This window comes from Elephas maximus, chromosome 16, assembly GCF_024166365.1.
Source record: "Elephas maximus indicus isolate mEleMax1 chromosome 16, mEleMax1 primary haplotype, whole genome shotgun sequence".
NCBI lineage: Eukaryota > Metazoa > Chordata > Mammalia > Proboscidea > Elephantidae > Elephas > Elephas maximus.
In genome coordinates this window covers 84,863,526-84,935,614 of record NC_064834.1, presented here as the reverse complement: position 1 = coordinate 84,935,614, position 72,089 = coordinate 84,863,526, and the positions used below count along the sequence as shown (strand labels likewise).

Sequence of the window (72,089 nt, the reverse complement as noted above, 5' to 3'; positions counted from 1 at the left end):
CAGTGTTATGCATAGTTTGTTATGATCCACACAGTAGAAAGCCTTTGCATAGTCAATAAAACACAGGTAAACATCCTTCTGGTATTCTCTGCTTTCAGCCAGGATCCATCTGACATCTGAAACTGGCCTGAATTCCTGGCAGTTCCCTGTCGATATACTGCTGCAGCCATTGTTGAAAGATCTTCAGCAAAATTTTGCTTGCATGTGTTATTAATGATATTGTTCTATAATTTCCACATTTGGTTGGATCGCATTTCTTGGGAATAGGCATATATATGGATCTCTTCCAGTCAGTTGGCCAGGAAGCTGTCTTCCATATTTCTTGGCATAGTCGAGTGAGCACCTCCAGGGCTGCATCTGCTTGTTGAAACATCTCAACTGATATTCCATCAGTTCCTGGAGCCTTGTTTTTCACCAATGGCTTCAGAGCAGCTTGGACTTCTTCCTTCAGTATCATCAGTTCCTGATCATATGCAACCTCTTGAAATGGTTGAACATCGACTAATTCTTTTTGGTATAATGACTGTGTATTCCTTCCATCTTCTTTTGATGTTTCCTGCATCGTTTAATATTTTCCCCATGGAATCCTTCACTATTGGAACTCGAGGCTTGATTTTTTTCTTCAGTTCTTTCAGCTTGAGAAATGCCAAGTGTGTTCTTCCCTTTTGATTTTCAATCTCCAGCTCTTCGTACATGTCATAATACTTTACTTTGTCTCCTCGAGCCACCTTTGAAATCTTCTGTTCAGTTCTTTTACTTCATAAACTCTTCCTGTTCCTTTAGCTGCTCTAAGCTCAAGAGCAAGTTCCAGAGTATCCTCTGCCACCCATCTTGGTCTTTTCTTTCTTTCCTGTCTTTTCAGTGACCTCTTGCTTTCTTCATGGATGATGTCCTTGATGTCATTCCACAACTCATTTGACCTGCGGTCACTAGTGTTCAGTGTGTCAAATCTATTCTTGAGATGGTCTCTAAATTCAGGTGAGATATACTCAAGGTCATATTTTGGCTCTTGTGGACTTGCTCTAATTTTCTTCAGTTTCAGCTTGAACTTGCATATGAGCAATAGATGGTCCATTCCACAGTCGGCCCCTGGCCTTGTTCTGACTGATGATATTGAGCTTTTCCATCGTCTCTTTCCATCTGGCGAGATCCATGTGTATATAGTCACCATTTATGTTGGTGAAAGAAGGTATTTGCAATGAAGAAGTCATTGGTCTTGCAAAATTCTATCATTCTATCTCTGGCATTGTTTCTTTCACCAAGGCCATATTTTCCAACTACTGATCCTTCTTCGTTTCCAACTTTTGCATCCCAATCACCAGTAATTATCAATGCATCTTGATTGCATGTTCGATCCATTTCAGACTGCAGCAGCTGATAAAAATCTTCTATTTCTTCATCTTTGGCCCTAGTGGTTGGTTTGTAAATTTGAATAATAGTCATATTAACTGGTCTTCCTTGTAGGTGTATGGATATTATCCTATCACTGACAGTGTTGTATTTCAGGATAGATCTTGAAACATTCTTTTTGACGATGAATGCAACACTATTCCTCTTCAAGTTGTCATTCCCAGCATAGTAGACTGTATGATTGTTCAATTCAAAATGGCCAATACCAGTTCATTTCAGCTCACTAATGCCTAGGATATCGATGTTAATGTGTCCCATTTCATTTTTGATGATTTCCAATTTTCTTAGATTCAGACTTTGTACATTCCATGCTCTGATTATTAATGGATGTTTGCAGCTGTTTCTTCTCATTTTGAATCGTGCCACACCAGCAAATGAAGGTCCCAGAAGCTTTACTCCACCCACGTCGTTAAGGTCGACTCTACTTTGAGGAGGCAGGTCTTCCCCAGTTATCTTTTGAGTGCCTTCCAACCTGGGGGGCTCATCTTTCAGCACTATATCAGACAATATTCTGCTGCTATTCATAAGGTTTTCACTGGATAATGCTTTTCAGAAGTAGACTGCCGGGTCCGTCTTCCTAGTTTGTCTTAGTCTGCAAGCTCAGCTGAACCCTGCCATCCATGGGTGACCCTCCTGGTATCTGAATACCGGTGACATAGCTTCTAGCATCACAGCAACACACAAGCCCCCACAGTATGACAAACTGACAGACATGTGACAGACACCAATACTACTAAAGGTATTTCAGAGCATGGAAATGGATGGAAAGCTCCCAATCTCATTCTATGAAGCCAGCGTATCCCTGATACCAAAACCAGGTAAAGACACTACAAAAAAAGAATATCACAGGCCTATATCTCTCGTGAACTTAGATGCAAAAATCCTGAACAAAATTTTAGCCAATAGAGTTCAACAACATATTAAAAATATAGTTCACCATGACCAAGTTGTATTCATATCAGGTATGCAGGGATGGTTGAACATTAGAAAAATAATTAATGTAATCCATCACATAAATAAAACAAAAGACAAGAACCACATGATCTTATCAATTGATGCAGAAAAGGCATTTGACAAAGTTCAGCACACATGATAAAAACTCTCAGCAAAATAGGAATAGAAGAAAAATTCTTCAACATAATAAAGGGCATTTATACAAAGCCAATGGCCAACATCATCCTTAATGGAGTCTGAAAGCGTTCCCCCTGAGATTGGGACCCAGAAAAGGATGCTGTTCATCACCACTCTTATTCAACCTTGTGCTGGAGGTTCTAGCCAGAGCAATTAGTCTAGATAAAGAAATAAAGGGCATCCATATTCGTAAGGAAGAAGTAAAATTATCTCTATTTACAGATGACTTGATCTTATACACAGAAAACCCTAAACAATCCTGAAGAAAACTACTGAAACTAATTGAAGAGTTCAGCAGACTATCAGGATACAGGATAAATATACAAAAAATCAGTTGGATTCCTCTCAACCAACAAAGAGAACGTGGAAGAGGAAATCACCAAATCAATACCATTTACGATAGCCCCCAAGAAAGATAAAGTACTTAGGAATAAATCTAACCAGAGATGTCAAAGATCTATACAAAGAAAACTAAAAGACACTACTGCAAAAAACCAAAAGAGACATATGTAAGTGGAAAAACATACCTTGCTCATGGATAGGAAGACTCAACATTGTAAAAATATTTATTCTACCAAATGCAATCTATAGCTACAATCCAATTCTGAACCAAATTCCAACGACGTTTTTCAATGAGATGGAGAAACAAATCACCAACTTCATATGGAAGGGAAAGAGGCCCCAGATAAGTAAAGCATTACTGAAAAAGAAGAACAAAGTGGGAGGCCTCACTGTACATGATTTTAGAACCTATTATACCTCCACAGTAGTCAAAACAGCCTGGTACTGGTACAACAACAGACACATAGACCAATGGAACAGAATTGAGAATCCAGACAGAAATCCATCCATATATGAACAGCTGATACTTAATAAAGGCCCAAAGTCAGTTAAATGGGGAACAGACAGTCTCTTTAATAAATGGTGCTGGCATAACTGGATATCCATCTGCAAAAAAATGAAACAAGACCCATACCTCACACCATGCACAAAAAGGAACTCAAAATGGATCAATGACCTATATATAAAATGTAAAACTAAAACGATCATGGAAGAAAAAATAGGGACATGGCTAGGAGCTCTAATTCATGGCATAAACAGTATATAAAACATTACTAATGATGCTCAAACAACAGAAGAGAAACTAGATACCTGGGAGCTCCTAAAAATCAATCACTTATTCTCCTCCAAAGACTTCACCAAAAGAGTAAAAAGATTACCTACAGACGGGGAAAAAGTTTTAGCTATGACATTTCCGGTCAGTGTCTGATCTGTAAAATCTACATGGTACTGCAAAAACTCACCAACAAAAAGACAAATAACCCAATTAAAAATGGGCAAAGGATATAAACAGAAATTTCATCAAAGAAGACATTCAGCAGCTAACAGATACGTGAGGAAATGCTCACAATCATTAGCCATTAAAATCGAAATCAAAACTACAAGAAGATACCATCTCATGCCAATAAGGCTGGCATTAATCCAAAAAACACAAAATAATGTTGGAGAGGCTGTGGAGAGACTGGAACACTTATACAGTGCTGGTGGTAACGTAAAATGATACAACCACTTTGATAATAAATTTGTTGGTTCTTTAAAAGGCTAGAAATAGAACTATCACAGAATCCAGCAATCCCACTCTTTGGAATACCTTCTAGAAAAATAAGAGCCTTCGCAGGAACAGATATATGCACACTCATGTTCATTGCAGCACTGTTTACAATAACAAAAAAATTGAAGCAATCAAGGTGCTCATCAATGGATGAATGGATAAATAAATTATGGTATATTCACGTAATGGAATACTATGCAACCATTAAGAACAACAATGAATCCATGAAACATCTCATATCATGGAGGGATGTGGAACACATTATACTGAGTGAAATTAGTCAGTTGCAAAAAGAACATATATTGTATGAGACCACTATTATATGAACTCTAGAAAAAGATTAAACACAGAAAAGATTATTCTTTAATGGTTAGGAGTGTGGGGGAGGGGGAGGGGTAGTCACTAATTAGATAGTAGACAAGAACTATTTTAGGTGAAGGGAAAGACAACACACAGTACAGGAGAGGTCAGCACAGGTGGACAAAACCAAAAGCAAGGAAGTTTCCTGAATACAACCAAACTCTTCAAAGGCCAGAGTAGCAGGGATGGGGTTCTTGGGACCATGGTTTCAGGGGACATCTAGGTCAATTGACATAACAAACTGTTTTAAGAAAACATTCTGCATGCCGCTTTGGTGAGTGGCATCTGGGGTCTTTTTTTTTTTTTTTAATTTTTATTGTGCTTTAAGCCAAAGTTTACAAATCAAGTCAGTCTCTCACACAAAAACTTATATATGCCTTGCTACTACTCCCAATTACACTCCCCACTGCCTCCTTCTACTCTCTCTTTTCCTGTCCATTTCCTCAGCTTCTAACCCGCTCTACCCTCTCATCTCCCCTCAAGGCAGGGGATGCCAACATAGTCTCAAGTGTCCACCTGATCCAAGAAGCTCACTCCTTACCAGCATCCCTCTCCAACCCATTGTCCAGTCCAATCCCTGTCTGAAGAGTTGGCTTTGGGAATGGTTCCTGTCCTAGGTCAACAGAAGGTCTGGGGGCCATGACCACTGGGGTTCTTCTAGTCTCAGTCAGACCATTAAGTCTTGTCTTTTTATGAGAATTTGGGGTCTGCATCCCGCTGCTCTCCTGCTGGGTTCTCTGTTGTGTTCCCTGTCAGGGCAGTCATCAGTTGTAGCTGGGCACCATCTAGTTCTTCTGGTCTCAGGATGATGTAGTCTCTGGTTTATGTAGCCCTTTCTGTCTCTTGGGCTCATAATTAACCTTGTGTCCTTGGTGTTCTTCATTCTCCTTTGATCCAGGTGGGTTGAGACCAATTGATGCATCTTAGATGGCTGCTTGCTAGCATTTAAGACCCCAGACGCCACTCTTCAAAGTGGGATGAAGAATGTTTTCTTAATAGATTTTATTATGCCAATTGACTTATATCTCCCCTGAAACCATGGTCCCCAATCTCCTGCCCCTTCTATGCTGGCCTTCAAAGGATTCAGTTTATTCAGGAGTCTTCTTTGCTTTTGGTTTAATCTGGTTGTGCTGACCTTGCCTGTATTGTGTGTTGTCTTTCCTGTCACCTAAAGTAGTTCTTATCTACTACTAATTAGTGAATCCCCCTGTCCCACCTTGCCTCCCTCCCCTGTCACGTAACCATCAAGGAACATTTTCTTCTCTGTTTAAACTATTTCTCAATTCTTATAATTGTGGTCTTATACAATATTTATCCTTTTGCAACTGACTAATTTCACTCAGCATAATGCTTTCCAGATTCCTCCAAGTTATGAAATGTTTCACAGATTCCTCACTGTTCTTTATCCATGCATAGTATTCCATTGTGTGAATATACCATCATTTATTTATCTATTCCTCTGTTGATGGGCACCTTGGTTGCTTCCGTCTTTCTGCTATTGTAAACAGTGCTGCAGTGAACATGGGTTTGCATATATCTGTTCGTGTAAAGGCTCTTATTTCTCTAGGATATATTCCAAGGAGTGGTTTTGCTGGATCATATGGTAGTTGTCTTTCTAGCCTTTTAAGGAAGTGCCAAATCAATTTCAAAAATGGTTGTACCATTTTACATTCCCACCAGCAATGTAAAAGTGTTCCAATCTTTCCACAGCCTCTCCAACATTTATTGTTTTGTGTTTTTTGATTAATGCCAGCATTGTTGGAGTGAGACGAAATCTCATTGTAGTTTTGATTTGCATTTCTCTAATGGCTAATGGGAAACCCTGGTGGCATAGTGGTTAAGTGCTACGGCTGCTAACCAAAGGGTGGGCAGTTCGAATTAGCCAGGCGCTCCTTGGAAACTCTATGGGCCAGTTCTACTCTGTTCTCTAGTGTGGCTATGAGTCGGAATAAACTTGACAGCACTGGGTTTGGTTTTTGGTTTTTAATGGCTAATGATCGTGAGCATTTCCTCATGTATCTGTTAGCTACCTGAATGTCTTCTTAGTGAAGTACCCGTTCATATCTTTTGCCCATAATTTAATTGGGTTATTTGTCTTTTTGTAGTTGCGTTTTTGCAGTATCATGTAGAATTTAGAGATCAGGCACTGATTGTAAAACTCATATCTAAAAGGTTTTTCCCAGTCTGTAGGTAATCTTTTCAAACTTTTGGTGAAGTCTTTGGATGAGCATAGGTGTTTGATTTTTAGGAGCTCCCAGTTATCTAGTTTCTCTTCTGCATTGTTAATAATTTTTTGTATACTCTTTATGCCATTTATTAGGGCTCCTGACTTTGTCCCTATTTTTTCTTCCATGGTCTTTATCATTTTAGATTTTATATTTAGGTCTTTGGTCCATTTTGAGCCCATTTTTGTGCATGGTGTGAGATATGGGTCTTGTTTCATTTTTTTTGCAGATGGATATCCAGTAATGCCAGCACCATTTGTTAAAAAGACTGTCTTTTCCCCAGTTACCTGTTTTGGGGCCTTTGTCAAATATCAACTGCTCATATGTGGATGGATTTATATCTGGACTCTCACTTCTGTTCCACTGGTTTATGTATTTGTTGTTGTACCAGTACCAGGCTGTTTTGACTACTGTGGAGGTATAATAATATATAATATAATAATAAAATCAGGTAGAGTAAGGGCTCCCACTTTGTTCTTCTTTTTCAGTAGTGCTTTACTTATCTGGGGCCTCTTTCCCTTCCATATGAATTTGGTGATTTGTTTCTCCATTTCATTAAAAAACATTGCTGGAATTTGGATCGGAATTGCATTAAATCTATAGATCGTTTTTGGTAGAATAGACATTTTTAAAATGTTGACTCTTTCTAACCGTGAGCATGGTATGTTTTTCCACTTATGTAGGTCTCTTGAGGCTTCTTGCAGAAGTGTTTTGTGGTTTTCTTTGTATAAGTCTTGTACATCTCTGGTAAGATTTATTTCTAAGTATTTTATCTTCTGGGGGTACTGTAAATATTATTGATTTGGTGATTTCCTCTCCGATGTTCTTTTTGTTGGTGGAGAGGAATCCAAATGATTTTTGTATGTTTGTCTTGTATTCCGATATTCTGTTAAACTCTTCTATTAATTTCAGTAGTTTGAGGATTCTTTAGGGTTTTCTGTGTATAAGATCGTGTCATCTGCAAATAGAGGTACTTTTACTTCTTCCTTCCCAACCTGGATGCCCTTTATTTCTTTATCTTGTCTAATTGCTCTGGCTAGAACCTCCAGCACAATGTTGAATAAGAGCAGTGATAAAGGCCACCCTTGTCTAATTCCTGATCTCAAGGAGAATGCTTTCAGACTCCATTAAGGATGACGTTGGCTGTTGGCTTTGTATAAATGCCTTTTATTATGTTGAGGAATTTTCCTTCTATTCCTATTTTGCTGAGAGTTTTTATCATGAATGTGTGTTGAACTTTGTCAAATGCCTTTTCTGCATCAGTTGATAAGATCATGTGGTTCTTGTCTTTTCTTTTATTTATGTGATGGATTACATTAATTATTTTTCATACCTGATGTGAGTACCACTTGGTCATAGTGAATTATTTTTTTGATATGTTGTTGAATTCTATTGGCTAAAATTTTGTTGAGGATTTTTGCATCTAAGTTCATGAGGGATACAGGGTTGTAATTTTCTTTTTTTGTGGTGTCTTTTTTTTTTTTTTTACCTAGTTTTGGTATCAGGGATATGCTGGTGTCATAAAATGAGTTTGGGAGTATTCCATCCTTTTCTATGCTCTGAAACACCTTTAGTAGTAGTGGTGTTAACTCTTCTCTGAAGATTTGGTAGAACACTGCAATGAAACCATCCAGGCCAGGGTTTTTTGTTGTTGGGAGTTTTTGGATTACCTCTTCTATCTCTTCTTTTGTTTTGGGTCTTTTTAGTTGTTCTACCTCTGTTTGTGTTAGTTTAGGTATGTAGTGTGTTTCTAGGAATTCATCCATTTCTTCTAGGTTTTCAAATTTGTTAAAGGATAATTTTTCATAGTAATATGTTTAATTTCAGTTGGGTCTGTTGTAATATCGCCCATCTCATTTCTTATTCGGGTTATTTGCTTCCTCTCCTTTTTTTTTTTTTTTTGTCAGTTTGGCTAATGGTTTATCAATTTCGTTGATTTTTTCAAAGAACCAGCTTTTGGTCTTGTTAATTCTATCAATTGTATTTCTGTTTTCTATTTCATTTAGTTTTGCTCTAATTTTTATTATTTGTTTTCTTCTGGTGCCTGAGGGTTTCTTTTGTTGCTCGCTTTCTATATGTTCAAGCTGTAGGGATAATTCTTTGATTTTACCTCTTCTTCTTTTTGTATGAGTGCATTTATTGATATAAACTGACCTCTGAGCACTGCTTTTGCTGTGTCACAAACGTTCTGATACGAAGTGTTTTCAATCTCATAGGATTCTATGAATTTCTTTATTCCATCCGTAATGTCTTCTATAATCCATTCTTTTGATCAGGGTACTGTTCAGTTTCCAAGTGTTTGATTTCTTTTCCCTGCTCTTTCTGTTATTGATTTCCATTCGTATGACCTTATGGTCAGAGAAGATGCTTTGTAATATTTCAATGTTTTGGATTCTGCTGAGGGTTGCTTTGTGACCTAATATGTGGTCTATTCTAGAGAATGTTCCATGTGCGCTAGAAAAGAAAGTATACTTGGTTGCTGTTGGGTGGAGTGGTCTGTATATGTCTGTGAAGCCAAGTGGGTTAATTGTGGCATTTAAATCTTCTGTATCCTTATTGAGCTTCTTTCTGGATGTCCTGTCCTTCACTGAAAGTGGTGTGTTGAAGTCTCCTTCTATAATTGTGGAGCTGTCTATCTCACTTTTCAATGCTTTTAGAGTTTATGTATCTTGCAGCCCTGTCACTGGGTGCATAAATATTTAATATGATTATATCTTCTTGGTATATTGTCCCTTTCATCATAATATAGTGTACTTCCTTATCCTTTATGACGGTTTTAACTTTAAAGTCTATTTTGCCAGAAATTAATATTGCCACTCCTGCTCTTTTTTGATTGCTGTTTGCTTAATATATTTTTTTCCATCCTTTGAGTTTTAGTTTGTTTGTGTCTCTAAGTCTAAGGTATGTCTCTTGTAGGCAGCATACAGAGGGATCTTGTTTTTTAATCCATTCTGACACTGTGTGTCTCTTTATTGATGTATTTAGTCCATTTACACTCAGCGAAATTATGAATAGGCAATAATTTAGTGCTATCATTTTGATGCTTTTTTGTGTGTGTTGTTGACAGTTTCTTTTTCCCACATAATTTTATGTGCTGAGTAGATTATATATTGTCATTTCCTCATATTCGTTGTTGATTTTGTTTCTGCTGAGTCTCTTTTTTTTTCTTCTGATGTGTAGGATTGTTTTTCTCCTTTGTGATTACCTTATCATTTACCCCTATTTTTCTAAATTTAAACCTAAGTTTTATTTCTTTTTATCACCTTATCTTCCTCTTTGTATAGAAGATCTATGACTACATTTCTTAGTCCCTCTTTATTGTTTTAATGTTGTTTTATGTAATAACATCGCTGTTACCCTATTTTAAGTGCTTTTTTAATCTTGATTTATTGTTTTGATTTTTCTGTCTGGGTTGACTTCTGATTGCTCTCCCCGGCGTACTAGTCTTGGGTTGATACCTGATATTACTGATTTTCTATCCAAAGAACTCCCTTTAGTATTTCCTGCAGTTTTGGTTTGGCTTTTGCAAATTCCCTAAATTTGTGTTTATCTGGAAATGTCCTAATTTCACCTTCATATTTGAGAGAAAGTTTTGCTGGATATATGATTCTTCGTTGGCAATTTTTTTTCTTCAATTTTTTATATAAGTCTTCCCATTGCCTTCTTGCCTGCGAGGTTTCTGCAGAGCAATCTGAGCTTATTCTTATTGGCTCTCCTTTGTAGGTTAATTTTCATTAATCCCTAGCTGCTCTTAAAATTGTCTCTTTATCTTTGGTTTTGGCAAGTTTGATTATAACATGACTTGGTGACTTTCTTTTAACATCTACGTTATGTGGAGTTTGATGAGCATCTTGGATAGATATCTTCTCATCTTTGGCAATATCAGGGAAGTTTTCTGCCAACAAATCTTCAACAATTCTCTCTGTGTTTTCTGTTATCCCTCCCTGTTCTGGTACTCCAATCACTCATAGTTTATTTCTCTTGATAGAGTCCCGCATGATTCTTTTTTTTTTTAACTCTTTTATCTGATTTTTCTTCAAATATATTAATGCCAAGTGATTTATCTTCAAGTTCAGAAATTATGCCTTCTACTTGCTCAAATCTGCTTCTTTGACTTTCTATTGAGTTGTCTACTTCTGTAATTTTATTGTTAATCTTCGAAATTTCTGATTGTTGTCTGTCTGTGGATTTTCCAGCTTATTAAATTTTTCAATATGTTCCTGAATAATCTTCTTGATTTCTTGAGTTGCTTTATCTTTGCTTTCCTTGCCTTGTTCTGCATATTGCCTCATTTCCTTCCTAACGCCTTGAAGGGTTCTGCATATTAGTCTTTTGTGTTCTTTCTCTGGTAATCCCAGGAAGGCACTTTCATCTAGAAGGCCCCTGGATTCTTCATTTTGATAGTTTTTTGAGATGATCTCGGTCTGTTTGTTTACGTGACTTTATATTGACTGTTGTCTCTGAGCCATCTATAAATTATTGTATTAGTTTATTTTATGTTTGCTTACTGTCTCCTAGCTTCTTGCTTTGTTTTGTTTTGATATGCCCAAATGGGTTACTTGAGTGAGCTAGCTGGATTAATTTTGACTTTGGAGCTCTGATGTCCTGTCCTCAGAAGATTAGAGCTATTATCAGGTATATCAGTCTAGGAGTCCATTCACTTTTCTTGTATGAATTCAGCTCAGGTGTACAGGTAGCTGATCATCAAGTGAGTGGTACAGGCTCTGTCCTATAGTCATAGAGGTGTAGGAGTGATTGGTGTAGGTACTGGTATCTGGTTGCAGCAGGGGGTCACTCTCTGAACAAGGCAGGAGGCAGAGGATCATCCCCCATGTGTTTCTGACAAAAGCATGTCCCTGTTCCCTAGAGTGTACAGGTGGGCGGGTTCTGCAGACAGACCATGGGCACCCAATGTTTTTGGTTGTAAGGACTGGGAGGTACCAGTTACCCTTATACCTCTGTTGTGGGTGGCTGGGTGACCTGAGTGGAGCTACCAGTCATTAGGCCACTGATGTGGGTAGGTGAGGACCTTCTTTAACAGGCAAAGCAATGTCAAACATCAATCACCCACCTCTCCGCCACACAGCTGAAAGGGTTGGAGTCTGCCAACAAAGGCCTATCCCCCTGAAATAGGCCCACACAGGTCCATGCAGAAGGGAAAGGTGCTCAAAGTCCGTGGACTGTTTATGCCTGGACAGGAGCCACTTCTGTCCTGAGCTTCTCCAGTTAGTGTAGCTGGCATATTATCTTTTCCCCTAGTTGAAAATTTATCAGCAAGGCAGGGAGGATGGCTCTAGGTGCTCAGCAGTGCCTATCTCAGTCCCAGGGAATTCAGCACTGAAGCCTGCTTGGAAGCGGTGGGAGGCTGTAAAATATACACAAGTACTTAGCTTTTGCTGAGAGTGCCATTCTTCTCTGGTTCCAGAGGTGTGAGTAGGCTGTGTTGCTGGCTGACTCTCCCTGAGGAAACTGCGGCCCAACACTAATACCAGCCTTCCACTGCCACTCCCGGGAATGGAGTGGTGCCTGCGGGCTCCCTGTGATTCAGGTCTGGTAACTCATCTCCACTTTTGAACCATCTCTTCCTTCCCCTGCCCCTCAGCTCGTTTTCTAAGCTAGCCTCTGATGTTCAGGGCTCCTAGCTTGTCATAAATGTACTCATTTCACTTGTTTTCTCGGGTCTTTGTTGTAAAGAGGGCTCACTGGAAGCGTCTGTGTACTCCACCATCTTGGCTCCACCTCTGCATCTGAGTTCTTAAATGCTCGCAAGCAGCCATCTATGATGCATGATTGGTCTCAGCCCACCTGGAGCAAATGAGAATGAAGAACACCAAAGCCACGTGGCCAATATGGGGCCAAGAGACAGAAAGGGCCACATAAACCAGAGACTACATCAGCCTGAGTCCAGAAATGCTAGATGGTGCCCAGCTACAACATATGACTGCCCTGACAGGGAACACAATAGAGAATACCCAATGGAGCAGGAGAATCGTGGGATGCAGGCCTCAAGTTCTCATTAAAAAAAACAGACTTAATGGTCTGACTGAAACTAGAGAGACCCCCTAGGTCATTGTCCCTGGACCTTCTTCTAGCCCAAGACTGGCACCATTCCCAAAGCCAACTCTTCAGAAAGGGATTGGACTGGAGTATAAGACAAAAAATGATGCTGGTGAGGAGTGAGCTTGTTGGCTCAAGTAGACACATGAGACTATGTGGGCAGCTCCTGTCTGGAGGCAAGATGAGAAGGTAGAGGGGACAGGAGCTGGTTGAATAGACATGGGGAATACAGGATGGAGAGTAGGAGTGTGCTGTCTCCTTAGGTAGAGAGCAGCTAGGAGTACATAATAGTAAGGCATATATAAGGTTTTGACTGACTTGATTTGTAAGCTTACAGTTAAAGCACAATAAAAGAGAAAATGAACAAACAAACAAAACTGAGAACTTCCCAGGTATTGTTCATTGTCAGGAAAGTGTATTAAAAAAAAAAACCAAAACTGTGGTATATCCATAGACAGTAACACAGCTCAGCAATAAGAAGGGATAGCTCCCTTATTAGCAATTGTATCATAACTGAGAATACTTCTTAAGCAGGCTCATTTATTTTAGGAGGACACCAAACATCATCTTGCTGTGGTTCTGCATCATGAAGTTGGCTTATCAAAGGCTAAATTAACCACGTAACTGGTTCATGTCTAGTTGTAAGTTTACAAACATGGTAAAAATCCAATGCTTGTTAGGAAATCAGTTTCTTTAATGAAGAAGGGAAAAAAAGCACCCGGGGGAGGACCCTCGGGAAGTTCTGGGGTCACCTCAAAAAACGGGGGAAAAAAAAGGTTGTCTTCTTATGAAATGACCCTGAATTCCATTCACAACATAAATCTCTGATTGTTAATATATAAAGGAATAATTCCTGCTTCCCTTCCAGTAGGGAGAGATGAATGACATGTGCATGTACTAAAATCATCAGGAGCATCTTCACATCTTTTCTACTGGACTCCATCTCTAAAAATGTTGGATCATTTATTTTACCAAGTCGAGACTTAACACAACTTTTGAAATCTTCACTTTCAGAAAGACATCCAAAATTAAATATAGGAAAAATCGTCATTCATATGGAGTAACATCTAGATCTGTCCTATGGAACTGATCATTTGTCTGCAACTCTGAGGCTTGATTATGTCCTCACAAGCAACTTCACACTCTGGATTACTGAGTCATCAGAGCTTAACATTTCCTTTCTTTTGTGGTCTGATCGTCTATAAGATTCTACGGTCCTTTGAGACTTTTCCAAAATGTCTCAAGTAAAACAATAGGGGCCTGAGTATCCTTTTCTAAAAGCCCAATATTAAACACTAATAAGGTTCCATTTGCTCTACTCTATGCAATTTATTTTATTATCATGTTTTTCTTAGGAGACAGGGTTGTCAACTAACTGCCACAAGTTCCATGGCTCTTCATGTGAAATAACTCAGTCTTGAGAGGAACAATTGATCTTCCCAGGAAGATTGATCTTCTCATAAAACTTGAAATAGGTCAAAATGAAATGGAATGCATGAACATAGATATCCTAGGCATTAGTGAGCTGAAATGGACTGTTACTGACCATTTTGAATCAGACAATCATATGTTCTGCTGTGCTGGAAATGACAACTTGAAGAGGAATGGCTTTGCATTCATCATCAGAAAAAATGTTTCAAAATCTTTCCTGAAGTACAATGCTGTCAGTGATAGGATAATATCCACACACCTACAAAGAAGACCAGTTAATATGACTATTATTCAAATTTACACTCTAAACACTAAGGCCAAAGATGAACAATTTGAAGATTTTTTACCAACTTTTGCAGTCTGAAATTGATCAAACACGCAATCAGGATGCATTGAGAATTACTGGTGATTGGAACGCAGAATTTGGAAACAAAGTAGAAGGATTCATAGTTGAATTATATGGTATTGGTGATAGAAATGATGCCAGAGATTGCATGATAGAATTTTGCAAGACCAATGACTTCTTCATTGCAAATACCTTTGTTCAAGAACATAAACAGCAACTATACAAGTGGACCTTGCCAAATAGAATACACAGGAATCAAATCGACTACACCTGTGGAAAAAGACAATGGAAAAGTTCAATATCATCAGTCAGAATTAGGCTAGAATCCAACTGTGAGAAAGGTTATCAATTGCTCATACACAAGTCCAAAATGAAGCTGAAGAAAATTAAAACAAGTCCACGAGAGCCAAAGTACAACCTTGAGTATATCCCACCTGAAATTAGAGACCATCTCAAGCATAGATTTGATGCATTGAACACTAATGACTGAAGACCAGATGAGTTGCGGAAAGACATCAAGAACATCATGAATGAAGAAAGCAAGCGGTCATTAAAAAGATAGGAAAGAAAGAAAAGACCAAAATAGATATCAGAATAGACTATGAAACTTACTCCTGGAACATCAAGTAGCTAAAGAAAAAGAAGAAATGATGAAGTAAAAGAGCTGAAAAGAAGATTTCAAAGGGTGGCTCAAGAAGACAATGTATTGTGATGACATGTGCAAAGACCTAGAGTTGGAAAACCAAAAGGGAAGAACACACCTGGCATTTCTCAAGCTGAAAAAACTGAAGAAAAAATTCAAGCTGCAAGTTTCAATATTGAAGGACTCTACAGGGAAAATATTAAATGATGCTGGAAGCATCAAAAGAAGACAGAAGGAATACAGAGAATCACTATACGAAAAAGAATTGGTAAATGTTCAACCATTTCAGGAGGTAGCATATGATCAGGAACTGATGGTACTGAAGGAAGAGGTCCAAGCTGGTGAAAATTCATATAATTTTCACTAGTTCCAAGTTCTTCTATGTATTGTCTTGTTTAATCGTCATAAAAACCTATGAGCAAGTGTATCTGTCAGAGTGGGCTAGGATTCCACCCCACAGCCCCTGTGGCTTCAAGCAACAGAGGTTTATTTTCACTCTAGACATATGTTCATGGTGAGCTAGAGGAGTGCTGGATGCAAAGATTCCTCATCTTAGTCACTCAGGGACCCAGGCTATGATGGCAGCCATCTGGAATGTTGCTGTTCAACACGGTAGAGGAAAGACATGCATGTGAAAGTCAAAATGCCATGGCGATTTACCTAAATAACTGATTGGGTCATAAAATAAAGAATATTGCCTATGAGTACTAAGCTTCTTAAAAAAAATCCATAAGAAGCCAAATGGTCAACAGCTACTCTAAATTGGACGAGAAGGTAAGGGGACAGGAAAACTAGATTACTGGAAACAAAACAAAACAGAAATAATGGGAATGTTGACACATTGTGAAAAATGTAACCTATGTCACTGAATGATTTGTGTAGAAATTGTTAAACTGAAACCTAAATTTCTGTGTAAACTTTCACAGAAAACACAATAAAATATTTCTTAGAAGTGCTGTGCTTGCTACTACCAAAATGGTGACTTTGTACTGAGTCCTGTTCTTAGTGCTGGAATGCCCCAGCCTGAAACTGAAGAAGCTGACCTGGGGGCACATGCAGTTGGCCATGATGGTGTACGATCTGGTGGTGGTGTCTTACTTCCTCATCAGTGGAGGAATACTTTATAACGTTATTGTGGAACCTCCATGTGTTGGCGCTATGACTGATGAACATGGCATCAGAGGCCAGTAGCTTTCTTGACCTACAGAGTAAATGGGCAATATATTATGGAAGGACTCTCATCCAGCTTCCTGTTAACATGGGGGGGGGGTTAGGTTTCATAATCCTGGACCTATCCAACTCACCAAATATTCCAAAACTCAATAGATTTCTTCTGTTCACTGAATTTGTCTGTGTCCTATTGAATTTTTGGGGGGGTAGGGTATTCATGAGAATGAAGCTGCTGAGCTATCTGATGGGTTAGATTGTGTACATAAATACTATGGTCCTCGATATAGAGGCAGTTAATATTTTTCTTTTCATAGAGAACACTAACAGTGATCGTTATGGAGATGGAACTGATAGGCTTTTCATCTTTCAGTTTCAGTTTTCCATCTTTTCCAATCATTCATACTCCCAAACAATATTACCCTTTAAAAGAAAAAAAAAATTAGAATCTTTATGGGTTTTCACATTTTTTTCTTGTATGCAATGTTTTACCATTTTTGAGCTTTCTCTTCAAAATAAGGAAGAAACAAATTCACGAACAAGACAAAAATCTTTAGGAGATGTGCCAAGAACTCTTTTTGCCCTCCAGGATGCTAAGCTCAAGGGAGGAAAACATGTCTTTGCTTGAGGCCTATATTTTTATATTATTAAAAAAAAAGTAAAAACTCCCATTGTGATGCACTATCATTCTCTGAGGGAAGGAAAACATTTATCTGTATCTCATTGTTCCCCTCTTTCTCACTTTCGACTTAGCGCTTAAATCAATGCGTAAGCCGAATATGTTCTTGTGAGTGAATATTCAGGGGGAAGGGGAATAGTAGGTTTCAAAACTCTCAAATAAGAAGGTATGTATTCACATATATATATATATACACTTTTTAATTTTAGCTAATAGATGACTAAAGGGTAATTCTTTGAATTGTAGCACCAAATCTGTTTTTAATAGTGAAATTGTTAAATATTTTAAGAGCAGACGGAAAAACAAAATAATCCTGGTGAATAAAATTCTGGGAATAACATAATGTGCTATAAATAGGAATGTATTATAGAAAACCTCTTCAAAAAATCATGCATTTATTGCAGAAAATGAGAGATTAACACAAATAATTTCACCAGAATTCTTCATTGATTTATTGTTTCCATAAGGATTACTTGGACCAACTATGCGCAATTTTTACATCATATACAAAGGATTCAAAATAATAAATCAAAATTCTGTTCTCAAGATATCATTGGCAACAAAGAAGCAGGCAAAAGAAAGTAAGCTACATTTTATAGCTTGCTATGAAAGGGATATTGCTGAGTAATTAGGGGAAGAAGAAGAAGGTATAACTGATTGTGTCTGCAGCTGAGGGAAGTCATCTTTAAAAGGATGCCTTTTATCTTTAGGGACATATATATGGTATACGTAATGTCTCTTCTCAGTACAGACATCATCCTGATATACCTGAGGTTGGGCAAAAGGGATGCGAGGAAGTTAAATAAATTATACAGGTAACAGAAGACGATGAATTCCATAGGGTTAATTAGGTTGGAAAGAAGGTGGAATTCAAAATGTAGTAGAACCAGATGAACTGTAGTTTGGTCACCAGCCTGGCTCAGGTATCTTAGTATTGAGAAAACAAAGTCAACATGGGATTGCTGCAGAGTAAGACTTTGGAGGAAAAAGAAGGAATGGGAGATTATAAGGAGGAATGGAAATTGACAGAATTAGAAAAGAAATGAAGCAGCCAACATGATAGATTTTGAGTAATGTGAGTGGAGTTTCTGAAAAACTTGAAGATAAGCAAAGGGAAATGAGAGAGTCAGAGCAAGATGTATAAGAGAGATGTTAACATTAAAGTTTTGGGAGATGAGGAAATTATAAATGATTAAAAATTGTATGCTATAAAAATAAATAATACACTCATGACTTTGGAGTATGTTTCTGAAATGAAACCTACGTACAGGTCAAGGAATGCTCTGAGAGGCATTGATTTTGTATCAGCTTTGTGTTTTTTTGTGTGTGTATAAATTGTTGGTAGAAGTGGGGATAAAGAAGAAATCTCTGAACCAAGTGGCAATGTCTTCAACAAATGGGTAAAAGTCCACTGACTGCTGGTAAATGACCGAGTTGATAGAAAGAATCAGGAGGGAATACAATATCATGAATGGTAAAAGAATTCATTCCCGGAAAGTGAGGTCACCATAGTCAGAAAGTTGCTATGGGAAAGTGTTTTCTCATCCTCACACTTTCATCCACAGCTCAGTGACAAAAGATTACAGTTTTGATCTGGTTATTTTATAACTTTAAGAATGGCAATAGGTTAACAAAAAATAAAGTGTAAAGTGCAGTTTACCATCCTTTCTTTTGAGAAAATTATACCTACTTACATACCAGTGGGACAACTACAGCATTTAGTAATAACAAAAAAAGGAGATGGCATACATCAGAAATAGTAAAATTTTATAGTGTCTACGAGAATTTGAAAATCTGATTACTATATGAAAGAGGTGGTTAGTAGTTAAATATATTATTTTTAGTTGCCATGGAGTTGATTTCAACATATGGCAACCACATGTGTGCAGAGTAGAACTGCTCCATAAGATTTTGAAGGGTGTGACTTTCAGAAACAGATGCCAGGCCTCTGGGTGAGTTTGAAATACCAACCTTTCAGTTAGTAGTCTGGCGTTTAACCATTTGCACCACCCGGTTAAGCATATTCATGTCAAATAATGAGGGAAACAGATGCCAGGCCTCTGGGTGGGCTTGAACTGTCAACCTTTCAGTTAGGCCATTTGCACCGCCCACTTAAGTATATCTATGTCCAACAATGAGGGAAGAATCAACATGAAACAAAAGACATGGAGTTTCTTTCATTGTCCCACAACCACTTTCTTAGACACCTTTGCCTGAGAGTCCTGTAAAGGGTTTCAGAAAAGCAAGACACCCAGTAAAGGTTTTGATAGGTAAGAGAGAATACTGCTACCTCCTCTAGAGAAAATAGCAAGTGTGAGCTGCTATGAGGAAGGGACCTGGAACCCAATTCACAAGCACTGGGCTCTGAAGAACATCGTAGGTTAGCTAGAGACTGTATCAAGTGATCAGCAAGAGACCAAAGGACAAGTATTTAACCCCAGGAATACTTGTGAATATCAATATAAAAAATGTATTCTTGCAAGAGGAAAGGAAAAGGAAATAATGAGATCTGTCACCGGGGGTATAAGTTTCAGATTGTGAAGAAAATTATCCAATAAAAGTGAATATTTCTAGCGGTTCAGTGTAAATATTATGATTTCTAACATAAATAAGTCGAATTCACAAAATCAAATATCAATTGTATGATTACAGTGGAAAAAACAATGTATTGGCAAAATAAAAAAAAAATGTCCTATTCAAAGAATGTGCATTTTGATTTTGAGAAAGAAATCATTTTTTCTTGAAAGTACTTGAGATTGGTCTAACCAGCCTGTCTGTGTGAATATCCAAAGAGTATATCAAAAAATAGGAGCCTCTATGGCACAATGGCTAAGTGCTGGACTGCTGACATAAAGTTGATGTTCTGAACTCACCCAGCAGCTCTGCAGGAGAAAAGATCTGGCAATCTGCTCCTGTAAAGATTACAGTCTAGGAAACCTTATGGGGCACTTCTACTCTGTCATAAGGGTTGCTATAAGACAGAATTAACAGCACACAATAAACAACAACCTTATCATAAATAAAAGATACAATTGGAAAGCTTTCAAGCAAGCAGGGTCTGAAATGTGCTCTATTATATACACACTCACACTCAAGCACACACACACACATATCCTTGAGAATGAGATGGTCTCTACAATGTCATATTTTGCTCTTCTAGATTCATTAGGAAGATGGAAAGGGGAAACCTAACAGTTATCAGTGAATTTGTCCTTCTGGGACTTTCCAGCTCTGCAGAACAGCAACACCTCCTGTCTGTACTGTTCCTCTGTATGTACTTAGTCACCATGTCAGGGAACATGCTCATCATCTTGGCTATTGGCTCTGACTCTCGCCTCCACTCCCCTTGTGTATTTCTTTCTTAGCAACTTGGCATTTGTTGACATTTGTTTTACTTCCGATATAGGCTCCCAAATGGTAGTGAACAGTTTGGCTGGTTAAAAATCTATCTCTTTCTCAGGCTGCCTCACTCAGCTTTTCTTCTTCATTTCTTTTGTGAATATGGACAGCCTCCTTCTCTGTGTGATGGCCTGTGATAGGTATGTGGCAATACACCACCCTTTACATTATACCACCCTAATGACTCTTCGCCTCTGTGTCCAGCTGGTGGCTGGACTCCAGGTAGTTACCTATCTTCATGCCCTCCTACACACTGTCCTCATAGCACGTCTGTCCCTCTGTGCCTCCAACGTCATCCATCATTTCTTCTGTGATCTCGACCCACTACTACAGCTCTCTTGCTCCGACGTTTCCTTCAATGTGATGGTCATTTTTACAGTGGGAATTCTATTGACTCTCACACCCCTTATCTGCATCCTCATATCTTATGGATTTATCTTCTCCACCATCCTGAAGATAACTTGTACTCAAGAGAAGCAGAGAGCCTTTTCCACCTGTAGCTGCCACCTGTCAGTGGTGGTGTTGTTCTATGTCACAGCCAGTGCTGTTTACTTCAGCCCCTCCTCCTCTCATACCCCTGAGAGAGACACTCTGTCAGCCATCATGTATACCGTGGTGACTCCGATGCTGAATCCTTTCATCTACAGTCTAAGGAATAAGGATATGAAGAGAGCACTTCAGAAAACATTTCATAAGGGCAGAGTCTTTTATCAAAAATCACGAACTCCCAGGCTGAATTAAACCAATGAATTTGGTGATAAAATAAAACGTATTTCTAGGGGAAATGAGAGCAGCCAACTGTTATTAAATGCATTTTTAATGACGGAATGTGCGCTATTCATTTCATCTGGACATAACATTTAAACACTTGATTAAAGGTATGAGATTTTGAGATCCGTTTCTCAGATAATGAAAGTGACTAGGGGAAGTTACATGGTGTGCATGCAGCTCACAGATTGTAAGCGTCTTAGTCATTTAGTGCTGCTGTAACAGAAATACCACAAGAGGATGGCTTTAACAAACGGATGTTCATTCTCTTACAGTCTGGAAGGCTTGAAGTCCGGATTCAGGGCATCAGCTCCAGTGGAAGGCTTTCTCTGTGAGCTCTAAAGGAAGGTCCCTGTCATCAATCTTGCCCTGGTCAAAGAGCTTCTCAGGCACAGGGACCCCAGGTCCAAAGGATGTGATCTGCTCCAGGTGCATCTTTCAGAGGTCCCCAACACTCTGCTTGCTTCCCTTTCCTTTAATCTCTTGTAAGATAAAAGTTGGTGCAGATCACACCCCAGGGAAACTCCCTTTACATTGGCTCAGAGACGTGACCTTAGTAAAGTGTTATAATCCCACCCTAATCCTCTTTAACATAATCTATTCTTGCCTTATTAACCACAGGCAGAGATTAGGATTTACAAAACAGGAAAATTACAATCACAAAATGGAGGACAACCACACAATACTGGGAATCATGGGCTAACCAATTTGACATATATTCGGGGGGACATAACTCAATCCATGACAGTAAGTAAAGGAAGAATCTCTGACTTCAATACATATATGCCCTAGTGATGAGATGTAAGTCTCTATGATGACTTTTCTAGGTAGTAAGATAACTTGTGATGAAATTAATATTTATGAGTTCAGATTTTTAATTAAATAGACACAGACTCCACAACTAGATATTCAACTTAGCAGAGTAGTGAGGCCATCTCATTTTAAATACTCTATTCTCTTAAAAATTTTTCAAAGAATTTATTTGTTTTAGAGAATATGTGTTTTCCTCCAACTGCCTCTCCCTACAAACACAGCCCATGATGTTATTCTTTTGACCCATGTCCTTGTAATACTTCGTTGGTCACAGAATCTCTTTCCCAGCTGTAGCCACAGGCCAGATATCAGCTGATCTCTTTCCACTAGGAGTATTGAGTGCATTTCAGGTTTAGAGAAAGTTTGTTTTTGCTTTTATTTTTTTTTAATTTAAGATGGAAGGGTATTTTTCTTTTCTTTTAGTCAAGTATGTGTCTTTTATCTGTAGAAAACATCAACTTCTTTCAAGAGGAAACCACATACCCAATACTATGGGTTTTATTTTATTCTAAGTCCACAAAACAATCATACACAGTATGCCAACATTATTATATTGGGGGGAGGTTATTCAATCTAATAATCTCCATGTTGGGTATTGACATTCCAATTCAACATCATTGTATATTCAACCTACCCAGGTTCCTTTTTACATTCTCACATCCTGGGATGAGTTAAGGTCATGCCTACCTGACCTTTTCCAACCTTAAAAAATTTCAGCTATGGCATGTTTGTAAATGATGGCTTGAGGGAAGACATATGCTCTATAAACATACACACATACACACCTTCTCAAAGAAAATAAAATACATACAAGCCTACCAAAACTTAATTCAGGAAAAAAGAAAAAATATTAATGTGTCTTCCAAAAATGCAACAAAACTTGTTAAAATATTTTATATCTTCTAACTTATTTACCAGAAGTCCCTGGGTCGTGGAAATAGCTAAGCACTCAACTACTAGCTGAAAGGTTGACAGTTCGAAAGTACCCAGAGATACCTTGGAAGACAGACCTATCATGTGCTTCCAGAAGGTCACAGCCTTGAAATCCCTATGGAGCAGTTCAGGTCTATACACATGGTTTTGCCGTAAGTCAGGATCAACTCCACAGCAACTAACAACAATAAGATATTTATCTAATTTACAATGTCTAATAAAGAACAGAGATTCACTCAATTAAGAAACAAAAGATTATAGAGAGAGGGAGGGAGCGCATTGGTAAGGTTATTTGTAACTTAACAGCTTTAACCAGTAACAATGACTATTTGCTTTATGCTTGTATAGCTCAATGACCGCCTGTTCCAAAGGCAAATTCAATTCCTCACTATGGATTTACATGCAAGAAACTGCTTGGGTTTGTGTGAATGATGGAATCCAAGCTCCTCCAAGCACCTATTTGCTTCACTTTTTGCTGAACCTTATCATTAAATAGGAGGATGTTTGTGAAACATTTGAAGAGGATAATATAGAATTTTCCGTTTCTCATAGTTGTGTCACTTCAGCTGATTATTTAGAGAAAAAAGAGGTCAAGTAATTAGAGTTACATCACTATATTGATTTGAAGAGGTTATTAAGGATCACAGATTAATGTACAAAATTTGGACTAACCTAGGGAAGAAAGAAATTATGCATAGAATGAAAAGAATAATTTTATAATTTTATTCCTTACTTTTTTTTTTTTTTGGTAAAAGAGACATTGGTCATATAACACTGAAAGCATGAGGTGATGAGCACTATGCACATGGTCCCCAAGGATTTTTTCCAGGTAGATGAAAGCCTTCATTTAACTTTTTAAGGTCAAGTAGGAGGTAGTTAGGATGATTTTTTGCTGTCTTATAGGAAGAAAAAAACAAACAAACAGAAAACAATAATTAGAGAAGTCTACAGATTACAAGGTCCAAAAGTAATTCTGTGTGAATGGAGCTGGTGTTATCTAGGAAACAGTGGATAGTAATAAAAAACATTGACAATAGAGCCAGGAAGTCCTAAATAACACAAGAGTTTAGTTAGAGTAACAGGAAACTAGGAAAATCAAAGTAAAACAATGATAAGGCAAATAAATGATACATACATATATTAAAAAAATTCCCAGAAGAAACGCAGATTTAACTTTTTTTTTTTTGTAATTTCATTTTTAAGATTCGAAAATAATCACTGACTGCAGGGTTAGATAGATTCTAAAATAATTATACCATCTATGGGCGACTATGGGTCAGAATCGATTCAATGGCAATGAGTTTGATTTTTTTTAATATGATTTCCTCATATCAAATAAAGGGCCAAACATGCATTAGAAGGTAAGTCAACCATGCCCTTTTCTTATACTAATCTTGTCAGTGGGCTGCCCCCTGCAACACACATATACACACACCAGAAAAGTACTCAGAAGCTAGACATGTGTTCTGTGGTCATTAAAAAGACAAAGGTTAGAAACAGGTGGAAACTGACCTTAATGACAAGGAGTACAGCCTATTGTGGAAGTGAGCTGCATTTCCCTCTGAGGGTTTGCCTTATGCTGGGTTCTCTAGAGAAACAAAGTTGGTAAAGTATATAAATATATATAAAGAAATTTATGTCAAGGAAATGCAGTTGTACAGGCTGGAATGTCCTAAGTCCATGGTTCAGGATAGAGGCTTCTCCTGATTCATGTAGCCTCAAGGGCTGGTGAACCCAAGATCAGCAGGCTGGAGAGCAAGGCTCTCGCTCCCAGCCTATGAGGATCAATGAATCCCAAGATCGCAGACAAGACTGTACAGGTAAGCTGCTAGCTCAAGCCCCAAGAACTGGAGGTCAGAAAAGAGGAGCCAATTGCAGGATCCAGAGTGAGCAAAAAGCCCCTAAGCCCTACCAGAATGTCTGCTTATATTTGAAAGTCCCTTTCAACATTGGCTACTCACAGCAGATCCCATCTTAGGGGTGATCACATATCAAATCTCAACAAGGAAGTGATCACAACATTACATGACTGCCAAAACACTGAGAATCATGGCCTAGCCAAGCTGACACACATTCTTAATCAGAGAGTCCTAGGGCACATATGTAGAAAGCATATGTGTGTGACGATAGCTCTTAGTACATTTAAATACGTTTCAAATAAATACACTAAAAATAGTAATAACGGAACATTTTGTCTTCCTGCTTTTTAATCTTACTGTTGTAATTAAATGAGTATTGTTTTGCAAAAGAAAGTAATAACTAGAATGGTGGAAGAAAATTTAGAATCCTAATGCAGACCCATTTATAAATGGCAATTTAATGTATGTCTACATTTATATTTTAATGAAATCTAAACATTATAGTTTATTTAGTAAACATAACTGACTTTCCGGGTGGAAGAAAAAATATTACACCACAGATACATAAACAATGATTAAAGATATAAATGTTAAAAATAATAATAGTAGTGTTAAGAAAAAAGACTGTAGAACTTTCAGGTGTTTAGTGGCTTTATTACGCAACACAGAATTCACAAAAAAATAAGAGTTCAATAGATCACAAATTCTCTAAAACACTGAGTAAAGCAAAAATCACTCCGATAAATTAGGACTACTAACGTATTTTACAAAAATAACATGCACTTTCAACATTTGTTTGCCAACCACTTCCTTCTCATTGGAAGGTATTTTCATAAACACACTATGCTAAATTTTACAGCAACATATTAGAAAAACTGCATAATAGCACTTCTGAAAATACCTTGTGGGTTGAGTTAGAGGTTGGCAAACAAATGTAGAAGTTGTGCTATTTGCATAGAAATATGGTATTTGTAATACACATGTACAGAAAGGAAGGAAGAAAATAGAACCTATTTCATATATATCCTGTTGAGGGATCAAGCACAATTCATTTAATTATCAAACTATAATGTTCCAGCAGTGCCAAGCTCCTAAAAATTACCTAAGAAAACTTTATTGCTGAGAAACGCTCTGCTCATGTTCTCTCTCTCTTATTTAAATTCTAACTATAAAAAATAAATAGAAGTAGAGGGGCCAAGATGGCTGACTAGGTAGACGCTACCTCGGATCCCTTTTGCAACAAAGACTCGGAAAAACAAGTGAATTGATCACATACATAACAATCTACGAACCCTGAACAACAAACACAGATTTAAAGAGTTGACCTGAATGACAGAGACGGAGAATGAACAAATACGGGGAAGCAGCGACTGTTTTTGGAGCCTGGAGCCAGCGTCCCAGTCAGGTAACCTTGGTGCCGGGCTTAGGACTGGGCCCAGGAGAGCTGAACACAAAATCTTGTGACGGTGCAAACACGGGGCGCAGCCCTACCCCCTGAACTGACCCCGGGAGGGGGCCCAGCCGGTCTGCTCGGGCGGCGTGGTGACGCAGCTGGTGGGAGAACTCCCCAGGAGGCAGTGACTGGTTTGGGAGCCGGAAGTGCACCGTCCCAGCCGGGGAAACTTGGTGCCAGGCTTTGGATTGGGCTCAGGGGAGCTGAAAACGGCGTCTACTCATGGCACAAACATGGGGTGCAGCCCTACTCCCCTAAACTAACCCCAGGAGGGGATCCAGCTGGTCCACAGGGGCAGCATGGTGATGCGGCTGGCGGGACGAGAAGTCCCTGGGAGGCAGTGACTGGTTTTGGAGCCGGGAGTGCAGCGTCCCAGCAGGGGAACCTTGAAGCTGGGCCTTGGATTGGCAGCAGAGGATCTGACCACGGCTTTAGCGGGCCAGACCCTCGGGGGCAATCTCCACACAGCCAGCACACATAGGCGACAGATAAAATAGTCATCCCAAGAAAGATAAGCAACTTTGGCTATGTTCCGGGGTGCTACTCTCCTGTTTTTCTGAATCCCCCCCCATTCCCAGGCGGCTTCATTAACAATGGAATTTCCTGAGCCAGAGGGAGAACGGCTCCGGCTCCGTGGCAGCCTTGCTTTTCCCTTTTTTTTTTTTTTTTGGTCTTTTCCTAACCCATTCTTCCGGCCTGAGAGAAGCAACCACAAAAAACCCAGAGACCAAAAATCCTTCCCTAATTGGACTAAAAACACAGAACCAGCTCCAGCCAAGCATATATGATCCAAATCTCAGGCTTTCATCCTTACAGGGAACAAGGTGGAGGTTATAATCCAAAAGCAGCTCTGATAGGGATCTGACTGCATTTTTTTTTTTAGCAGATTTACTGGAAAAACAAGTTTCCCAGGTCTGATATCTCTGCTTATTCAACACAGCCCTAACTGACCCACAACAGGGAACTGAGGGCTGAAGCTCCCCCCAGACCACCTAGCCTCTTGCCTTAGAGGTCGAAGGAGGGGGACACCTACCAATCAGTAGAGGTACTTACATTGGAGGCCTAAGGTACAGCTGCAGTGCCCTCCCACCAAGGTGCTATAGGAATAGAGACACACCTACCTCACTGACACTTGGGGGAAGGCTGTCAGCATCCTGCCCCCTCCAGAGTGTGAACCCCAGCTGCTAATAGAATCTGGTGACACAACTATCACCACTACTTCTCGAGGTGGATAGGTATTAGGGTACAGTACACACTTGATGACCCAAAATCAGATTCTACTCAAGAATAGTGAATACACTCAGGCATATATATCTGGCAACAGCCCAAACCAGCTGGTAATAGGTCATAAGTAAGTCAAGGGCTACAACAAAAAAGACAGCACAATCTAGTAGCCCATCCACGTATATTAAAAGAAAACAAAACAAGATAAGACTCAGTGAGCAATTATAGAATAAACCACTACTATATATATTTTTTATCTTAGTGATGGCTCGGAGACAGCAGTCGATATCAAACCACATAAAGAAGCAGACCATGACTGCTTCTACAACCCCCCAAACAAAAGAATCAAAATCTTTGCCAAATGAAGATACAATTCTGGAATTATCAGATACAGAATATAAAAAACTAATTTACAGAATGCTTCAAGACATCAGGGATGACATCAGAAATGAAATAAGGCAAACTGCAGAAAAAGTCAAGGAACACACTGATAAAACAGTTGAAGAACTCAGAAAGATTATTGAAGAACAGAGTGGAAAAATTAATAAGTTGCAAGAATCCACAGAGCGACAGCATGCAGAAATCCAAAAGATTAAAAATAAAATTACAGAATTAGACAATGCAATAGGAAGTCAGAGGAGCAGACTCGAGCAATTAGAATGCAGACTGGGAAATCTGGAGCACCAGGGAATTAACAGCAACATAGCTGAAAAAAAATCAGATAAAAGAATTAAAAAAAATGAAGAAATCCTAAGAATCATGTGGGACTCTATCAGGAAGGATAACTTGTGTGTGCTTGGAGTCCCAGAACAGGGAGGGAGGACAGAAAACACAGAGAAAATAGTTGAAGATCTGCTGACAGAAAACTTCCCTGACATCACGAAAGACGAAAGGATATCGATCCAAGATGCTCATTGAACCCCATTTAAGATTGATCCAAAAAGAAAAACACCAAGACATATTATCATCAAACTTGCCAAAACCAAAGATAAAGAGAAAATTTTAAAAGCAGCCAGGGAGAAAAGAAAGGTTTCCTTCAAGGGAGAATCAAGAAGTTCAGACTACTCAGCAGAAACCATGCAGGCGAGAAGGCAATGAGATGACATATACAGAGCGCTGAAGGAGAAAAACTGCCAGCCAAGGATCATATATCCAGCAAAACTCTCTCTCAAATATGAAGGCGAAATAAGATATTTACAGATAAACACAAGCTTAGAGAATTTGCAAAAACCAAACCAAAGCTACAAGAAATACTAAAGGAAATTGGTCAGAAAACCAATAATATCAGATACCAGCACAACACAAGGTCGCAAAACAGAACATCCTGATATCAACTCAAAAAGGGAAATCACAAAAACAAATTAAAATTAATTAAAAAAAAATGCTCAAAACAGAGAATCATTGAAGTCAATAGGTAAAAGATCACAATAATCAAAAAGAGGGACTAAATACAGGTGGCACAGGACTGCCACATGGAGAGTGATACAAGGCGATATATGACAATACAAGTTAGGTTTTTACTTAGAAAAATAGAGGTAAATATTAACATAACCACAAAGAGGTATAACAACTCCATAACTCAAAACAAAAGCCAAGAAAAACGTAACGACTCAACAAACATAAAGTCAAATACAATTTACAAAGAAAAACGTCTCAGCACAAAAAAGTAAGTAGAAAAATGAAATTGTCAACAACACACATAAAAAGGCATCAAAATGACAACTCTAAACACATACTTAGCTATAATTACGCTCAATGTAAATGGACTAAATGCGCCAATAAAGAGACAGAGAGTCTCGGACTGGATAAAGAAACACGATCCGTCTATATGCTTCCTACAAGAGACACACCTTAGACTTAGAGGCACAAACAAACTAAAACTCAAAGGATGGAAAAAAATATATCAAGCAAACAATAAGCAAAAAAGAAGAGGAGTAGCAATATTAATTTCTGGCAAAATAGACTCTAAACTTAAATCCACCACAAAGGATAAAGAAGGACACTACATAATGATAAAAGGGACAATTGATCAGGAAGACATAACCATATTAAATATTATGCACCCAATGACAGGGCTGCAAGATACATAAATCAAATTTTAAGAGAACTGAAAAGTGAGATAGACACCTCCACAATTATACTAGGAGACTTCAACACACCACTTTCAGAGAAGGGCAGGACATCCAGTAAGAAGCTCAAGAGAGACACGGAAGACCTAATTACAACAATCAACCAACTTGACCTCATTGACTTATACAGAACTCTCCACCCAACTGCTGTAAAGTATACTTTTTTTTCTAGCGCACATGGAACATTCTCTAGAATAGACCACATATTAGGTCATAAAACAAACCTTTACAGAATCCAAAACATCGAAATATTACAAAGCATCTTCTCAGACCACAAGGCAATAAAACTAGAAATTAATAACAGAAAAACTAGCGAAAAGAAATCAAATACTTGGAAAATGAACAATACCCTCCTGAAAAAAGACTGGGTTATAGAAGACATTGAGGAGGGAATAAGGAAATTCACAGAATGCAACGAGAATGAAAATACTTCCTATCAAAACCTCTGGGACACAGCAAAAGCAGTGCTCAGAGGCCAATTTATATCGATAAATGCACACATACAAAAAGAAGAAAGAGCCAAAATCAGAGAACTGTCCCTACAACTTGAACAAATAGAAAGTAAGCAACAAAAGAATCCATCAGCACCAGAGGAAAACAAATAATAAAAATTAGAGCTGAACTAAATGAGTTAAAAAAAAGATGAATTAGAGAACAGAAAAACAACTGAAAGAATTAACAAAGCCAAAAGCTGCTTCTTTGAAAAAATTAACAAAATTGATAAACCATTGGCTAGACTGACTAAAGAAATACAGGAAAGGAAACAAATAACCCGAATAAGAAAAGAGAAGGACCACATCACAACAGAACCAAATGAAATTAAAAGAATCATATCAGATTATTACGAAAAATTGTGCTCTAACAAATTTGCAAACCTAGAAGAAATGCATGAATTCCTGGAAAAACACTATCTACCTAAACTAACACAATCAGAAGTAGAACAACTAAATAGACCCATAACAAAAAAAGAGATTGAAACAGTAATCAAAAAACTCCCAGCAAAAAGAAGCCCTGGCCCGGACCGCTTCACTGCAGAGTTCTACCAAACATTCAGAGAAGAGTTAACACCACTACTACTAAAGGTATTTCAAAGCATAGAAAATGACGGAATACTACCCAACTCATTCTATGAAGCCACCATCTCCCTGATACCAAAACCAGGTAAAGACATTACAAAAAAAGAAAATTATAGACCTATATCCCTCATGAGCATAGATGCAAAAATCTTCAACAAAATTCTAGCCAATAGAATTCAACAACATATCAAAAAAATAATTCACCACGACCAAGTGGGATTTATACCAGGTTTGCAAGGCTGGTTTAATATTAGAAAAACCATTAATATAATCCACCATATAAATAAAACAAAAGACAAAAACCACATGATCTTATCAATTGATGCAGAAAAGGCATTTGATAAAGTCCAACACCCATTTATGATAAAAACTCTCACCAAAATAGGAATTGAAGGAAAATTCCTCAACATAATAAAGGGCATCTATGCAAAGCCAACAGCCAGCATCACTCCAAATGGAGAGAACTTGAAAGCATTTCCCTTGAGAACGGGAACCAGACAAGGATGCCCTTTGTCACCGCTCTTATTCAACACTGTGCTAGAAGCCCTCGCCAGAGCAACTAGGCTAGACAAACAAATAAAGGGCATCTGGATTGGAAAAGAGTAAGTAAAATTATCTCTATTTGCAGATGACATGATCTTATACACAGAAAACGCCAACAAATCCTCCAGAAAACTACTGAAACTAATAGAAGAGTTTGACAGAGTCTCAGGTTATAAGATAAACATACAAAAATCACTTGGATTCCTCTACATCAACAAAAAGAACATCGAAGAGGAAATCACCAAATCAATACCATTCACAGTAGCCCCCAAGAAGATAAAATACTTAGGAATAAATCTTACCAAGGATGTAAAAGACCTATACAAAGAAAACTACAAAGCTCTACTACAAGTAATTAAAAAGGACATACTTAAGCGGAAAAACATACCTTGCTCATGGATAGGAAGACTTAACATAGGAAAAATGTCTATTCTACTAAAAGCCATCTACACATACAATGCACTTCCAATCCAAATTCCAATGTCATTTTTTAAGGTGATAGAGAAACAAATCACCAACTTGATATGGAAGGGAAAGAAGCCTCGGATAAGCAAAGCATTACTGAAAAAGAAGAAGAAAGTGGGAGGTCTCACTTTACCTCATTTCAGAACCTATTATACAGCCACAGTAGTCAAAACAGCCTGGTACTGGTACAACAACAGACACATAGACCAGTGGAACAGAATTGTGAACCCAGATATAAATCCATCCACATATGAGCAGCTGATATTTGACAAAGGCCCAGTGTCAGTTAATTGGGGAAAAGATAGCATTTTTAACAAATGGTGCTGGCATAACTGGATATCCATTTGCAAAAAAGTGAAACAGGACCCATACGTCACACCATGCACAAAAACTAACTCCAAGTGGATCAAAGACCTAAACATAAAGACTAAAACGATAAAGATCATGGAAGAAAAAATAGGGACAACATTAGGAGCCCTAATACAAGGCATAAACAGAATACAAAACATTACCAAAAATGACGAAGAGAAACCAGATAACCGGGAGCTCCTAAAAATCAAACACCTATGCTCATCTAAAGACTTCACCAAAAGAGTAAAAAGACCACCTACAGACTGGGAAAGAATTTTCAGCTATGACATCTCTGACCAGCGCCTGATCTCTAAAATCTACATGATTCTGTCAAAACTCAACCACAAAAAGACAAACAACCCAATCAAGAAGTGGGCAAAGAATATGAACACACACTTCACTAAAGAAGATATTCAGGCAGCTAACAGATACATGAGAAAATGCTCTCGATCTTTAGCCATTAGAGAAATGCAAACTAAAACCACGATGAGATTCCATCTCACTCCAACAAGGCTGGCATTAATCCAAAAAACACAAAATAATAAATATTGGAGAGGCTGCAGAGAGATTGGAACTCTTATACACTGCTGGTGGGAATGTCAAATGGTACAACCACTTTGGAAATCTATCTGGCATTATCTTAAACAGTTAGAAATAGAACTACCATACAACCCAGAAATCCCACTCCTCGGAATATACCCTAGAGAAATAAGAGCCTTCACACAAACAGATATATGCACACCCATGTTTATTGCAGCACTGTTTACAATAGCAAAAAGCTGGAAGCAACCAAGGTGTCCATCAACGGATGAATGGTTAAATAAATTGTGGTATATTCACACAATGGAATATTACGCATCGATAAAGAACAGTGATGAATCTGTGAAACATTTCATAACATGGAGGAACCTGGAAGGCATTATGCTGAGCGAAATTAGTCAGAGGCTAAGGACAAATATTGTGTAAGACCACTATTATAAGATCTTGAGAAATAGTAAAAACTGAGAAGAACACATACTTTTGTGGTTACGAGGGGGGGAGGGAGGGAGGGTGGGAGAGGGTTTTTTACTGATTAGTTAGTAGATAAGAACTACTTTAGGTGAAGGGAAGGACAATACTCAATACACAGAAGGTCAGCTCAAATGGACTGGACCAAAAGCAAAGAAGTTTCCGGGATAAACTGAATGCTTCAAAGGTCAGTGGAGCAAGGGTGGGGATTTGGGGACTATGGTTTAAGGGGACTTCTAAGTCAATTGGCAAAATAATACTATTATGAAAACATTCTGCATCCTACTTTGAAATGTGGCATCTGCGGTCTTAAATGCTAACAAGTGGCCATCTAAGATGCATCAATTGGTCTGAACCCCCTGGATCAAAGGAGAATGAAGAACACCAAGGTCACACGACAACTATGAGCCCAAGAGACAGAAAGGGCCACATGAACCAGAGACTTACATCATCCTGAGATCAGAAGAACTAGATGGTGTCCAGCCACAACTGATGACTGCCCTGACAGGGAGCGCAGCGGAGAACCCCTGAGGGACCAGGAGATCAGTGTTATGCAGATCCCAAATTCTCATAAAAAGACCAGACTTAATGGTCTGACTGAGACTAGAGGAATCCCGGCGGTCATGGTCCCCAAACCTTCTGTTGGCCCAGGACAGGAACCATTCCCGAAGATGACTCAATCAGACATGGAAGGGACTGGACAATGGGTTGGAGAGAGATGTTGATGAAGAGTGAGCTACTTGTATTAGGTGGACACTTGAGACTGTGTTGGCATCTCCTGTCTGGAGGGGGGATGGAAGGGTAGAGAGGGTTAGAAACTGGCAAAATTGTTAGGAAAGGAGAGACCGGAAGGGCTGACTCATTAGGGGGAGAGTAAGTGGAAGTGTGGAGTAAGGTGTATATAAGCTTATAAGTGACAGACTGACTTGATTTGTAAACATTCACTTAAAGCTCAATAAAAATTATTTAAAAAAAAATAGAAGTAATCTTTAAATTTTTTTTTATTGTTTATGAAAATATACCCATCAAAATATGCACCAATTCAACAATTTCTACCTGTACAATACAAGAAAACTGACTACATTCTTCAAATTGTGCAGCAGTTGTCACCTTCCTTTTCCGATTTGTTCATCCTCTAATGACACACACTTGTTTTCCCCTACAGTTCGTATTAAAGCTTTTGTGTTGCTGTTAACAATTTGATTCCAAATAGTAAGTTCTGTTTGGTTTGGTTTGTTTGTTTTTAAAGAGCACAAATCTCATGGCAGACATTCCTTATTAATTAAGCTAGATGGTTGTTTTGTTTAAAAAAGGCTTCAGGGCTTTTTTTTTTTATGGTTTCAGGGTATCTCAGGGCGGTAGTTTTAGGGGTTATTCCAGTCTCAGTGGCTCCAGAAATTCTGAATTCCATTCCATTATTATGGAAATTCTCTTCCACATTTTTCCCCTTCTGATCATGATTCTTCAGATTTGATCGAAACATTCAGTAATGGTAGCTGGGCACTATTCACTTCTTCTGGCCTCATGACAAAGAAGGCAGTTGATCATGGAGACAATCATCCATACTTCCCATATCCTACTCCTATTCCAGGTCTTCGTCTGTTGCTACCCACAAATAGAGACCAATTGTGGTATATTGGATGGATGCTTGCAAGCTTTTAAGACCCCAGGCATTACACAATGAACTAGGAGGTAGAACAGAAGTGCTAAACAAAATATTAGACCAATTAACTCAATGCCCCATGAGATCATAACCTGAAACACCCAAATCTATAAACCAAATCCGGTGAAGTGCCTTGTACATAAATAGCCTCAACAGCTACTTTTTTTGTAGTTGTTCTAAATATATATACTTATTTAGATCGAATTTGTCAATTCAACTTAGTGTAAAAGTCAGTGACATCATTTACACCTACCAGCTGTGCATCCATTATCCTTAATAAATGAGATTTTTCCATTGGCATAAACAGAAACTGATAGGAGGATGGTCCACCTCTACCATTCCCATCTGGGCCACCTAAGCTGAGACCATGGGCTTAGAGCATTCTCTGATAAAGAATTTGGTCTCTCTCTCTCTCCCAGTCTCTTCTTGTCAGAAAAGTTCTCCTTACACACTTTCTCTCCATGACTACCTACAACTACTTAATTGTACAAAATTAATCTTGTAACTAGAGGGGGAAAATGTTTCTTACTTTGGTTACATGTGGTCATGCTGAACACTTGAACAAAGGCACCCTCTTGGTCCCCTGATGGCCATCCTGGTTTTGTCTAAACAAAGGCACCCACTTCTTGCCCCCCTTCCTCTTGCTTCCACGCTTTCTGCCAGGTACAGCCCTCCAGTTCATCTATAAAAGCTGTAGGCCTGACTTGCTCTTTGTTCTCTCATCCATGGTGCTCGAGGGACACCCATGGAAGTGACAAAACACACACCCTTAGACAGGAGACTTTTGAGAGAGCCTGGATCTTGATAAATCCCTACTTCATTTATCACTGTCCTGATTACTGTAAGTAATAAAAGCCTGTGACAACACCAGAAAGTATTGTAATTATTTGTTCTGCTACAAAAAGCCGTGTACTGATCCATCTGAGATATTTCACTCAGTATATTGCAGAAACTCAGTACTTCATGAGCAGTAACTCCTCTTTTCCTCTCCCTCCTGCATAAACTTTGGTCTCTATACATTTGCCTGTTCTTATCTTTTCATATAAATGAAATAATACAATATTTGTCCTTTTGTGCTTGATTTATTTCACTTATCATAATGTCCTCAAGCTCCATCCAGGTATCCAGACTTCATTTCTCTTTCTAGAGGAGTACAATTTCATTGTATGTATGTACCATGTTTTTCATCCATTTATCCACTGATGGGCATTTAGGTTGTTTCCAAATATTGGCTGTTGCTATAATGAATATTGGTGTACATATGTCAGTTCACATCACTGCTTTCAAGTCCCTTTGGATATTTGTAGTAGTGGGATTGCTGGGTCATGTGAAGGAATTGGAGGAAATGACACACTGTTTTCAACAATGGCTGTGCCATATTGCATTTTCAACAGCAATGGATAAGAGTTCCAGTTTCTTTGCATCCTTGGCAACATTTGTTATTTCCCATTTTATTAATGTTACCAATCCTAATTTGCATGCTATGGTGGTGTAGTGGTTAAGATTTGGCTGCTAACCAAAGGTAAGTGGTTAAAACCCACCAGTCACTGCATGAGAGAATGATGTGGCATTCAGCTCCCATAAATATTTACAGTCTTGTGAAGCCTATGGAGAAGTTCTACTCTGTCCTATAGGGTCGCTATGAGTCAAAATCAACTCGACAGCAACAGGTTTTATTTGGTTTATAGGGTCAATATGACTCAGAATCAACTCCAAGGCAATGGGTTTTAGTTTGGTGTTTATTCTAACTGGAGTGAAACAGTACCTCATTGTGGTTTTGAATTGCATCTCTCTGTTGGGTAACGACTCTGGGCATCTTTTCATGTGTTTCCTGGACATTTGAATAGCCTCTTTGCTGAAATGTCTATTCAAGCCTTTTGTTGTTGCCGTTGTTAGATGCCATCAAGTTGGTTCCGACTCATAGTGACCCTACGTGCAACAGAATAAAACACTGCCAGTTCCTGTCCCATCCTCACAATCATTGCTGTGTCAGCCCATTGTTGCCAGCCACGGTGTCAGTCTATCTTGTTGAGGATCTTCCTCTCTTTTGCTGACCCTCTACCACACTTGACGTCCTTCTCCAGGGACTGGTCTCTCCTTATATAATGTACCTGAGACGAAGTCTTGCCATCCTTGCATCTAAGGAGCATTCTGACTGTACTTCTTCCAAGACCTATTTGTTGGTTCTTCTGGAAGTTAATGGTATCTTCAATGTTCTTCATCAACACCATAATTCAAATGTATCAAAACAATGCAGCAATTGAAAATACCATGGCTTGGGTCAGTCTTACCTTGGTTCTTAAAGTAATGACTTTGCTTTCTAACACTTTTAAGAAGTCTTTTGTAGAAGATTTGCCCAATGCAATATGTCATTTGATTTCTTGACTGCTGCTTCCATGGGTGTTGATTGTAGATCCAAGTAAAATATAATCCTTGACAAATTCAATATTTCTCCTTTTATTATGATGTTGCATATTGGTCCAGTTGTGAGGATTTTCTTTTTTTTTAATAATTTTTATTGTGCTTAAAGTGAAAGTTTACAAATCAAGTCAGTCTCTCACACAAAAACCCATATACACCTTGCTACACACTCCCAATTACTCTCCCCCTAATGAGAATTTTTTTTTTTTTAATGAGACAGCCCGCTCTCTCCCTCCGCTCTCTCTTTTCATGTCCTTTTCGCCAGCTTCTAACCCCCTCCACCCTCTAATCTCCCCTCCGAGCAGGAGATGCCAACACAGTCTCAAGTGTCCACCTGCTCCAAGAAGCTCACTCCTCATCAGCATCCCTCTCCAACCCATTGTCCAGTCCAATCCATATCTGAAGAGTTGGCTTTGGGAATGGTTCCTGTCCTGGGCCAACAGAAGGTTTGGGGGCCATGACCACCGGGGTCCTTCCAGTCTCAGTCAGACCATCAAGTCTGATCTTATGAGAATTTGGAGTCTGCATCCCACTGCTCTCCTGCTCCCTCAGGGTTTCTCTGTTGTGTTCCCTGTCAGGGCAGTCATCAGTTGTAGCTGGGCACCATCTAGTTCTTCTCGTCTCAGGATGATGTAGTCACTGGTTCATGTGGCCCTTTCTGTCTCTTGGGCTCATAATCACCTTGTGTCCTTGGTGTTCTTCATTCTCCTTTGATCAGGGTGGGTTGAGACCAATTGATTCATCTTAGATGGCTGCTTGCTAGCGTTTAAGGACCCAAACACCACTCTTCATAGTGGGATGCAGAATATTTTCTTAATAGATTTTATTATGCCAATCGACTTAGATGTCCCCTGAAACCAAGGCCCCCAGACCCCTGCCCCTGCTACGCTGGCCTTCGAAGCATTTAGTTTATTCAGGAAACTTCTTTACTTTTGGTTTAGTCCAATTGTGCTGACCTCCCCGGTCTTGTGTGCTGTCTTTCGCTTCGCCTAAAGTAGTTCTTATCTACTATCTAATTAGTGAATACTCCTTCCCCACCCTCCCTCCCCTCTCTTGTAACCACAAAAGAATGTTTTCTTCTCAGTTTAAACTATTTCTCAAGGTCTTATAATAGTGGTCTTATACAATATCTGTCCTTTTGCAGCTGACTAATTTCACTCAGCATAATGCCTTCCAGGTTCCTCCATGTTATGAAATGTTTCAGAGTCCTCACTGTTTTTTATTGATGCGTAGTATTCCATTGTGTGAATATACCACAATTTATTTATCCATTCGTCTGTTGATGGGCACCTTGGTTGCTTCCATGATTTGGCTATTGTAAACAGTGCTGCAGCAAACATGGGTGTGCAGATATCTGTTCATGTAAAGGATCTTATTCCTCTAGGGTATATTCCAAGGAGTGGGATTGCTGGATTGTATGGTAGTTCTATTTCTAACTTTTTAAGGAAGCACCAAATCAATTTGCAAAGTGGTTTTACCATTTGACATTCCCACCAGCAGTGTAGAAGTGTTCCAATCTTTCCACAGCCTCTCCAACATTCATTATTTTGTGTTTTTTGCATTAATGCCAACCTTGTTGGAGTGAGATGAAATCTCATTGTAGTTTTGATCCGCATTTCTCTAATGGCTCATGATCGTGAACATTTCCCCATATATCTGTTAGCTACCTGAATGTCTTCTTTAGTGAAGTGTCTATTCATATCTTTTGCCCATTTTTTAATTGGGTTATTTGTCTTTTTGCAGTTGAGTTTTTGCAGTATCATGTAGATTTTAGAGATCAGGTGCTGATTGTAAATGTCACAGCTAAAAACTGTTTCCCATTCTGTAGGTAGTCTTTTTACTCTTTTGGTGAAGTCTTTGGATGAGCATGGGGTGGTGGTGGTGACCACCATAGGTGTTTGATTTTTAGGAGCTCCCAGTTATCTAGTTTTTCTTTTACATTCTTTATAATGTTTTCTATACTGTTTACGCCATGTATTAGGGCTCCTAACATTGTCCCTATTTTTTCTTCCATGATCATTATCATTTTAGATTTTATATTTAGGTCTTTGATCCATTTTGAGTTAGTTTTTGTGCATGGAGTGAGGTATGGATCTTGTTTCATTTTTTTGCAGATGGATATCCAGTTATGCCAGCACCATTTGTTAAAAAGACTGTCCTTTCCCCAGTTAGCTGTTTTGGGCCCTTTGTCAAATATCAACTGCTCATGTGTGGATGGATTTATGTCTGGATTCTCAATTCTGTTCCATTGGTCCAAGTATCTGTTGTTGTACCAGTACCAGGCTGTTTTGACTACTGTGGTGGTATAATAGGTTCTAAAATCAGGTAGAGTAAGGCCTCCCACTTTGTTCTTCTTTTTCAGTTAATGCCTTGTTTAGCCGGGGCCTTTTTCCCTTCCATATGAAATTGGTGATTTGTTTCTCCATCTCATTAAAGAATGTCCTTGGGATTTGGATAAGAATTGCATTAAATGTATAGATTGCTTTTGGTAGAATAGACATTTTTGTAATGTTAAGTCTTCCTATCCATGAGCAAGGTATGTTCTTCCACTTATGTAAGTATCTTTTGGTTTCTTGCAGAAGTGTACTGTAGTTTTCTTTGTATAAGTCTTTTACATCTCTGGTAAGATTTATTCCTAAATATTTTATCTTCTTGGGGGCTACTGTAAATGGCATTGATTTGGTGATTTCCTCTTCGATGTTCTTTTTGTTGGTGTAGGGGAATCCAACTGATTTTTTAATGTTTATCTTGCATCCCGATACTCTGTTGAACTCTTCTATTAGTTTCAGTAGTTTTCTGGAGGATTCCTTAGGGTTTGGATTTTCTTTTCTTTATGTTGAGGCGTAATCCACACTGAAGGCTTTACTCTTTGGTCTTCATCAGTAAGTGCTTCAAGTCCTCTTCACTTTCAATAAGCAAGGCTGTTTCATCTGTATATTGCAGGCTGTGAATGAGTCTTCCTCAATTTCTGTTGCTGTGTTCTTCACCATATTGTCCTGTTCCTCCGATTATTTGCTCAGCATACAGATTGAATAAGTATGGTGAAACGATGAAACCCTGACTTACACATTTACACCTTTACTGATTTTAAACCATACAGTATCCTCTTGTTTTGATCTAATGACTGCCTCTTGGTCGATGGACAAGTTCGTCATGAGCACAATTAGTTGTTATGGAATTCCCATTCTTCTCAATATTATCGATAATTTATTATGATCCACACTGTCAAATGTCTTTGCATAGTCAATAAAGCAGAGGTCAACATCTCTCATATTCTTAGCTTTCAGCCAAGATCTCCCTGACACAAACAACGATATCCTTAGTTCCACATCCTTGTCTGAATCTGGCTTGAGTTTCTGGCAGTTCCTTATTGATATGCTGTGACCACTTTCGAATTTTCTTCAGCAAAAATTTACTTTCGTGTGATATTAATGGTATTGTTTAAAACTTTCCAAATTCTGTTGGATCACTTTCCTTAGAATGGGCACAGATATGGGACTCTGCCAGTTGTTTGGCTAGGTAGCTGTCTTTCAGATTTCTTGGCATAGATGATTGAGCACTTCCAGTGTTGCTTTGGTTTGTTGAAAGACTGCGGTTAGTGTTCTGCCAGTTCCTGGAGCTTTATTTTCCACCAGCACCTTCAGTGCAGCTTGTTCTTCTTCCTTCAGTACAGTCAGTTCTTGATCATAGGCTACCTCCTGAAATGGTTGATTATCAACCAATTCTTTTGTTACCATAACTATGTATATTCCTTCCATATTCTTTTGATCCTTCCTGTGTTGTTTAATATTGTGCCTATACAATCCTTTAATATTGCAACTTGAGGCTTGAATTCTTGCTTCAGTTCATTCAGGTTAAGAAATGCCAACTATGTTCTTCCCTTTTGGTTTTCTAACTCCAAGTCTTTGCACATTTCATTGTGATACTTGACTTTGTCTTCTCAAGCCAAACCCTTTGAAATCTTCCATTCAGCTCTTTTACTTCATTGTTTCTTGCATTCGCCTTAGCTACTCTACATTCAAGAGCAGGTTCCCGTCTCTTACAACATCCATTATGGTCTTTACTTTCTTTCCTGACTTTTTAATGACCGTTTGCTTTCTTAATATATGATATACTTAATGTCATCCCGCAACCCGCCTGGTCTTCAGTCATTAGTGCTCAATGTGTCAAATCTATTGTTGAGATGGTCTCTAAATTAGGGTGGGATATACTCAAGATCTTACTTTAGTTCTTGTGGAGTTGTTTTAATTTTCTTCAACTACAACTTGAGTTTACATATGAGCAACTGATGGAGTGATTTGTAGTTGGCCCCTGGCTTTGTTCTTTCTGACTTATGATTTTGAACTTCTTCTTCACCTTTCCACAGATGTAGTCTATTTAATTCCTATATATTCCATCCAGTTGTGGGAGATCATTTAGTAAGTTAAAACTAAAACTTTTGTATTTGAGGGCCTCCATGGGTCAAGACAGAATTTGTGATCTTGCTCTGTTGAGTGCAGAAAGAGAAGAAACTGAAAAATGTGACTTTGAACACATTATAGATTGATTTTCATCAGTGAAAGCAAAGAAGTTGCAGTTGTAATTTCCATGTAGTGCCATAATGTGTTAAGCAAAAGGTTAAAAAGCTCAATTCATATTTTTGAGCTGATATTATGGTAAAGCTATCTACAAAATGGCTGTCAGATTTTCAGACAGGGGCTCAATTTCTGTGCTTGTCTTAGGCAATATTTTCCATAGGTAGGCCTCAGAGTCCTGCCCTTTCCACACGGCTACCTACCATAACTGGTGGTGGCTACAACAGAGGAAAGTGCCAGGGGCTTCAGAGGTCTTGCCCTGGATTTACATATGCAAATATCCTGGGATAGTAGGTGCACTCATGAGTGATGCTTGGCTTAGGTCCTCCCCAGTGAGCAATCCAGGGCTCTGAGTCCTCCAGGAGGACGCCCTGCTGAAGTGAAAAGCTCTTCCCAATTTTCTTAGAGGCATGAAATATCACAGGAAGCTGCTACAGAAGCCCACCTCTGGTCCCTGATAGTCTGCTTGGCCTAAGGACTGTTGCCCCGGGACCTTCATGATGGTGCCTTGGAGCTAAGGAATGCCTCCGTGTTCATTCCTCAGTGCCCATACGCTTTTGTAAACCTCAGGACCTTGCACTCAGAACTGGCTGGCCTGGGACTGACTCACCCAGTGACAGCAGTGGGGAATTGAAGGCAGTCCAGGCACCCAGAAGCTTCAGTTGTCTTCAAATAGGCCAAAGGCCAATGTACTGGGTTTGAGTGACAGGTGGGCATTAGGGCTGCACTCAGACCCTTCCAACACGTGTGGCCCTGCTACGGTCAAGGGATTATCCCCATGAGCAGAAGCTCTCAGCCTCAGCAGGATTGTTCTGCCTTAGAAAATGCTTGAAAGGGAGCTTAAAGGTGGAAGATCCAATACTCCCTGGTAGTCCAGAAGTAAGAACAGCCCTGGGAGACCAGATGGCTGGCATTTAAGCCCCTGTTGGTGTATAGAGACTGCATTTCCTCAGTGTCCAGGTCTGGGCTGCAGAGTAGCCTCTTCATGGACCCCAGATGACCCTTTGAATAAGATACTCCAGAGCCCTTGCATGAGCTCTTGACCAATACTTGAGCTCCTGTGGCCCCTACATCACCAAAAGTAACCCAATTACCAGCTGGAATATATCTGGATTTTGCACACCTTGGCCCAGGGACTTCCAAACACTGTCCAGACAGCCCCAGTAGAAGCATGCAAACTTCAGAGGTCAGAGAAGTCCCAGGCCAGACCCAGCCACAAACCTCATCAGCCATCCTGCAGTAAGGCTCATGGGTTTCATCTCCATCCTAACTTCCAACAGTCCCTTTGACTCTAGCACTGGGACATCTATCCCACTCCCACCAGAAGTCCACCCCATATTTGGAAGCCCTTGTGGGCTGCAACAGGGTATTATCCAACCAACTATGGCCCGAGTTTTAACAGCTCTTTTCCTCTGAAAACTCAGCAGGTCTGGCCACTACCCAAAAGCCTACACTATGACTGGGGCCGGGGGGGTGACTAGTCCTGACAAAATTCCCCAGCCATATTCAGTGAGATCTTGGTGGTTTGGAAATCACATCGCCCTCCTTTGTAGCCCCTGTTAGTGTCCAGCCCAGCAGTCCTTTATATCAGTGTTAGGACTACCTCTGGATTTGGAGAAACCTTGAACATAGGAATCTTTGAAGACTTGTACCCTGCTTTGATGGAAGAAGGTCTTTCAAAATGTCGTTTCATTTTCCATTGGGTTGAGATTTGCACCAGGGGCTCAGGTTCAAAGGCAGCAACCATGCACAAACTAGTCTGTGTCTATCATGCTTCTTACCACTACCTGGGCCTGAACTCTGATGGGAAAGGCCATTCCCGAATATTTGTTAAGCAAACCCACCTATTTTTTGGCTTTAGCCAGTAAGGAGGTGGTGGTATCTCTGCATTCTTCCTTAGGAATCTGAACTTCCTAGTGGGGGAAACAGACTGAATCCATGCAGAAGCCACCATTTGGACTTGTACCTGTCCTGTCCTGTCCTCCGCTTCTCCATTTCCAGGGTCAACCCAGCCCTGCCTTTCCCCTGTGAGCAAACTTCCTTGGGGTTTGAGAATACAACCCTCTCACACTTGCTCCTTGTCGATAGAAATCACTATTCTCCTAAAACTTTGCCTCTCTCATCAATTCTCTTATCATGTACCCTTGGGAATATGTCCATTACTTGCAATTTGTCTCCACATTTTCCTGGAGTAGCCTTAGCTTGGATGTTCTTGGATTATCTTTGTTTCAAAACACCAGGCTGCCCTAGAGCATATTTGCATTTTATGTTCTGGAAACCCAGAGGCCACTGGATCCCAGGCTCCTCTCGTCCCTCTGATAGTTCTTACTTACCTTCTGACCTCGCTGAGATATATGCTGCCCATCATGCTAGCCACCAGCCTCCTGTGGCCATTGAGCCCTTGAGTTGTGGACATTGTGATTGAGGAACTGGATTTGGAATTGTGTTTAATTTTAATTAATTAGAATTTAAACTAAAACACTATAAAATATTTTTGCATTGAGCACAACTTTCTTTCTTTTGGGAGGGCTGCATTTCTGTTTAATTGTTGCATGTTTTAAGGTTAGAACATATATACATATATATATATATATATATTTTAGTGTGGTGGTGACCTTGTGTGCCATTTCTATGATTATACATATGTATGTCACCTATCAAGTCAGTGTCAATAGACTGATCAGTTTGAGTTATTTTTTTTAATATTCTTATGTAACATTTGAATATGTTTACTTGAATATTTTATTCAGGAAGCAAAAGTTACAGAGGTTCCTATATAAATGATAATGACTATCAAATTAAAATACTCATAATTTTGACAGCAACTTTTTTTCTTTTTTATTATTATTTTAATTTTGATACAATGAAATCATTTTTCTGGTGTAAAAAAATGTGGACTCAAGTTTAAATGAAGGCATGCTATGATGTAGAATTGAGTGCAGATGCAAAGCTATCACTTCTACTAGAACAATGAAGAAAAAAGACTGGAAGGAGCTATATCACACATTTCAAGATAAATGACAATTGGGATTTGTTGCTCCAGAGCAAAAGGAAAAAGATGCATATTACGGAAAAAAAAAAAAAAAAAAACTTTTGGATAATAGAGTGAACAACATTAAGATATTTTCAACAAATTAATAGTGAAATTGTTAAGACGTTTTCTTTCAATAGTCAAAATATATTGATAAAATTAGTCACCTAAAATCAAAATTAAGCACCCAATAAAATATTAAATTTTTGAGCTTATATTTTGGCAAGCTATAAATTGACCTGGATAACTGCATGAAAATAAAACCTTTTTTATAAGAAGCAATGGTAAAATAAATTTTTTATTTCACTTATAGAAATTTTGTTAAAAAAGTATGAGTAAAATACTTAAAAATATAATTTTCCCAGTTGATTCTGACTCATAGAGACCCTATAGGACAGAGTTGAACTGCCCCCCACAGGATTTCCAAGGAGTGCTTGGTGGATTCAAACTGCAGATTCTTTGGTTAGTAGCCGTAGCTCTTAACCACTATGCCACCAGGGTTTTGCTTGTCTTATGGAGTCTCAATATTACACAAATATTTTATAGGGTTCAGACAAAGAACAGAGCTTACAGTATTTTGCTTTGTTTTCAGGGAATCAGAGAATTAAGAAGCAGACTTTCTTACAGTCGGGCTCAATGATTGGATTAAAGGATAAATGTGCTGACAGTTGAGTCAGCAGACAAGTGACAGGACAATGTCAGATTTGGGCTTGTTCCCGTAATTAGTCAGCAAACAAGTTTGCTAGTGCTGATTAACAACACATATGCATATGTGTGTATGTATGTGTAGAGAGGAAGAGAGACAGACATAGAGACAGCGATCACCTTTAGTTAGCATGTAATGAAAAATCTCATTTCAGAAGGCGCTCTCCTTTTGTTTTCATTCGCAATGACCCACCTTGATTATTCCACCCATTATTCCATTAGTTAATCACAAGCTTAAGTATGTGTATAAGCTTGAGTAGAATCCATGTGGATATGTACAATACTCAACTTTTTACATAAATACTACAGTCCTCGATATACCAGGTGGGTAATATTTTTCTTTTTATGGAGGAGAACACTAACAGTGATCATTATGGAGATGGAACAGATAGATTTTACTTCATCTGGTTTCAGTTTTCCATCTTTTCCAATCATTCATACTGCTGAACAATATTACCCTTCAAAAGAAAAAAAAATATCTTAGAATCTTTATGGACTTTCATATTTTTTCCTTGTATTCAACATTTTACCCTTTGTTTGCCTTCTCTTCAAAATAAGGAAGAGACAAATTCACAAAGAAGAGGAAAATTGTTAGGAGATGAATTTAGAACTCTCTATGCCCTCCAGAGTGCTGAGCTCAAGGGAGGAAAATGTGTCCTTGCTCAAGAACTCTGTTTTAATACTACAAAAAAAAAAAAAGTAAATACTCCCACTGTGATATACCATCATTCTCTGAGGGATAGGAACACATTTATCTATATCTCATCATTCTCCTCTTTTTCACTCTCGATTTGACACTTAAATCAATGCAGGAGCTGAATATATTCTTATGATTGAATATTAAGGGAGTAAGAGAATTGTAGGTTTCAAAAAGTCTCAGATAAGAAGGTATGTATTCATGCTTTTTTTTAAATTTTAGCTAATAGACGACTACTGTGTAATTCTTTGAATTGTAATAAAGCATTTTTGTTAATGAAACTGTTAAATATTTTAAGAGCAGATAGAAAAACAAAATAATCCTGGTGAATAAATAAAATTCTGGAAATAACACAATATGCTATAAATATGAATGTATTGTAGGAAACCTCTTCAAAAAAATCATGTATTTGTTGCAGAAAATGAGATTAACACAATCAAATAACTTCTTTAGAATTTATCATTCATTTATTGTTTCCAAAAGATTATTCAGACCAACAATGTACAATTTATATGTCATATACAAAGGATGGAAACTCTGGTGGCGTACTGGTTAAGTGCTATGGCTGCTAACCAAGAGGTAGGCAGTTCAAATCCACCCGGTGATCCTTAGAAACTCTATGGGGCAGTTCTACTCTGTCCTATAGGGTTGCTATGAGTCGGAATCGACTCGAAGGCAATGGGCTTGGGTTTGGGTATACAAAGGATTCAAAATAATAAATTGAAATTCTGCCCTCAACATATCACTGGCAACAATGAAGCAGACAAATAAAGAAAATAAGCTAATTTTTACTGCTTGCTATGAAAGGGATATTGCTGAATAACTATGGGAACAAGAAGAATGGTAAAACTGATTCTGTCTGCCTCTTTGAAAGGATATTTCCTACCTTTAGGGACATACATATGGCATATGTAATTGTTTCTTCTCAGTACAGGATTTATCCTGACATACCTGAGGTTGGGAAGAAGGGATGAAAGGAAGTAAAATAAATTATATAGGGGACAGAAGAAGATGAATTCCATAGGGTTAATTAGGGTCAAGATGAGGCTGGAATTTAAAACTTAGTAGAACCAAATACATTGTATTTTGTTCACCAGCATGGCTGAGGTATCTTAGTATAGAGACAACAAAGTAAATATGGAGTTGACTTTGGAGGAAGAAGGGGTGGGAGATAGAGGGAGGAGTGGAAATTGGCTGAATTGGAAATGAAATGAAGCAGCCAACCTGATGGATTTTGGGTAATGTGAGTGTAGTTCGTGAAAAGCTTGAAGATAAAGGAAATGAGAGAGTAAGAACAAGATGTATAAGAAGCTAGAGTAAGAGAGATGTTAATATTGAAGTTGAAGTTTTGGGAGATGAGGAAACTATAAATGATATAAAAAATTTGTGTAATCAATCAATCAATCAATAATAAATAAATAAATTTATGGCCCTGGAATATGTTCCTGAAATGAACATTGGAATTGAGAAGGTAAAGGAATGTTCTGAGAGAAAGTGATTCTGTATGACCTTTGTGTGTGTATAAATTGTTGATAGGAGTGGGGATAGAGAAGGAATCTCTGAACCAAGTGGCAATGTCTTCAATAGGTGGATAAGATTCCCCTGGTTGTTGGTAAACGACAGAGTTTGTGGAAAGAATCAGGAGGGAATACAGTATCATGAATAATAGGAGAAGAATTCTTTCCAGAAAGTGAAGTCATCGTAGTCAGGAAGCTACTACATGAAGTGTTTCCTTATCTTCAAAATTTCATCCACGGACCAGTGACAAAGAATTAGGGTTTTGATCTGGTTGTTTTATTACTTTAAGAGTGGCAATAGATTAACACAAAGTAAAGTGTAAAGTACAGTTTATCAATCTTTCTTTCGAGAAAATTGCAACTACTTAAATAAAAATGGGACAACTACATGAGTCAGTAATAATAAAAAAAAGGAGATGGCATACATCAGAAATGGTAAAATTTTATAGTGTCTATGAGAATTTGAAAATCTGATTACCATATTAAAGGGGGGTTAGTAGTTAAATATATTGTTAGTTGCTGTGTAGTTACTTTCAGCATGTGGGAACCCCATTTGTACAGAGTAGAACAGCTCCATAGGGTTTTTAAGGGCGTGACCTTTTGGAAGCAGATGCCAGGCCTCTGGGTGAATTTGAACCGTCAACATTTCAGTTAGTAGTAGTCCAGCATTTAACCTTTTGCACTACCCAGTCAAGTATATCTATGTCAAATAAAGAAGGAAGAATTGACATGAAGCAAAAGACATGGAATTTCATTCAGTGTCCCACAACCACTTTCCTAGACACCTTTGTTTGGGATTTCAGTGTAGGATTTCAGAAAAACAAGACACTCAATGAAGGTTTTGAAAGTGAAGGAGAATACTGCTACCTCCTCTAGAAAAAACAGCACATGTGAGCTGCTATGAGGAAGAGACCTGGAAACCCAACTCACAAGCACTGCGCTCTAAAGGACTTCCTAGGCTAGCCAAAGACAGCATCGAGTGGTCAGCAAGAAACCAAAGGATTATTGCTTAACCCCAGGAAGAGGATACATGCGAGTATCGTATAAAATTGTATTCTTACAAGAAGAAGGGAAGAGGAAATAAGGAGACCTGTCATTGGGGGAATAAATTTCAGATTGGGAAGACAGTTACTCATTTAAAGTGAATATTTCTAATGGTTCAGAGTAAATATTATGATTCCTAACATAAAATAAATTTAACTCATAAAACCAAATATTAACCGTAAGATTACTGTGGACAAAACAATATAATTGCAAAATACAAAAGTCCATATTCAAAGGATGTGCATTTAGATTTGGAAAAAGCAAGCATTCTTTTTATTATTATTATTATTAACTTTTATTGAGCTTCAAGTGAACGTTTACAAATCAAGTCAGACTGTCACATATAAGTTTATATACACCTTACTCCGTACTCCCACTTGCTCTCCTCCTAATGAGTCAGCCCTTCCAGTCTCTCCTTTCGTGACAGTTTTGCCAGTTTCTAACCCTCTCTACCTTCCTATCTCCCCTCCAGACAGGAGATGCTAACACAGTCTCAAGTGACCACCTGATACAAATAGCTCACTCTTCATCAGCATCTCTCTCCTATCCACTGTCCAGTCCCTTCCATGTCTGATGAGTTGTCTTCGGGAATGGTTCCTGTCCTGGGCCAACAGAAGGTTTGGGGACCATAACCGCTGGGATTCCTCTAGTCTCAGTCAGACCATTAAGTCTGGTCTTTTTATGAGAATTTGGGGTCTGCATCCCACTGATCTCCTGCTGCCTCAGGGGTTCTCTGTTGTGTTCCCTGTCAGGGCCGTCATCGGTTGTGGCCAGGCACCAACTAGTTCTTCTGGTCTCAGGATGATGTAGGTCTCTGGTTCATGTGGCCCTTTCTGTCTCTTGGGCTCTTAGTTACCGTGTGACCTTGGTGTTCTTCATTTTCCTTTGATCCAGGTGTGTTGAGACCAATTGATGCATCTTAGATGGCCGCTTGTTAGCATTTAAGACCCCAGACTCCACATTTCAAAGTGGGATGCAGAATGTTTTCATAATAGAATTATTTTGCCAATTGACTTAGAAGTCCCCTTAAACCATGGTCCCCAAACCCCTGCCCTTGCTCCGCTGACCTTTGAAGCATTCAGTTTATCCTGGAAAATTCTTTGCTTTTGGTCCGGTCCAGTTGAGCTGACCTTCCATGTATTGAGTATTGTCCTTCCCTTCACCTAAAGCAGTTCTTATCTACTAATTAATCAGTAAAAAACCCTCTCCCACCCTCCCTCCCTCCCCTCCTTGTAACCACAAAAGTATATGTTCTCAGTTTATACTATTTCTCAAGATCTTATAAGAGTGGTCTTATACAATATTTGTCCTTTTGCCTCTAATTTCGCTCAGCATAATGTCTACAAGCATTCTTTTTTTAAAGTAATTGAGATTGATTTGATGGGCATATCTGTGTGAATACGCAGTGTATCAAAAAATAGGAGCACTGGTGGTGCAATGGTTAAGTGCTCGACTGCTAACATAAAGTTCAGTGTTTTGAACCTACACAGTAGCCCCATAGGGTAAAAGACCTGGAAATCTGCTACAGTCTAGGAAACCTTATGGGCCAGTTCTAATCTGTCATAAGGGTTGCTGTGAGTTAGAATTGGCTCAACAGCACACAACAGCAACCTATCGTAAATAAAAGACAATTAGAAAGCTTTCAAGCAAGCAGGGTCTGAAGGGTGCTTTATTACACACACACACACACACACACACACACACACATCCTTGAGAATGAGGTGGTCTCTACAATATAATATTTTGCCCTTCTAAATTCATTGGGAAGATAGGAAGGGGAAATCTAACAGTTACCAGAGAATTTGTCCTTCCGGGACTTTCCAGATCCGCAGAGCAGCAACACCTCCTATGTGTACTGTTCCTCTGCATGTACTTAATCACTGTGTCAGGGAACATGCTCATCATCTTGGCTATTGGCTCTGACTCTTGCCTCCACCCCCTATGTATTTCTTTCTTAGCAACTTGGCCTTTGTCGACATCTGTTTTACTTCCACTACAATCCCTCGATTGGTAGTGAACAGCTTGACTGGTACACAGACTATCTCTTTCTCAGGCTGCCTCACCCAGGTTTTTTTCTTCATTTCTTTTGTGAATATGGACAGCCTCCTTCTCTGTGTAATGGCCTGTGATAGGTATGTGGCAATATACCACCCTTTACATTATATCAACCTAATGACTCTTTGCCTCTGTGTCCAGCTGGTGGCTGGACTCTGGGTAGTTACCTATCTTCATGCCCTTCTACACACTACCCTAATGGCACATCTGTCCTTCTGTGCCTCCAGTGTCATCCATCATTTCTTCTGTGATCTCAACGTGCTCCTGCAGCTCTCTTGCAGTGGGAAGTCTATTGACTCTCACACCCCTTATCTGCATCCTCATATCTTATGGATTTATTTTCTTCACCATCCTGAAGATAACCTGCACTCAAGGGAAGCAGAGAGCCTTTTCCACCTGTAGTTGCCACCTCTCAGTGGTGGAGGTGTTCTATGGCACGGCCAGTGCTGTTTACTTCAGCCCCTCCTCCTCTCATACCCCTGAGAGGGACACTCTGTCAGCCATCATGTAAACCGTGGTGACTTCAATGATGAATCCTTTCATCTACAGTCTAAGGAATAAGGACATGAAGACAGCACTTCAGAAAACATTCTGTAAGGGTGATGTATTTTATCAAAAATCATGAACTCCCTGGCTGTATTACATGTATTTGTTTGGTGATAAAATAAAAGGTATTTCTAGGGAAAATGAGAATAGTCATTGTTACTAAACGTCTCTTTTATGTTGAAATCTGTGTTAATCACTTTATCTGTATATAACACTTAATCCTCTAAGTATACGAGATTTTAAGGCCTATTTCTCAGATAAAGAAAGTGAATCATGGAAGTTCCATAGTGTGCGTTCATTCAGCCCACAGACTGTAAGTAAAGCAAGAGTCTCTGACTTTAATACATATATGCTTAGTGATGAGGTGTAAGCCTATATGATGACTTTTCTAGACATGAAGATAAATCGTGATGAAATTAATACGTATGAGTTCAGATTTTTAGTTAGTCATGAATGCCAATGCTAGCTCTCCGATTTAGTGGAGTAGTAAAGCCATCTAATTTTTAATACTACATTCTCTTAAAAAATTCTCAAAGAATTAATTTGTTTTAAAGAATGCACACTTTTCTCCAACCCCCTCTCCCTACCACCATAGCCAATGATTTTATTCTCTTGACCCAAGTCCATGTCATACTTGATTGGTCTCAAAGTGTCTTTCCCAGCTACTGCCACAGGGCAGATGCCCACAGATCCCCTTCCACTAGGAGTGTTCTGAGTGCATTCCATGTTTGGAGAAGCTTTTCTTTTCATTTTTTAAAGATGGGAGGGTAGTTTCCTTTTGCTTTGGTCAAGTATGCACCTTCAATCTATAGAAAACTTCAACTTCCTTCAAGAGGTAGCCACATCTCCAAACCTGTGGGTTTTATTTTATCCTATGCCCTCCCCTGCAAAATCATACACAGTGTGACAATGTTACTACACCGAAGGGGATCATGTAATCTAATAAACTTCATGTTGGGTATTGGCAGTCCAATCCAACATCGTTGTGTATTCAACCTACCCTAGTTCCCTTTTACATTCTCACATCCAAGGATTAGTTAAGGCCATGCCTGCCTGACCTTTTTCATCCTTAAAAATCTCAGCTCTGGGATCCTTGTGAATAATGGTTTGACAGAACACATATGCCCATATATCCTTTAAACACACAGACACATAGACCTTCTCAAAGAGAAAGAAATACATACAGGCCTAACAAAACTTAAATCAATTCAGGAAAAAAAAAAAAAAGAAAGAAAGAATAATGTGCCTTCCAAAAATGCAACATAGCTTGTAAAAATGTTTTATCTCTTCTAGCATTTTTACCAGAAGTCCCCGGGTGGTGCTAACAGCTAAGAGCTCAACTACTAGCCAAAAGGTTGGCAGTTCAAACCCACCCAGGGGTATCTTGGAAGACAGACCTAGCCATCTGCTTCCAAAAGATCATAGCCTTGATGACCCTGTCGGCAGTTCTACTCTGTACACATGGAGTTGCCTTAAGTCGGGATCGACTCCTCAGCAACGAGCAACAATAACATATTTATCTAACTTACAATGCCTAATAAAGAACACAGACTCATTGCATTAAGAAAAAAAGGTTATATATACATACAATTGGTGAGGTTATCAGCTTTATCCAGCAACAATAACTACGTGTGTTATACTTGTATGGCTAAATGACTGAATGCCCCAAAGGCAAATTCAATCCCTCTCTATGTATTTAGGTGCAAGAAGCTGCTCAGGGTTGTGTGAATGATGGAATCCCAGCTCCTACAAGGCACATTTGATTCACTTTTTGCTGAAACTCATCACCAGGGACGTGGACATTTGTGAAACATTTGTGAGAGGATGATATATAATCTTTCATTTCTCATAGGTGTGTCATTTTGGTTATTTAGAGGAAATGGGAGTCAAATAATTAGAGTTACATCACTATTTTGATTTGAGGAGGTTATTAAATGATCAGAAATTAATATATAAAATCTGGACTAAACCAGGGAAGAGAGAAATCATGCATAGAATGAAGGCAATAATTTCATTCCTTACTTGATAAAAGAAACATTGCTCATATAATGTTGACAGATAGGCCTATACAGTATTTGAAAGCCTAATACAGAAATCTGCAAACCCTGAGCTTTTTCCCATGCATAAATATTTTTGTGTTATCCAGAATCAGATGAGTTGTGACTTAAAGAAACCAGTGTGAGTTGATATTCCTTGCATACTCAAATCTCCAAAAAAAGAACCACACTTGCTACAGCCAGGCAGATGCTATTTGTGTTAATAAAATGCTCATGTATTTATACACATACACTTATTTTTGATATGCAGTTCTTGCTGGCAACATTAACCAATGTAAAAACATGGTAGTTTTCAATCCCACATGGCATAATGACTGATTTTAACAGCTCTTTTCTTTCTAAGTATTTTTGGAACAATATTATGGTACCATGAGTTATTTGAGTATATTTTCAGGGGCCACTGGGCCACAGGCATCCTGCTAAACATGCTGCAAGATGAAATGTATCTCCATAAATACGTACAATGACCTCTCTAAAAATTTTATCTGCCTTTATGATACAAAAAAATTAGCAAAAACAAAAACACCTGATTTAAGTAACAGATGCCTAAAATATTTATAGGGAAACCTGTTGGCACAATGGTTAAGAGCAGGACTCCTATTCCAAAGGTCAGCAGCTGGAACCCACCAGCAACTCCCATTAAGATTACAGCCGAGAAAACCGTATGGAGCAGTTCTACTCTGTCATATAGGAGCTCAGTGAGTCAGAATCGACTCGACAGAACACAACGACAACAAAATATTTACAGTTTGTGCTAGCTAAGAAGAGCAAAACCAAACAAATAATATTTGGGAAGAGGAAATTTGTAATGTACAAAGATTTTGGCAAACTGTCTTAAGTAATAGGATGTGAGCAGGTGAAGACAGGAAAAAATACACCAAGGACTTATGTGAGAAATGCTGTGATTATTATATGTGGAGGATGTAGTCAACATAGGTAAACATGGTGGCCAAGGATGTTTTCAGGGCATATCGAAAACTTCATTTAATTTTTGGAGGTTGAGTAGAAGGCAGTTAGGATGATTTTTGCTGGGTCGCTATGAGCCAGAATTGACTCAGTCACGAAGGGTTTGGTTTTTGGTTTATAGGAAGAAAAAAGCATATGATAATCAGAGAGGCCCATGCACAGTGAGAGATCACAAAGTGTGAAAGTAATTCTGGTTGAATGCAGCTAGTGTTGTTTATAAAAGAGTGAATAGTAATTAAAAAAAAAAAGAGGAAGATAGAGCCAGAAGTCCAAAATAACACAAGAGCTTAGTTATAGTAAGAGAAAAATAGGAAAATCAAAGTAAAACAATGATAAAGCAAATTTTATATACATATATATACATATAAACAAACAAATATCCCCAGAAGAAACAGAGACACTCTGTTTTGTTTTATTTGATTCTTAAGATTGGAAAATCATCACTGAATGCAGGGTTGTATAGATTCTAAAATAATTATACCATCTATTATTTCCTTATCTCAAATAAAGGACTAAAAAATGCATCAGAGGTTTAGGTCAATCCTGTCCATTTCTTATACTAATCTTGCCAGGGGGCTGCCCCCTGCAAGGTGCAAACACGCAAACACACATGCACCAGAAAATTACTCAGAAGCTAAACATGTGTTCTGCGGTCATTGAAAAGACAAAGGTTAGAGACAGGTGGAAGCTGACCTTACTGACAGACAGTACAGCTCACTGTGGGAGTGAGCTGCATTTCCACCTGAGAGTCCTAGGGCATGTATGTAGAAAGCTTAAGTGTGTAAGGATAACTCTTAGTATATTTAAATATATTTTAAGTAAATATACTTAAAATAGTAATAACAGAAGATTTTGTTTTCCGAGTGTTTTAATCTTTTTTTTTTTTTTTTTTTTTTAGTGTAATTAAATGAGCACAGTTTTGTGAAATAAATCAATAAGTAAATGGTGGAAGAGAATTTAGAAGCCTAAAGCAGACCCATTTGTAAATGACAAATTTGTCTACATTTGTATATATATATTTTTTATTAACTTTTATTAAGCTTCAAGTGAACATTTACAAATCTAATCAGTCTGTCACATATAAGTTTACATACATCTTACTCCGTACTCCCACTTGTTCTTCCCCTATTGAGTCAGCCCTTTCAGTCTCTCCTTTCATGACAATTTTGCCAGCTTCCCTCTCTCTCTATCCTCCCATCCCCCCTCCAGACAACAGTTGCCAACACAATCTCAAGTGTCCACCTGAAATAATTAGCTCACTCTTCATCAGCATCTCTCTCCCACCCGCTGACCAGTCCCTTTCATGTCTGATGAGTTGTTTTCGGGGATGGTTCCCGTCCTGTGCCAACAGAAGGTCTGGGGTGCATGGCCGACGGGATTTCTCTAGTCTCAGTCAGACCATTAAGTATGGTCTTTTTATGAGAATTTGGGGTCTGCATCCCACTGATCTCCTGCTCCCTCAGGAGTTCTCTGCTGTGCTCCCTGTCAGGGCAGTCATCGATTGTGGCCGGGCACCAACTGGTTCTTCTGGTCTCAGGATGATTTAGGTCTCTGGTTCATGTGGCCCTTTCTGTCTCTTGGGCTCTTAGTTGTCGTGTGGCCTTGGTGTTCTTCATTTTCCTTTGCTCCAGGTGGGTTGAGACCAATTGCTGCATCTTAGATGGCCGCTTGTTAGCATTTAAGACCCCAGACGCCATATTTCAAAGTGGGATGCAGAATGATTTCATAATAGAATTATTTTGCCAATTGACTTAGAAGTCCCCTCAAACCATGTTCCCCAGACCCCCGCCCCTGCTCCGCTGACCTTTGAAGCCTTCATTGTATCCCGGAAACTTCTTTGCTTTTGGTCCAGTCCAACTGAGCTGCCCTTCCATGTATTGAGTGTTGTCTTTCCCTTCACCCAAAGCAGTTCTTATCTACTGATTAATCAATAAAAAACCCTCTCCCTCCCTCCCTCCTACCTCTCGTAACCACAAAAGTATGTGTTCTTCGCAGTTTTTACTATTTCTCAAGATCTTATAATAGTGGTCTTATACAATATTTGTCTTTTTGCCTCTGACTAATTTCGCTCAGCATAATGCCTTCCAGTTCCTCCATGTTATGAAATGTTTCACAGATTCGTCACTGTTCTTTATCGATGCGTAGTATTCCATTGTGTGAATATACCACAATTTATTTACCCATTCATCCGTTGATGGACACCTTGGTTGCTTCCAACTTTTTGCTATTGTAAACAGAGCTGCAATAAACATGGGTGTGCATATATCTCTTTGTGTGAAGGCTCTTGTATCTCTAGGGTATATTCCGAGGAGTGGGATTTCTGGGTTGTATGGTCGTTCTATTTCTAACTGTTTAAGATAACACCAGAAAAATTTCCAAAGTGGTTGTACCATTTTACATTCCCACCAGCAGTGTATAAGAGTTCCAATCTCTCCGCAGCCTCTCCAACATTTATTATTTTGTGTTTTTTGGATTAATGCCAGCCTCGTTGGAGTGAGATGGAATCTCATCCTAGTTTTAATTTGCATTTCTCTAATGGCTAATGATCGAGAGCATTTTCTCATGTATCTGTTGGCTGCCTGAATATCCTCTTTAGTGAAATGTGTGTTCATATCCTTTGCCCACTTCTTGATGGGTTGTTTGTCTTTTTGTGGTTGAGTTTTAACAGAATCATGTAGATTTTAGAGATCAGGCGCTGGTCGTAAATGTCATAACTGAAAATTCTTTCCCAGTCTGTAGGTGGTCTTTTTACTCTTTTTGTGAAGTCTTTGGATGAGCATAGGTGTTTGATTTTTAGGAGCTCCCAGTGATCGGGATTCTCTTCATCATTTTTGGTAATGTTTTGTATTCTGTTTATGCCTTGTATTAGGGCTCCTAGGGTTGTCCCTATTTTTCTTCCATGATCTTTATCATTTTAGTCTTTATGTTTAGGTCTTTGATCCACTTGGAGTTCGTTTTTGTGCATGGTGTGACGTATGGGTCCTGTTTCATTCTTTTGCAAATGGATATCCAGTTATGCCAGCACCATTTGTTAAAAAGACTATCTTTTCCCCAATTAACTGACACTGGGCCTTTGTCAAATATCAGCTGCTCATATGTGGATGGATTTATATTTGGGTTCTCAATTCTGTTCCATTGGTCTATGTGCCTGTTGTTGTACCAGTACTAGGCTGTTTTGACTACTGTGGCTGTATAATAGGTTCTGAAATGAGGTAAAGTGAGGCCTCCCACTTTCTTCTTCTTTTTCAGTAATGCTTTGCTTATCCGGGGCTTCTGTCCCTTCCATATGAAATTGGTGATTTGTTTCTCTAACCCCTTAAAATATGACATTGGAATTTGGATCGGAAGTGCGTTATATGTATAGATGGCTTTTGGTAGAATAGACATTTTTACTATGTTAAGTCTTCCTATCCATGAGCAAGGTATGTTTTTCCACTTAAGTGTGTCCTTTTGAATTTCTTGTAGTAGAACTTTGTAGTTGTGTTTGTATAGATCTTTTACATCCTTGGTAAGATTTATTCCTAAGTATTTTATCTTCTTGGGGGCTACTGTGAATGGTATTGATTTGGTTATTTCCTCTTTGGTGTTCTTTTTGTTGATGTAGAGGAATCCAAGTGATTTTTGTATGTTTATTTTATAACCTGAGACTCTTCCAAACTCTTCTATTAGTTTCAGTAGTTTTCTGGAGGATTCCTTAGGGTTTTCTGTGTATAAGATCATGTCATCTGCAAATAGTGATAGCTTTACTTCCTCCTTGCCAATCCGGATACCCTTTATTTCTTTGTCTAGCCTAATTGCCCTGGCTAGGACTTCAAGTACGATGTTGAATAAGAGCAGTGATAAAGGGCATCCTTGTCTGTTCCCGTTCTCAAGGGAAATGCTTTCATGTTCTCTCCATTTAGAGGGTTATTGGCTGTTGGCTTTGCATAGATGCCCTTTATTATGTTGAGGAATTTTCCTTCAATTCCTATTTTGGTAAGAGTTTTTATCATGAATGGGTGTTGGACTTTGTCAAATGCCTTTCTGCATCAATTGATAAGATCATGTGGTTTACATTAATGGTTTTTCTGATATTAAACCAGCCTTGCATACCTGGTATAAATCCCACTTGATCATGGTGAATTATTTTTTTGATGTGTTGTTGGATTCTATTGGCTAGAATTTTGTTGAGGATTTTTGCATCTATGTTCATGAGGGATGTAGGTCTACAATTTTCTTTTTTTGTAATGTCTTTACCTGGTTTTGGTATCAGGGAGATGGTGGCTTCATAGAATGAGTTGGGTAGTATTCCATCATTTTCTATGCTTTGAAATACCTTCAGTAGTAGTGGTGTTAACTCTTCTCTGAAAGTTTGGTAGAACTCTGCAGTGAAGCCGTCCGGGCCAGGGCTTTTTTTTGTTGGGAGTTTTTTGATTACCGTTTCAATCTCTTTTTTTGTTATGGGTCTATTTAGTTGTTCTACTTCTGATTGTGTTAGTTTAGGTAGGTAGTGTTTTTCCAAGAATTCATCCATTTCTTCTAGGTTTTCAAATTTGTTAGAGTCAATTTTTCGTAGTAATCTGAAATGATTCTTTTAATTTCATTTGGTTCTGTTGTGATGTGGTCCTTCTCGTTTCTTATTCGGGTTATTTGTTTCCTTTCCTGTATTTCTTTAATCAGTCTAACCAATGGTTTATCAATTTTGTTAATTTTTTCAAAGAAGCAGCTTTTGGCTTTGTTAATTCTTTCAATTGTTTTTCTGTTCTCTAATTCATTTAGTTCAGCTCTAATTTTTATTATTTGTTTTCTTCTGGTGCCTAATGGGTTCTTTTGTTGCTTACTTTCTATTTGTTCAAGTTGTAGGGACAGTTCTCTGCTTTTGGCTCTTTCTTCTTTTTGTATGTGTGCATTTATCGATATAAATTGGCCTCTGAGCACTGCTTTTGCTGTGTCCCAGAGGTTTTGATAGGAAGTATTTTCATTCTTGTTGCATTCTATGAATTTCCTTATTCCCTCCTTGATGTCTTCTATAACCCAGTCTTTTTCCAGGAGGGTATTGTTCATTTTCCAAGTATTTGATTTCTTTTCCCTAGTTTTTCTGTTATTAATTTCTAGTTTTATTGCCTTGTGGTCTGAGAAGATGCTTTGTAATATTTCGATGTTTTGGACTCTGCAAAGGTTTGTTTTATGACCTAATATGTGGTCTATTCTAGAGAATCTTCCATGTGCTCTAGAAAAAAAAGTATACTTCGCAGCAGTTGGGTGGAGAGTTCTGTATAAGTCAATGAGGTCAAGTTGGTTGATTGTTGTAAGTAGGTCTTCTGTGTCTCTATTGAGCTTCTTACTGGATGTCCTGTCCTTCTCCGAAAGTGGTGTGTTGAAGTCTCCTACTATAATTGTGGAGGTGTCTATCTCACTTTTCAATTCTGTTAAAATTTGATTTATGTATCTCGCAGCCCTGTCATTGGTGCATAAATATTTAATATGGTTATATCTTCCTGATCAATTGTCCCTTTTATCATTATGTAGTGTCCTTCTTTATCCTTTGTGGTGGATTTAAGTCTAAAGTCTATTTTGTCAGAAATTAATATTGCTACTCCTCTTCTTTTTTGCTTATTGTTTGCTTGATATATTTTTTTCCATCCTTTGAGTTTTAGTTTGTTTGTGTCTCTAAGTCTAAGGTGTGTCTCTTGTAGGCAGCATATAGATGGATCGTGTTTCTTTATCCAGTCTGAGACTCTCTGTCTCTTTATTGGTGCATTTAGTCCGTTTACATTCAGAGTAATTATAGATAAATATGTTTTTAGTGCTGTCATTTTGATGCCTTTTCATGTGTGTTGTTGCCAATTTCATTTTTCCACATACTTTTTTGTGCTGAGACGTTTTTCTTAGTAAATTGTGAGATCCTCATTTTCATAGTGTTTGACTTTATGTTAGTTGAGTCGTTGCGTTTTTCTTGGCTTTTATCTTGAGTTATGGAGTTGTTATACCTTTTTGTGGTTACCTTATTATTTACCCCTATTTTTCTAAGTAAAAACCTAACTTGTATCGTTCTATATCGCCTTGTATCACTCTCCATCTGGCAGTTCAATGCCTCCTGTATTTAGTCCCTCTTTTTGATTATTGTGATCTTTTACATATTGACTTCAATGATTCCCTGTTATGTTTATTATTATTATTTTTAATTAATCTGAATTTGTTTGTTTTTGTGATTTCCCTATTTGAGTTGATATCAGGACGTTCTGTTTTGTGACCTTGTGTTGTGCTGGTATCTGATATTAATGGTTTTCTGACCAAACAATATCCTTTAGTATTTCTTGTAGCTTTGGTTTGGTTTTTGCAAATTCTCTAAACTTGTGTTTATCTGTAAATATCTTAATTTCGCCTTCATATTTGAGAGAGAGTTTTGCTGGATATATGATCCTTGGCTGGCAGTTTTTCTCCTTCAGTGCTCTGTATATGTCGTCTCATTCCCTTCTTGCCTGCATGGTTTCTGCTGAGTAGTCTGAACTTACTCTTATTGATTCTCCCTTGTAGGAAACCTTTCTTTTCTCCCTGGCTGCTTTTAAAATTTTCTGTTTATCTTTGGTTTTGGTGAGTTTGATGATAATATGTCTTGGTGTTTTTCTTTTTGGATCAGTCTTAAATGGGGTTCGATAAGCATCTTGGATAGATATCCTTTCGTCTTTCATGATGTCAGGGAAGTTTTGTGTGAGGAGTTCTTCAACTATTTTCTCTGTGTTTTCTGTCCCCCCTCCCTGTTCTGGGACTCCAATCACCTGCAAGTTATCCTTCTTGATAGAGTCCCACATGATTCTTAGGGTTTCTTCATTTTTTTAAATTCTTTTATCTGATTTTTTTCCAGCTATGTTGGTGTTGATTCCCTGGTCCTCCAGATGTCCCAGTCTGCATTCTAATTGCTCGAGTCTGCTCCTCTGACTTCCTATTGCGTTGTCTAATTCTGTAATTTTATTGTTAATCTTTTGGATTTCTACATGTGTCTCTCTATGGATTCTTGCAACTTATTAATTTTTCCAGTATGTTCTTGAATAATCTTTTTGAGTTCTTCAACAGTTTTATCAGTGTGTTCCTTGGCTTTTTCTGCAGTTTGCCTTATTTCGTTTGTGATGTCTTGAAGCATTCTGTAAATTAGTTTTTTATATTCTGTATCTGATAATTCCAGGATCGTATCTTCATTTGGGAAAGATTTTGATTCTTTTGTTTGGGGGGTTGGAGAAGCTGTCATGGTCTGCTTCTTTATGTGATTTGATATGGACTGCTGTCTCCGAGCCATCACTGGGAAACTAGTTTTTCCAGAAAATCCGCTGACTGGTACGCTGCCTCCAGGCTCTGAAAACAATCGCTGCCTCCCCGTATTTGTTCATTCTCCATCTCTAAATCTGTGTTTGTTGTTCAGGGTTCGTAGATTGTTATGTATGTGATCGATTCACTTGTTTTTCCGAGTCTGTTGCAAGAGGGATCCGCGGTAGAGTCCACCTAGTCCGCCAACTTGGCCCCGCCTCCTACATTTATATTTTAATGTAATCTAAACATCATAGTTTATTTAATAAGTATAACTGACTTTCCAGGCAGAAGAAAAAAAAAATATTACTTCACAGATGCATATACAGATAAATAATGATTAAAGATAGGAACATAAAAAAATAAATAATATTAAGAAAAATGTCTGTAGGATATTCAGGTTTTTAATGGCTTTATTAATCAATTCAGAATTCACAAAAAATGAGAGTTGAATGAATCAAATTCTCTAAAACATTGAGTAAAGAAAAAGTCCTTGTAATAAATTAGGACTACTACAGTATTTTTACACAAATAACACATGCCTTCTACGTTTGACCACCTCTCCCTTCCTTCCAGGAGGTGTTTTTGTAAGCACTCTATTCTAATTTTTTTACAGCATCCTGTAAAAAAAATTGGCAGAGTGGTGCTTCTGAAAATACCTCACAGTGGGAGGGAGAGGTTGGTAAACAAATGTAAAAGACACGTTATGTGTGTGAAAATATGGTATTTGTAATACACATAGTATATATCTAGAGAGGAATCAAGAAGTAGAACCTATTGGTTATCTACCCCACTGAAGGATCTAGTACAATTCATTTAATTATCAAACCATGATGTTCGAGGAGTACCAAGTTCCTAACACTTGTCTGAGAAAATTTTATTGCAGATAAGTGCACAGTTCACATTGTACCTCTCTCAATTATCTTTATCCACCAAGGAATGCTCATTTAAGTTTTGTTTATAAAAAAAGAATGGAAGTAATCTTTTTATTTTTTTATTGTTGTGAAAATATATACATCAAAATGTGCATCAATTCAACAATTTCTACATGTACAATACAATGACACTGATTTAATTCTTCAAATAGTGCAGCAGTTGTCGCCCTCCTTTTCTGATTTGTTCCTCCCGTAATGACATAAACTAATTTTTCCTTGAGCTTCCTATTTAACTTCTTGAGTTGCTGCTAACAATTTGATCCTAAATAGTAAGTTTTTTTTTTTTTTTTTTTTAAAGCACAAAGCTCACGGCAGGCATTCCATATTAATTAAGTTAGGCTGTTGTTTTGTTTAAAGAGAGCTTTGAACATATTTTTTGTTTATGGTATCAGGGCTAAAGACTATCTCAAGGCAGTAGTGTTGGGGATTAATCTAGCCTCAATGGCTCCAGAAATTCTGGATTCCATTAGGATTGAAATTCTCTTTGCTTTTTCACCTTTTGATCAGGATTCTTCTATAGCATTTTGATCAAAACTTTCAGTAGCTGGGCACCATTCATTATGGCCTCATGGCAAAGGAGGCAGTCATCCACACCTTCCATTTCCTACTCTTATCTTCTTTTGTCATTCCAGGTGAATAGAGAACAAGTGTTGTATATTGAACGGATGCTTTCAAGCTTTTAAGACTCCAGGCACTACACAATGAACTATGAGGTAGAGCAGAAATGCTGAATGTAACATTAGATCAATTAACTGGAATGGTCCATAAGACCATGACCCTAAACGCCCAAATCTATCAACCAAATCCCACAAGGTGGTTTGTTGTACATAAGCAGTCTCAACAGCTACTTTTTTTGTGGTTGTACTAAATATATGTATTTATTTAGATTGCATTTGCCAATTCAACTTATCACAGGTGTACAATTTAGTGACACCATTTACACATACTGGCTGTGTATCCGTTATGCATAGTCAACGAGATTTTTCCACCAGTGTAAACATAAACTGCTGGGAAGATGGTCTGCCTCTATGATTCCCATCTGGGTCACCTACGCTGAGGCCTTGGGCTGAAACCATTCTCTGATAAGGAGACTGGAACTGAGTCCCACTCTCTCTCCCAGTTTCCTCTTGTCAGTGAAGATTTCCTCCCTGTTCTGAGCACACAGGAACTTCCTCTCTCTCCAAGACTATCTATAACTACTTAACTGTACAAAATTAATATTGTAGCTAGAGGGAAAAAAAAAGTTGCACCCTTTGATCTCAGGGTCGTCGTGCTGTTTACACTTGAACAATGGCACCCTCTTGGTCACAAGATGGACTTACTGATTTTGCCTAAACAAAGGCACCCTCCTCTTACCCCCTTTCCTCTTGCTTCCATGCTGTCCGCCATGTACACCCCTCCAGTTCATCTATCTAAGCCACAGGCCAGAGTTCCTCTTTGTTCTCTCACCCATGGTATATGAGGTACACACATGGAAGTGACAAAACACACACTCCTGGATAAGAGACTTTCAAGAGAATCTGGATCTTGATAAAACCCTTACACCATTTATCACTGACATGATTACTGTGAGTAATAAAAGCCTGTGACACCACCAGTGAGTATTGCAATTATTCATTCTGATACAAAGAGCCCTGCCCCATACCTTCTGATTTATGTCACTCAACACATCATAGAATCTCAGTGCTCTCTATGCAATAACTTCCCTTTTCCCTTCCCTTTTGCTCCTGGTAACCACTAATAAACTTTTGTTATCTATACATTTACCTGTTCTTATCTTTTTATATAAATAAAATAACACAATATTTGTCACTTTGGCTTGATTTATTTCACTCAGCATAATGTCCTCAAGCTCCATCCATGTTGTAGCATGCACCTGGACTTCTTTTCTCTTCCTGAATGAGAAGTATTCCAGGATATGTTCGTACCACATTTTATTTACCCGTTTGTCCATTGATGGGCATTTAGGTTGTTTCCAAATTTTGGCTTTTATGAATAGTGCTGCAATGAACATTGGTGGACATATGTCAGTTCATGTCACTGCGTTCTAGTCTCAGGTCTATTACTGGTAGTGGGGTTGCTGGGTCATATGGTAGTCCTATTTTAGGTTTTTGGAGGACCTGCCACACTGTTTTCCAGAATGGCTGTACCATATTGCATTTCCACCAGCAATGGATAAAGATTCCGATTTCCCTGCATTCTGAGAAACATTTGTTATTTTCCGTTTAAGTTATTTTAGCCATCCTAATTGAGGTGCCCTGGTGGCACAGTGGTTAAATGCGTGGCTGCTAACAAAATGTTGATCGTTCAAACCTACCAGTTGCTCCATGGCAGAAAGATGTGTCAGTCAGCTTCCATAAAAATTTATAGTCTTGGAAACCTTATGGGGAAGTTTTACCCTGTCCTGTAGGGTTGCTATGAGTCAGAATCGACTTGATGGCAATGGGTTTGATTTTGGATTTATCATAATTAAAGTGGAATGGTCTCTCACGGTTTTGAATTGCATCTCTTTGACGGCTAAATACGCAGAGTATTTATTCATGAGTTTTTTGTCCATTTGAATATACTCGTTGGTGAAATGTCTATTCAAGCCCTTTGTTGTTGTTGTTAGGTGCCTTCGAGTCGGTTCTGGCTCCTAGCCACCCTTTGTACAACAGAATGCAACACTGCCAGTTCTTGTACCATCCTCACACTCATTTCTGTGTTTGAGCCCATTGTTGCCAGCCACTGTATTAATCCGTCTTGTCGAGGATCTTCCTCTTTTTGCTGACGCTCTACTTTACCACACATGATGTCCTTAGAAAGGGACTGGTTCCTGTTGATAATACACCCGAAGTATGTGAGACAGTCTTGCCATTCTTGCTACTACAGAACATTCTGGCTCTATTTCTGCCAAGACAGATTGGTTTGTTCTTCTGGCAGTCCATGGTATATTCAATGTTCTGTTTCAATCCCATAATTCAAATGCATCAATTCAACGTCACAATTGAAAATACCATGACTTGGGTTAGGTGCACCTTAGTCCTCAAAGTGACATCTTTGCTTTACAACACTTTAAAGAGGTCTTTTGCAGCAGGTTTGCCCAATCCAATACATTATTTGATTTCTTGAATGCTGCTTCCATGGGTGTAGATCCAAGTAAAATGAAATTCTTGACAACTTCAATATTTTCTCATTTTATCATAATGTTGCTTATTGATCCAATTGTGAAGATTTTTGTTTTCTTTATGTTGAGGTGTAATCCATACTGAAGGCTGTAGTCTTTGATCTTCATCAGTAGGTGTTTCAAGTCCTCTTAGATTTCAGCAAGCAAGCTTATTCATCTGCATATCACAGGTTGTTAATGAGTCTTCCTTCAATCCTGATGCTGAGCGCTTCATATTTTCCAACTCCTCAGATTGTTTTCTCAGCTTTCAGATTGAGGAAGCATGGTGAAAGGATACAACACTTACACAGGCTTTTTCTGATTTTATATCATGCCGTATCCCCCTGTTCTGTTCAAATGACTGACTCTTGATCTATATACAGGCTCTACATTAATGCAATTAAGTGTTCTGGACTTCTCATTCTTCTCAAAGTTATCCATAAGTTATCATGATCTAAACTGTCAAATGCCTTTGTGTAGTTAATAAAGCACAGGTAAACATCTTTCTGGTATTCTTGTTCAGCCAAGATACATCTGACATCAGCAATGATATCTTTCGTTTCTGATCCTCTTCTTAATCTGGCTTGAGTTTCTGAAGTTCTGCTGTAACCATTTTTGAATTATCTCAGCATAATTTTACTTGTGTGCGGTATTAATGATATTGTTCAGTAATTCCCACATTCTGTTGGACCACCTGTCTTTGGAATGGGCACACATATGGATCTCTTCCAGCTGGTTGGCCAGGTAGCTGTCTTCCAAATTTCTTGGCTTAGACAAGTGAGCATTTCCACCATTGCATCTGTTGGTTTAAACATCTCAATTGTTATTCCCTCTATTCCCGGATCCTTATTTTTCACCAATGCTTTACGTTAATCTTGGACTTCTTTCAACACCATGGGTTCTTGATCATATGCTAGCTCCTGAAATGGTTGAATATCTTCTTTTTGGTACAGTGACTGTGTATTTCTTCCATCTTCTTTTCATGCTTTCTGTGTCATTTAATATTTTGCTCATAGAATCCTTCAATGTTTCAACTTGAGGCTTGAATTTTTTCTTCAGGTTTCACATTGAGAAATGCCGAGATTGTTCTTCTCTTTTGGCTTTATAACTCCAGGTCTTTCCACATTTCATTATAATACTTTTCTTTTGGAGCTGTCCTTTGATATCTTCTATTCAGTTCTTTTATGTGGTCATTTCTTCCTTTGCCTTAGTTACTCTACTTTTTAGAGTAAGTTTCTGAGTCTCTTTGGACATTCATTATGATCTTTTCTTTCTTTTTAACAACTTTTGCTTTCTTCATGTTTGAGTTGACCCCTTGATGTTGCTAGTCTATTCTGTCCTATATGGTAGCTATGAGTCGGAATCGACTCTACAGCAATGGCTTTTTCCCCCCCCCTTCTTTTTTCTCTATTGTTTTTGAAGAGCTTAAACAGGATTGGTGTCAATTGTTCTCTAAATGTTTGGTCAAATTCCCCAGCAAATCTATCTGGCCCAGGACTTTTTTTTTTTTTTTTTTCTTGTAGGAACAGTTTTGATTACTGATTCAATCTCTTCATTTATAATGGGTCTGTTGAAATTTTCTATGTCCTCATGAATCAGTTTAGGTAGTTTTTATGTTTATAGTAATTTGTCACTTTCCTCTATATTATCTAATTTTTTGGCATGCAGGTTCAAAGTATTTTGTCATAATTCCTTTTATTTCTATTAGATCAGTTCTAATGTCTCCTTTTTCTTATTTTAGTTTTTTGCATCATTTTTTTTTTCTTTGTCAATATAGATAAAGTTTTGTCAATGTTATTGATCATTTCAGAGAAACAACTTCTGGTTAGATTGAATCTGTTGTTTTTCTGTTTTTGATTACATTTATTTTTGCTCTGATCTTTTTTAATTCTTTTCTTTTAATAGTTCTAGGTTTAACTTGCTCTTCTTTCTCTAGTCCATCCAGTTGTAAAGTTAGATTATTTATTTCAGGTCTTTCCTCTTTATTAATGTAAGCATTTATTCCTATTGATTTCTCTCTGAGGACTGCTTTCATTGCATCCCATAAGTTTTGGGTTGTTGTGCTTTCATTTCACTTAACTCCATGTATTTTATTATTATTATTATTTATTTATCTCTCGATTTCTTCCCTGATCCAATTGTTGTTTAGTAGAGCATTGTTTATTTCCATGAATTTGTGTGTTTCATAGTTTTCCTTCTGTTATTAATTTATAATATTATTCCTTAGTGCACAGAGGAGATACATTTTTATAATTCCAATTTTTTTTAAAGCTTGTTGAGGTTCATTTTGTGGCCTACCATACAATTAATTTCAGAGAATCACCCATGTGCTCAGAAGAAAAATGTGTTTTGTTCTGGTGTTGGATGTAGAGTTCTATATATGTCCATTAGGTCTAATTGGTTTATAGTATTGTTGAAGTCCTCTATGTCCTTACTAAATTCTTTTTAAATATATTGGAAGTGGTATGTTGAAGTCTCCAACTATTGCGGTGGAGTTGTCTGTTATTTCTTTCAGTACTAGTTTCATATATTTTATAGCTCTGATGTTGGGAACAAATATTTATAATTATTATGTCTTATTAATAATTTATTCTTTTATTATTAGGAAATGTGCTTCCTCATCTCTTAGAACAGATATTGATATAAAATCTATTTTGCCTGCTTTCAGTATGCCCATCCCTACTTTCTTATGGTTATTAATTACATGGCATATTCTTTTCCATTCTTTCACTTTCAGTCTGTTCGTGTCTTTGGGCCTAAGATGTGTTTCTTGTAGACAGCATATGGATGGATCATGTTTTTTATCCATTCTACCACTCTCTGCCTTTTGAAGGAGAATTTAAACCACTTACATTTAAGCTAAATACTGAAAATAAAGGACCTACTTCATTCCTTTTGCTAATTGTTTTGTGTGTCTTGTATCTTCTTTGTCCCACAATTCCCATACTTCTGTTATTTTTTTTCTTTAGACTCCTTTTTGTGTTCAGTCTTTTTAATTTCTTCCTTCTTCCCTCTGTGTATGTTTTGTAAATATTTCCTTAGTGGTTACCACAAATACTACGTTTAACAACTTACAATTGCACCAACTTATTTTAACTTGATGCCTGTATTTAACATAGGAACTATAAGTTTTAATGTTAGTATACTAAAACTCTACGCTATTTTGCTCTTCCTACCCCCCTTTTTGTTGTTGTAACACCAATTACATCATTATACATTCTGTGTTCCTTAGCTTGAGTTTGTACTTATTTTGTACTTTTTTGATGTTGTTGCTTGTGGGGCTTAAGTAATACTAAGTTTACCCCCTGGAAATACCAGACAACTCATCCTTATATTTTTTCATGTCATTACCTTCATTGGAGATTTCTCTCTTCTTTCCCATGGACTGATTCAATTATCTGTCCAGTGTCCCTTCTTTTTCATCTGAAATAACTCCCTTAAGTAATTCTTGCAGACCAGTTCTGGTGGTTATAAATTCCTACAACCTTTGTTTATTTGGGATCCTTGATTTCGCTCTTATTTTTGAATGACAGCTTTACTGGGTGAAGAGTTCTTATTTGAAAATTATTATTCTTCAATACTTTATACAAGATCTAAGCCCTGCTTCCCTAATTTTTGTTACCATCCACTCCTTCATAAATAACACCAGTTTCATTCACACTGAATCACTTTCAGTCTTTGCAATCTGGTATTATGCATTTGGCTTCTCTGGTTATCACATGGTATTTCCCTCCTATAATGCAGCAAAAATCATCCCACATGACTCTTCTTTACCCTCCAAACGTTAAATAAGAGTCTTCCATCTACCAGAAAAACCTCTTTGGCTGCCATTTTTCTCTATATCAGTTGCATTCTCCACATATAACTATCATGAAGCATTTCTCACCTAAGTCCTTGATATTTTTTTTCTCTTCACCTGATCATGTCCTAGAACTTAATATAGTTTGTCAAAATCTTTGTACATTACAAATTTCTTCTTCCCAAATTTATTTTTTTGGTTTTGCTCTTCTTAGTTGGCACAAAAACGTAAATAATTTAGCCACCTGGTACTTAAAGTGTGTGTTTTTTTTTCCTTGCAAGTAAACAGATATGAGTTGCAGTGCCATTACCCATAATGATAAAGATACATTCCAGCTGATAGTGTGTTTGGCAAGACATCCGTTGTCCAGTGACCCCCTAGCAATATACTCAACTACTCCCTGATATCATAATATTGCTCCTACGATTCTTAGACTGAAAAGAGGGTTGATAAAATCAGTTATTATATATGGAATTAGAAATCATATTTTTACATTGAGAGTGTTGGAGTCAATAAATTAATATACCAAAAAAAAAGTTTGTATGTACAATTACATGAGCACCTTATTAATGCAAATAACATATGCTTGGGGGTAGTAAGTGTAAGTGTTATTCTGGAAGTTTCCATATTCAAAGAATATCTTAGTACACTGATTTATTTAAATAAAAAAATCTGATTGTGACTAACACATCAAAGTTAATGTAAAGTACAGTAGGAAATCAATTTACCATCAATATTTAGCTTGCCCATTATCCTGTAGTATTTAACCCAACCTGAGTACCACTGAAATATTTGTTGTTTGAGAGCAGTTTTTCCTTATTATATTTTCCGTAACCTGTAGTATCCTAATTATGGTAGGCTTTTCTAGGGCTAAGGGTCCCTGGTGGTGCAGTGGTTAAATGCTTGGCTGCTAACTGAAAGGTCAGTGGTTTGAACCCACAAGCTGCTTGGGGGGAGAAACATGTGGTAGTATGCTTCCATAAAGATTTACAGCCTTGTGAACCCTATTGTCCTAGAGGGTCGCTATGAGTCCGTATCAACTTGATTTGGCAACAGGTTTGTTTTCATTTTTGGTTTTCTAAGGCTAGGGGTAGGGGTAGAAGTAGCTCTTCATTCACATATATGAGAAAACACCCTCCTCTCCTCTTTCAGGTTTGTCCCTAAGAGGTAGGATTTAATGCCTTCCCCAGTACTGTAGGATCTTTCTTCCTTGATTAAAATATTGATCTATATATTAGAAACAGAAGCTTTCACATATTGTATGAATACACCTGGATGTATTTTTATAAGCTGCCTATATCCACGTTACCAGCACCCAGATCGAGAAGGAGGATAATGCAGCATCCCAGAATCCCCTTCTACGCTTCTTTTTAGTTACAAGCCCCGTGGTGACTCCTATCCCATACTTCAGGCAGCACAGAGTCTGTTTTTATCTTAATATAAAATAAATGGCATCCTACAAATTATAGTCTTCTGTGTCCAGTTTGTTTTTCTCAGTTTTGTATTTGTGAGACTTATCCCCATTTTTGCATAGATGCAGATATTTCACTTCCATTGCTGAGTAGTACTGACTGTTTCGAAGATGCCAAAATTTATCCATTTTGAGAGTAATGAGAATTTTGAGAGTTTCAGTAATAATATAACAATGTTTCTCTCTTCTCCTCTGATTTCTCCGAAATGCACAGCAGCTCAAATGTGATAGGTTCATAATGAAGCACTGAATTTTGAGCACCGTATTTGTTTTCTATTGCTGCAGTAACAAAGTACCAGGGATTTAGTGGTTTTATATAACAAATTTATACTCCTGCAGTTCTATAGATCAGAAATTTGACTTGAGTCTCACTAGGTTAAAATCAAGTTATCTATGGGCTGCATTCATTTCTGAAAATATTCTGTACATGAATTTTCCAGATTCAAGAGGACGTATGTATTTCTTGAATCATGGCTACCTTCTGCAATCTTCAAAGGCAGTAATGGCTGGTCGCATCCCTCTTACTCTACCATCTAGCTGGTTTTTCAACTTCTGTTGCAAAAGTTCCCCTCCTTTAAAGGGTTTATGTGATTAGATTGGTCCCACAGATAATCCAGGATAATTTTCCATGTCAAAGTCCTTAACCTTAATAACATCAGCAAAGCCCTTTTGTCCTGGTAAGATAACATGTTCACCGGTTCTGCAAATTAGGACATGCACATCTTTGGTATCATCCTGCCTACCACATGCAAGATTGCAGATGTTCATGTTTCTAGGAAAAGTACTCTGCCAATGCAAATCTCCAACAATTTCAACAGATACATGATTAAATTTTATTTTGTTTTGGCCAAAAGAAACACTCAAGTCTAAGCTTAGAAAATTCCAACATAGGGAAATATAAGTAGAATAAATGGATCTTCTTGCAGTAGATGGGCTCAGTTCATTTTCTACACAACATGAACTTATATGATACATTCCAACTGCCTGAACATGTGAAAGCTGGACAATGAGTAAGGAAGAGTGAAGAGCTGATGCCTTTGAATTGTGGTGTTGGTGAAGAATATTGAATATACCATGGACTGCCAAAAGAATGAACAAAT

General features: G+C 38.2%; 3 pseudogenes; all 3 read left to right on the top strand.

The window, feature by feature from the left end:
• Positions 1-16,190: 16,190 nt before the first annotated feature.
• LOC126060024 (oligosaccharyltransferase complex subunit OSTC-like) lies at positions 16,191-16,638 on the top strand (annotated as a pseudogene).
• Positions 16,639-20,234: 3,596 nt separating this feature from the next.
• Positions 20,235-21,201, top strand: LOC126059448 (olfactory receptor 1C1-like; annotated as a pseudogene).
• Positions 21,202-24,761: 3,560 nt separating this feature from the next.
• LOC126059447 (olfactory receptor 1C1-like) lies at positions 24,762-51,414 on the top strand (annotated as a pseudogene).
• The last annotated feature ends 20,675 nt before the right edge of the window (positions 51,415-72,089 follow it).